We start from the raw sequence: 55,728 nt of genomic DNA on the forward strand, positions 1-55,728 counted from the left end.
AGATCATTGTAATTGCTGTGATAAGTCCGACCTACATCATACACTTCTCTTCATATTCTTAACATTATCAGAGTTATTTTTTGGCCAGGAACATAGACATTAATGTTAAATGTACCCATTACCCTTTCTTGACGTATAAGCACAGTACTTGGCAACAGGGGAGAAGTCTGATTCTCAGCAAGTCCAAATATCATCCAGGACGATGAACTAACCTTTTGACTTTGAAAATAAAACTTGATTAAAACTTTCAAAGCAACGCTATGGATAAAACATGCGTTGTAAAACTTCAAAATCAAATACAGTTTTGAGTTGATGGGGGGTATAAACCACTATCACGGCAGCACAAACGCTAAGCTGGCTATTCCCAATGCAACATTGCCACTTGATAAGATTTCTGGAACTATTGCGGTAGCAATAGTGTTGCACTATAACGTCTTAGTTATTAGGAATGAATGAAGTGAGATTTCTAAAATGTTGAAGACAATAAGAGACCAGAATTTATATCGGAGAATCCTGGAATGATGCAGCCCAGAAAGAGGCCATTCGGCTATCCAATTAATCCCGCTCCCCGACTCTTTCCCCATATACCCTGTAAATTGTTTCCCTTCACGTATTTATCCAATTCTTTCTATTGAATCTGCTTTCACCGCCCTTTCAGGCAGTGTACTCTTTTGATTTGGGTACGTTAACAAATTTGACTGTAAATTAAACAAACTTCAAATGAAACTTAAACAAATCAAATTAAAAATTTGGTTGTCCAAATTGATGATGCACTCCAGTCCCCGCGGCGCCTTTCAGGCAGTGTAAAGAAAATGTTTCCTCCTGTGGCCTCTGGTTCTTTTTTTTGCCAGTCACTGATGTTTGAAAATAAAGGGTTAGTATTTGTGAGCGGCGGGGTGTTTGAATACTGCGCGGGCAGAGCGCTGCTCACAGAGAGGGGGAGGGCGAGCGGGCCTTACTTCCGGCTGGCGAGGGGCCGAAGGAGCTGCAGCTTCCTGGGGAAGGTGGAGTGGAGATGGTGTGTGGAACAGGCCGGTGAAAGGTAAACCCTCCGCCGGGAGCAGTCTCTCTCTCTCTCTCTGTGGGACTGACACAACCCGGCTCCGAGTGTCGCTTGGAGCTCCGTGGGTCCCGCAGACCGGCCCAGGCCCAGAGCTGGCGGCGCGACATTGTTGCCAATCCCGTCACTTTGTTACAGTCTCTCAACAGAGAGGGAGTGGGCCGCGGCTGGGGCTCCCAACAGGCTGCTAAATATTGACGGTCATTTTTTTTTTCAATGAGTAATGTAAGGTTACCCAAGCTTTTGACCGAATATAAATGTTAAATTCATCTTTCCGAGGCTATGGCGAAGCTACAGTTAGAGAGAGGACTGTATGTGATTTTGGGACGCCCCCATTATAGAAAGGGCATTAAAGCCCTAGAGAGTGTTGAGGGTAAATTCACGGGAACGATCAGCTATAGTTTGGAGGAGACGTGAGATACTGCGACTATTTATACTGGAGTCGAAAAGTCCACGAGGAGACTTAATAGAGGATTTAAAAACGAATTAAGAAGAGCAGTGATTGAATGAATAAGGAAAGATTATTCTGATTTGGGAAGTGAGTGAAAAAGGTCATCAATTTAAAATTGCCATTAAGAATGAGCGGAGAGAAGTTAGGCGAAATGTCTTTATGCAAGGAGATTTTAAGAGCATGGATTGCTTTGAAAGAAAAATAAAGACTTGCATTTATATAACGCCTTTCACGACCATCGGATGTCCCAAAACGCTTTACAGCCAGTCCTACTCGGGTCCCCTCCCTCGCCTCTTTTTCCGATACATTGATGACTGTATCGGTGCCATTTCCTGCTCTAGCCCTGAACTAGACAATTTCATTCACTTTGCCTCCAAATTCCACCCTTCCCTCACCTTCACATGGTCCATCTCTGACTCTTCCCTTCCCTTCTTCGACTTTTCCATCCCTGGGGATAGGTTATTGACCAACATTCACTACAAGCCCACAGCTACCTGGACTACACTTCCTCCCACCTCGCCTCCTGTAAGGACTCTATTCCATTCTCCCAGTTTCTCCGTCTCTGCCGCATCTGCTCCGACGATGCCACCTTCCACACCAGTGCTTCTGACGTGTCTTCCTTTTTCCTCAACCGAGGATTCCCCTCTACCGTGGTTGACACGGCCCTCGACCATGTCCGTTCTATCTCCCGCCCTTCTGCCCTCACCCCTGCCCCTCCCGGAACCACGATAGGGTTCCCCTAGTCCTCACCGTTCACCCCACCAGCATCGACATTCAACGGATCATTTTCCAGCACCTCCAAAGTGATCCCACCACCAAACGCATCTTCCCCTCCCCTCCCCTTTCAGCATTCCGTAGGGACTGCTCCCTCTGAGACACCCTAGTCCATTCCTCTATCACCCCCAGCACCCCTTCCCCTTCGCCTGGCACCTTCCCGTGCAAGCGCAGGAGATGTAACACCTGCCCTTATACCTCCCCCCTTCCCACTGTCCAGGGCCCCAAACACCCCTTCCAGGTGAAACAGCGATTTACTTGTACTTCTTGCAATCTAGTATACTGTATTCGCTGTTCACGATTGGGGAGACCAAATGCAGATTGGGTGACCGCTTTGCGGAACACCTCCGTTCAGCCCGTTAGGTTGACCCCGAGCTTCCGGTCGCCTGTCATTTTAATTCACCGCTCCATTCCCACTCGGACCTCACTGTACTCAGGCTCTTGCATTGTTCCACGGAAGCTCACCGTAAACTCGAGGAACAGCATCTCGTCTTCCGATTAGGCACTTTACAGCCTTCCGGACTCAATATCGAGTTCAACAATTTCAGATCATAACCTCGGCCCCTATTACATTTTTACTTATATTTTTTATCCACACCTTTGTTTTGGCCTTTCCCCCACCCCCCCCCCCTTTTTTTCCTCTCTCTCTCTCCACATGGCAGCTGTCTCCCATTCTGCCAGCGCATTTCACACCTAATCTAGAGCCGTCTTTTGTCTCCACTAGTCCTATCACCATCTCGTCTCATTTTGAATACCTCTTAATGTCTCTTCTCTTTTGTTCTCTCCCAGCCTGGCCTCTTCATCTATTTCATTTCCTGTGCTTCTTTAGTCTTGATAAAGGGTTTTCACCCGAAACATTGACTCTATTTTCTCTCCACCGATGTTGCCTGGCCTGCTGAGTTTTTCCAGCATTTTCTGTTATTACAGCCAATGAAGTACTTTTTAAAAAGTGTTGTAATGTAGGAAGTGTGACAGCCAATTTGCGCACAGCAAGCTCCCACAAACAGCAATGCGATAATGACCAAATAATCTGTTTTAGTGATGTTGATTGAGGGATAAATATTGGCCAGGACACCGGGGATAACTCCGCTGCTCTTCTTCAAAATAGTGCCATGGGATCTTTTACATCCACCCGAGAGAGCAGACGGGGCCTCAGTTTAACGTCTCATCCAAAAGACGGCACCTCCGACAGTGCAGCACTCCCTCAGCACTGCACTGGAGTGTCAGCCTAGATGTTTGTGCTCAAGTCTCGGAGCTGGGACTTGAACCCACAACCTTCTGACTCAGGCGAGAGTGCTACCCACTGAGCCACAGCTGCCAGCCAGAGGGACTAGCTGAGGCAAGCATCACTGCAGCTTTTAAGGGAAAATTAAATACATATTTGAATCATTGTAAGATGCAGGGCTATGGCGAGAGAGTATAGCAATGGGATTAATTTTGGATTGTCGAAGCAAAGAGCCAGCACAGACATGATGGGGCAAATGGCCGTCTCCTATGCTGTAAACTACTTTTGTTCTTTTAATTGGCACGTATCTCAAATTGCTGATATTAACAGTGATTTAGGACTCATCCACAAATGAAGTATCAGCAAACCTCTACGTCCACCAGACTCAAACAGGGCAAACCAGCAAATAAGAAATATAAGCACGAAAAAGATTATGTTGTCTGGATTTTTGTCACCAGATTAGGGGGCTGCAGATTGGACACTGCTGGAGCAGTGTGTGTCTAGTGGCTTTGATAGCTGAAGGATGGGGATGAAACAGGCAGGCAGCTGTAACACTATGTCGTAACATAAATATGTAACAGTAGATGGAGGGGGGATATTTTTAAGATCATTATGGTTTTACTGTTTTACCCTATTGTTTCAGGATGCACAGTAGAAAAAAGTGTTGTACAGATTGAAAATCCAGGAAGGAGTGCATTTATTCTCCCAATAATTTTAAAGTTATTTTGCTTCTTTCCTAATATAACTGATTTATAGATTGTAACCAGTGCACCCTGTACTAGCATATTGTACCTGTTTCCCACCTATCCTTAAATCATCTTTAAGTGTAACTACAACTTTAGCAAAAGTGCAAAAATATTTTGGTGTAAATTCAGAGTCAGGGGTCTGACCTGACTCCAGGGCAAATTGGAAGAGGCAGTTTCCTACCACTTCACTTTGAAACCACATGAGTGTTCTCTTGGACCACCTGGACACTTATAGGAACAGGAGTAGGCCATTTAGCCCCTCCAAGCGTGTTCCGCCATTTAATGAGATCGTGGCTGATCTGTATCTTAACTTCATCCACCTGCTGTCTCCATATCCCTCAATACCCTTGGCTGCAAAAATCTATCGATCTCCGATTTAAAATTATTAATTGAGCTGGCATCTACTGCTTTTTGTGGGAGAGAGTTCCACACTTCTACCGGCCTTTGTGTGAAGAAGTGTTTCCTAACTTCTCTCCTGAATGGCCTGGCTTCAATTTTTAAGGTTATGTCCCCTTGTCCTAGACTCCCCCACCAGTGGGAAAAGTTTCTCTCTCTCTCTCTCTCTCAATTTCTTTCAAAATCCTCAATCAAATCACCCCTTAACCTTCTATATTCCAGGGAATACAAGTCTAGTTTATGTAATCTCTCCTGTAATCTAACCCTTGGAGCCCTGGTAACATTCTGGTGAATCTGCGCTGCACTCCTTCCAAGACCAATATATCCTTTCTAAGGCGTGGTGCCCAGAACTGTCCACAGTGCTCCAGATGTGGTCTAACCAGGGCTTTGCATAGCTGCAGCAAAACTTCCTCCCCTTTATATTCTAGCCCTCTAGTTATTAAGGCTAACATTCCGTTAACCTTTTTGATTTTTTTTGTACCTGACTACGACATTTTAATGATCTGTATACATGGACCCCTAAAATCTCTTTGAACCTCCACTATTCCTAGCTTTTCACCATTTAAATAATATTTGGATCTATCCTTTTTTGGTCCAAAATGGATGACATCACACTTACTTGTGTTGAAATATATTGGCCACAGTTTTGCCTACTCACTTCATTTATCAAACTCTCATTGTAATTTTATGCTCCCAGCTGCACTACTTACCATGCCACCAATCTTTGTGTCATCGGCAAACTTGGATATATGACTTTGTTGTGTTATACAAGTCATTAATAAATATAGTGAATAGTTGGCCCCTCAGCACAGATCCTTGTGGGACACCACTAGTCACTTCCTTCCAATTTGAGTACATGCCCATTATCCTACTCTCTGTCTACCGCCTAACCAATCTCCTAACCAGGTCAATAATTTGCTTTCAATTCCATGAGGCTTAATTTTATCTAACAGTCCTTTATGTAGAACTTTATCGAATGCCTTCTGGAAGTCCATATAAACTACATCCATAGACGTTCCCCTGTCTACTACTTCAGTTACTTCCTTAAAAAATTCAAATAGGTTTGTTAGACATGACCTACCCTTTACAAATCCATGCTGGCTCTCTCTAATTGGCTCCAATCTCTTTAAGTCCTCAGTCCTTAATTATAGATTCCAATAGCGAACAGATATTTGACTAAAAGGTCTATAATTTCCTGGTTTCTCTCTCTCACCTTCCTTAAATAATGGAGTTACATTTGCTTATTAAAACTACCTGCAATTAATTTTAAAAATACATGTACAGCTACCTGCACTATCTAAAGGTTTAAAAACTAACAGCTGGTAGAAGAGTTTTGCGCATGTTTGGAAGCACGTGTGCATAGTGCTCTCTCCTGGGCCGCCTGCATGAAGCTTGACTGAAAGCTAGTGGTTTTGAACCAGTAGTTGCAGTGTAAATGCAGCCTTTGGTGCAATTATCTAATCAGTAGTACTTTGTTTTCTATACCCATAGAGTATATTGAATGGCAACTGAGTTGCCTCCGTAACTGATTTCAATCACAGCCTATGGAAGTATGTGAAGTCTTTCTACAGTGTACTTGGGCTCCCAGTGCAATGAGTCCACCATTAACGACGTGGGATGGGCTTGTTGTTGTTGCACTGATGGCAGCAGAGAAACAACTGTACACGTGCAGATGTGCAGCTTTTGTTCTACTGGTTGCGGGCCTGCCCTGATGTTGGGCATGGTCCATACAGGCCAGCAATGCAGAAACCAGATTGTTGGACAGAATGGGCGGCCTAAGCACTCGGCTTGTCCGCAGACATGAAAATGTTGCCCCGTGGTAGCATCTGTTTGTTTGCCAGTGGTGACGCTGCTGCCTGTGGTTGAGCCTTCGGGCACATGTACCCTACCGTTTCTTCTTAGACAGTCCCTCGGAACCGAGGATGACTTGCTTCCACATTAAAAATGAGTTCTCAGGTGACTGTTGAGTCCAATGCGGGACCTACAGTCTCTGTCACAGGTGGGGCAGATGGTGGTTGAAGGGGCGGGTGGGTGGGTGCTTGGGTTGACGTGCGCTCCTTGCACTGCCTGCGCTTGGCTTCCGCTTGCTCCCGGCGAAGAGACTCGAGGTGTTCGGCGCATTCCCGGATGCTTCTCCTTCACTTTGTGCGGTCTTGGGCCAGGGATTCCCAGGTGTCGGTGGGGATGTTACACTTTTTCAAGGAGGCTTTGAGGGTGTCCTTGAAGCGTTTCCTCTGCCCACCTGGGGCTCTCTTGCCGTGCTGGAGCTCCAAGTAGAGCGCTTGTTTTAGGAGTCTCGTATCGGGCATGCAGACAATGTGACCCATCCATCGGAGCTGATCGAGCGTGGTCAGAGCTTCAATGCTGGGGATGTTGGCCTGAGCGAGAACACTGACGTTGGTGCGCCTATCCTGCCAATGGATTTGCAGGATCTTGCGGAGGCAGCATTGGTGGTATCTCTCCAGTGCTTTGAGGTGCCTGCTGTACATGGTCCATGTCTCTGAGGCATACATCAGGGCGGGTATCACTGCTGCTCTGTAGACAATGAGCTTCGTGCCAGGTTTGAGGTCCTGGTCTTCAAACACTCTTCCTCAGGCGACCGAAGGCTGCACTGACACACTGAAGGCGGTGTTGGACTTCGTCAGCGACATCTGCCCTTGTTGACAGTAGGCTCCCGAGGTATGGAAAGTGGTCCACGTTGTCCAAGGCCTTGTCGTGGATTTTGATAATCGGGGGGGCAGTACTGTGTGGCGGGCGCAGGTTGGTAGAGGACCTTTGTCTTACTGATGTTTAGTGTAAGGCCCATGCTCTCGTACGCTTCAATGAAGGTGTTGACGATGGTTTGGATTTCGACCTCCGAGTGGGCGCAGACACAAGCGTTGTCTGCATACTGTAATTCGACGACAGAGGATGGGACGACCTTGGATCGGGACTGGAGCCGACGGAGGTGGAACAGTTTCCCGTTTGTTCTGTAAATTAGCTCCACTCCAGCGGGGAGCTTACTGAGGGTGAGACGGAGCATTGCAGCAAGGAAGATCGAGAAGAGCGTTGGTGCGATGACACAGCCTTGCTTGACGCCGGTTCGTACGTGAATTGGGTCCGTGGTGTAACCGTTGTTCAGGATCACAGCTTGCATGTCGTCGTGAAGTGGGCGGAGGATGGTGACAAACTTTTGAGGGCAGCCAAATTTAAGGAGGACACTCCATAATCCCTCATGGTTGACAGTGTCAAAGGCCTTTGTGAGATCAAAGAAGGCCATGTACAGCGGCTGGTGCTGTTCACTGCATTTCTCTTATAATTGATGTGCGGTGAAGATCATGTCCATTGTGCCCCTTAGTGGGCGGAATCCGCATTGCAACTCTGTGGAGGAGCTCTTCGGCCGCTGGGAGAAGGCGATGGAGGAGGATTCTTGCGATGACTTTCCCTGTGGCAGACAGCAGGGAAACTCCTCCGTAATTACCGCAATCGGACTTGTCACCTTTCTTGAAGATGGTCACAATTATGGCGTCTCTGAGATCCCTTGGCATGCTCTCCCCCTTCCAGATAAGAGAAATGAGTTCATGAATTTGCGCCAGTACTGCTTCTCCGCCATACTTTAGTGCCTCGGCGGCGATTCCACCTGCTCCTGAGGCCTTGTTGTTCTTCAGTTGTTGGATGGCTTTTTCAACCTCATGCCGGGCTGGGGTTGTGCTGAGGTGGTGGCGGGTAGCATGCTGCGGGATGGAGTTGAGGACACTCATGTCGAAGACAGTGTCGCGGTTAAGGAGATCTTCGAAGTGCTCATTCCAGCGGGCACTGACTGCCTCTCTGTCCTTGGTGAGTACCTCTCCGTTCTTGGCCCACAGTGGAGTAGGACCTTGAGTGCTTGGGCCGTAGGTGGTCTTGACTGCGCTAAAGAATCCACGCACGTCGTGGTTGTCAGCTAGCTGCTGGATCTCCTGCGCTTTCTCCACCCACCATCTGTTCTTTCGGTCGCGAGTTTTTTGTTGGACCTCGGCCTTCAGGCGTCTGTAGAGCTGCTTTCTTGCTCTCGAGTTGTGTTGCTGTTTCCAGATCAGGAATGCCTTGCGTGCGGCTTATTAGCTCCTGGTCATTCTCGTCGAACCAGTCTTGGTGTTTCCTGGTCGAGTGACCGAGTGTCTCTTCACAGGTGCTGATTATGGAGGCCTTGAGTGCAGACCAGGCGCTGTGGACACTCTGTGTCTCTGCATCACTGGGAGTTGTCAAGTTGTTTGTGAGGTGCAGGCTGAATAGGGCTTTCTTAGCGGGGTCTGAGTGCGCCAGCGTTAATTTTCCTGCGGCATTGTTTCTGTTGCCGCCGTTGTTTTGGGGCTACACTGATGGAGATGACAGAGCGGATTAGGCGGTGGTCTGTCCAGCAGTCGTCGGCTCCTGTCATGGCGCGGGTGATGCGGACGTCCTTGCGGTCCCTCGCTCGGACGATGACGTAGTCCAGCAGGTGCCAGTGCTTGGAGCGAGGGTGCTGCCATGAAGCCTTGTACTTGTCTCTGACAGAACAAGGTGTTGGTTATGACAAGGCCATGTTCTAAGCATTTCGACAGGTGGAGGGTACCGTTGGAGTTGGCTTTCCCTACCCTCTCTCTGCCAATCACACCTCCCCAGAGTTCTGTGACCTTTCCAACTCTGGCGTTAAAGTCTCCAAGGAGGATCAGCTTGTCGCCTGTTGGGACCTGGGACAGGAATTGTTCGAGGCTGGAGTAGAATTCCTCTTTGGTCTCGTCTGTGGCTTCCAGTGTTGGGGCGTACGCACTGATGACCGTAGCGCACTGGTTCCGGGTTAGGGTGAGCCGAAGATTCATGAGGCGCTCATTTATACTGCTAGGAGAGTCTCTGAGACGCCCAACTAGTTCATTTTTTATGGCGAAGCCTACCCCATGGTTGCGGGCCTGCCCTGATGTTTGGCATGGTCCGTACAGGCCAGCAATGCAGAAACCAGATTGTTGGACTGAATGGGCGGCCTGAGCACTCGGCTTATCCGCAGACATGAAAATGTTGCCCCGTGGTTGCGTCTGTTTGTTTGCCAATGGTGACGTTGCTGCCTGTGGTTGAGCCTTCAGGCACATGTACCCTAACATTTAGCCATTCTGCTTCACACCAACCCTAAAGTTGCAGTGTAAATCTTGAGTTACGGGCTGATCTGACTCTGGAGCAAAGCGGAGTGAGACTCCCTCCTGCAGGCAGTAGTCTGGCCCCACTTTAGTTTGACGCCAAACTGTACGGGGGGGAAAAAGTACCCAGGACGTCCCTTGAAATTCATGTATACCTGTACTTTTTAAAACCTACCTGCTTCCATTTACTGTGTGTGGAGCTCAGTGCTTGAATGTAAGCGCAAGTATAGAGCCTTCTGTTGGACAGCAGATTTCAAGTTTCACCCAAGCAGCATAAAGAAGGGTTTTTCCAGTTCTGCCAAAGGATCACAGACCTGAAGCGTTAACTCTGTTTCTCTCTCCACGGATGCTGCCTGGCCTGCTGGGTGTTCCCAGTGTGTTCTGTTATTTTAGACAAGGGTACTGCCTGGCTTAAGCCTGGATTGTAACTACTGGACCCAGCCCCTTTGCTGCAGTCTGAATCTATCTTCCTGATGTGGTTCTTAAGCACCTCCAGAGACACTGATGGTTCATTATTTAACAACAACTTGCATTTATATAGCACCTTTAATGTAATAAAACATCCCCAAGGCGCTATAAAACAACATGGCTGCACTGGGTGGCAAAAGGTGACACAATAAGTGCAACCATCTTGAATTTGGGTATAAAAAGCTCTGAGGCAGACATTGCCCGGCACGGTTGCAGTTAATTAAATCTTGCCTTGTTTTCTTAGTTGTTTGTTTTCTTGGTGTCTGTCACTTAGTTTACATTTCACTTTGATGCTGCTTGGTTGCTATTCCAGCAGTTACCTTTCCTGCCATTCCGGCTTTCCCTGATTCTTGTTTTATTTTCTTTCTCTCTCGACAATGTTTAAATACAAGAACTAATAAAAGTATAAAACCAGCAAATGGAGAAACCGACAATCATTTAAAGGAAGCGGTTCAAATACGTTGGGCTTCAACTTCCATGCAAAGCAATGCACACATTCACATCCTTCTTCTTTGTTTGCAAAGTCTTCGCATTTTCTCCAGTGCTAAAATCCAAGACATTCAGATTGCACCCTTACTTTATAGAATGTCTCTAGTTCTAACCCAATTGAGCTAGCCATTCTTTCCTTTGTTTAATTAACACTTGGTTCCACTTTTTATACAAAATGTTCTCGTTTCCGTGTCACTCCAGATTATTTGTATCTTCAGAGACATGACGTGACACTTGGATGGGAACTGTTCATTCTGGTCTCTCGTTATCATGTTCTCTGGTCTGTCGGCTTGCAAGTGATCACAAATAATTCACCTTTGCCATTTTGAATTTTCTATTGCATAACAGCTTGGCAGGCAAATCTGCTCATCTGCTGCTGCTTGGCTTTCGTGCAGCAATAGCCACAGTTCCCTAAAGGACAATTTAATCAAAAGTGCGGCATCAATCACTTTTAAGACTGTTTCATATTAATTTTACAGAAACATTGTGAATCTGCAAGATTTCTCAAAGGAGACATTAATGAGGAAGTCCGACTATGGTGACTTATTTGGCTTGTCGATTGGCATCAAAAATGAAAGGGCTGTAACTGGTGTTATTTGTACAACCGTATCTAGATTTGGTTACAGAATAAATGACTCGAGACAAGATACACGGTGACCAGTTTGTAATATTTGTACATTCAATCTCCCGAAATCATAAAAGTAAATTGGGAATTCAGTGGATTAAACTGCCCACTTTTATTGTTTAAACCAATCCCAGCTGGGTGGACGGACTGGCTGTCTCCTTCCTATGTTGCCTAGTAAGACTAACATGAGTTTTGACCCGACAGAGACATGCAACTTTACAAGTGCTGCTGGACAATTCTTTTAATAAACTGTTGGTGCATAAATTATCTTCCTCCAAGTGCTTATTTCAGTTATCTCTGAACAATTTCTCTGCTGCTGTACTGTTTTCATGACTTCAACTCTCCTCTCCCACCTTAATAATAACGTGCTGCCCGGTGGTTCTGGGTAGCCCTAGACGCCAGATTATTTATAGGTTATTATAGTTGATTATTCTTGATCAGTTGGTTCTCAGCACTTACTGATCAGCAGGTGTCTTGGCTTTGTAGCAAACTCTTAATAGTATCTCACCACAGGAGCTAACGTTCATGATGTTGTGATTTTCACCAATATTATAATCATCATCTTAGACAGTCCCTTGGGACCGAGGATGACTTGCTTCCACATTAAAAATGAGTTCTCAGGTGACTGATGAGCCCAATGCGGGACCTACAGTCTCTGTCACAGGTGGGGCAGATGGTGGTTGAAGGGGCGGGTGGGTGGGGTGCTTGGGTTGACTTGCGCTTGGCTTCCACTTGCTCCCGGCAAAGAGACTCGAGGTGTTCGGCGCCTTCCTGGATGCTTCTCCTCCACTTTGTGCGGTCTTGGGCCAGGGATTCCCGGGTGTCAGTGGGGATGTTGCACTTTTTCAAGGCGGCTTTTGAGGGTGTCCTTGAAGCGTTTCCTCTGCCCACCTGGGGCTCTCTTGACATGCTGGAGCTCCGAGTAGAGTGCTTGTTTTGGGAGTCTCGTATCGGGCATGCGGACGATGTGGCCCGTCCGTCGGAGTTGATCGAGCGTGGTCAAAGCTTCGATGCTGGGGATGTTGGCCTGAGCGAGAACACTGACATTGGTGCGCTTATTCTGCCAATTGATTTGCAGGATCTTGCGGAGGCAGCATTGGTGGTACCTCTCCAGTGCTTTGAGGTGCCTGCTGTACATGGTCCATGTCTCTAAAGCATACAGGAGGGCGGGTATCACTACTGCTCTGTAGACCATAAGCTTCGTGCTGGGTTTGAGGTCCTGGTCTTCAAACACTCTCTCTTCCTCAAGCGACCGAAGGCTGCACTGGCGCACTGAATTATAATAGGATAAACGTCAGTCACAGAGTGGCACTGCCTGGTGCTGTACTAAGCAGTACAGGCCAGAAAGCCCCAGTTCAATCCTTGGCCTGTGTTGAGTTGGCTGATCTCAGCAAGGACGAAGTTGGAGCACTCCAATTCTAGTGGTAAAGGAGAGGCCAGCCAGTGTTCCCCTTCCTGATTAGACTCTGGTGCAATGCTAGAAAGTGTGTGGGTATTGGATGGTAACAGCTTGACTGTGATGCTGAACATGCTCAGCTTAGCCTGCTGATACTGTTTAGGTTCATGGCTACTTGGCGAGGTATTGGAGGGCCCAGATTGCTGCAGAATCGTATTTGAGCAGCCTGCACTTTCAGGAGGGGAAGGGGAAAAACTCCTTTAAACATCAGTCATAGAATAAGAAATACAATGCCAAAGCTGAGGTAACCTGACTTTTGACAACTCCAAAACAGGATACAGGAAATGTTCTGGTATCCGGCACCAACGGGACCGAGTTGGTGCTGTCCCATCAAAACTGCCGTATAAACCAGCGCTAATGTTAAAACATACGGAGCTTCTCGGCTCCGTATGAAACAACAAACCCTGTTGCTTAGCAACAGCTTTAAAACAGTTGGCCGCAGCTTAAAAGCGTCTCTGTAGCTAAGCAACAGCTTCAGCTAGACGCTTGGGAGCCACAACTGGGGGGAAAAAAAAGCAACGAGAAGTAAAAAAAACTTATAGGAAACGGCTCCTGAATTTTGCCGGTAGATAGAGCTTTCCGGACATTTAACCTCTGGTTAAACGAAAGTTTCCTGTAGTACGCTTTAATAAATACATTTTGGAACATGTTTTAACGTGTCAAAATTGACTTGTGGAGCACTTTCCAGCAAGGTGGGAGAGGAGAGGGGAATCACTAAGTAGCAATCAGACCAGAAAACTGGCTGATTTCCTTCTCTCTTTTTGCGCTTCCAAAGTCCGAAATGGTGAGTGCATAATGCTGGGCTGACACTCCAGTGCAGTACTGAGGGAGTGCTGCACTGTCTGAGGTGCCGTCTTTCAGATGAGATGTTAAACCGAGGCCCCGTCTGTGCTCTCAGGTGGATGTAAAAGACACTATTCGAAGGAGAGCAGGGGATTTCTCCTGGTGTCCTGGCCAATATTTATCCTTCATCCAACATCACTTTAAAAAAAAAACCCAGATTATCTGGTCATTATCGCATTGTTGTTTGTGGGAGCTTGCTGTGTGCAAATTGACTGCCACTTTTTCCTACATTACAACAGTGACTACACTTCAAAAGTACTTCATTGACTGTAAAGCATTCTGGGACATCCTGAGGTCATGAAAGGTGCTATATAAATGCAAGTTTCTTTAATGCAAATTTCATCAGCCTGTCCAGGAATATGGACGTGGCTCTTTACCAGATCAGTGAAGGGCCCGTATTCTCCGACCCCTACGGGTGTGTACGCGCTGTGTACACACCCGTAGGGACCTCGCAAGTGCCGGTTTCAGGCATGCGAAGCGCATGCACTGAAAGCCGGCACTTCCGATCTGTCAAGAATGCTCTTGACAGTTCGGACGCCTGCCTCTGCGGGCGGGGGGGGGGAAGAGAGAGAGTTCTGCTTTCTGCAGAACCTCCGCCCGCTGAAAACCCTTCGAAATCTTACTCCTGGTAAAAGCAGGCGTACGGTCTGCTTTTACCAGTATAAGTTTAAAAAAGTTTAAAAAAAATCAACTCATTTATGATGTAAAAATACTTTTTAAAAAAGGTAAGTTTATTTTTAGCTCTAAAAAAAAAATTAAATATTTTTCAAAAAATTAAATTTTTGTTTAAAATATTTAATTTAATGTCATTTTAACTCATTTTAAAAACGTGATTTAAAAAAAAAAATTTATTTAATGTTTTAGTGTCTTTTTTCAGTGATCCTCATACTTTTGACAGGTCCACCTGTCAAATGTATGGAGGGGGATTCCCTCCTCCCATTGGTTCCCCATGGCCCACGTGATCCCAGGGACGCCTGCGAACCGCCTGCAGCCGTGGGATACCTGGGTCTCTGCGTGCGCGGACCAGTCCGGACCGGGGAGCCCTCAGGTCAGGGCGTAGATTTTTTCCCGATAGGCGGCAGCCGCATGCAGGAAGCCTCCGATCGGAAAATACGGGCCGTTATCTTTAATTTTGGTGTGTCTAATATCACTGATGTCACCAAAGCTTTGCTTTTTACCCCGGGTGATACACAAATTGATGCACGGGAAGATAGTTTCTTTTGGCACATGTGTGAAACAATTATGATTTTAAAACCTGGAAGTTAATAGGCGTGCAATCTTATTTCAAGTTTAATCATAAAACCCTTCAGTGTACAATGCCGTACATCACGCGGCAAGCTTTTAATCTTATATAACTTACCCAAACTTCAGGATTTAACTTGCCGCATTAATGTGTGGGTGTGTCTTTTTTTTTAAAATAAGAAACTAACTGAAAATAACTTGTACTGTGCAAGATTCTGACTATAGTATATGAAGGGCAGGGAATGGGCATTTGCCAGTTCAGAGTTGCCCTAGAACCTCTATAATGTGTTCCATTAGTTTGTAAAACATCACTTAAAGAATAGTCACGAAAATTCAATTTATTTGTACTGAGAACTGAACAGATAGCAAGAACAGAGAGATCCATCAGTGTAGTTACACAGCTCTTTAAAAGCATGATTGCAGGTGGAAAAAAAACATAAAGGAAAATTGGATTTATATATGTAGGACATTGAATACAGAGTAATGAAATGCTGGTTAGGTACAGTTGGAAAACTGCATGCAGTTTTGGATACTCCATTATAAAGTGTATGTTTGTAGTGGCTATTAATCATTGAATCAATTGTGACATTTTAAGAAGAAATTAGATAAACAGTTGAAGAGGAAAAATGTTAATGGATGTGGGAAAAGAGCAGCAAAATGGGATTGGAGTAATCCCAGGGGCCAAATAGCAGAATGGATAGTTAACTGGCTGCAAGACAGAAAGCAGAGAGTAGGGGTAAAGGGTAGCTATTCAGAGTGGCAGAAATGGGGCGGGTCCCACAAGGATCAGTACTGGGACCACTGTTGTTCACGATTTATATTAATGATTTAGACATTGGAATCAAAAACACAATTTCTAAATTTGCCGATGACGCCAAATTTGGGGGTGCAGTGAGTGGGTGGGGATAGTCAATACTGAGGAGGACTGTATCAAATTACAAGAAGACGTTAAACTTGCCGAATGGGCATATAATTGGCAAATGAATTTCAACACAAGTGTGAGGTATTACATTTTGGTAAGAAAAATAAGGTCACATATTACTTGGAAAATAAGAATCTAAACAGGGTAGAGGAACAAAGGGGCGTGGGAGTACAAATCACTAAAAGTAGTGACGCAGGTTAACAAGGCCATGAAAAAAAGCAAACCAAGCACTAGGGTTTATTTCTAGAGAGTTAGAATTGAAAAGTAGAGAAGTTATGCTAAACTTGCATTGAACCTTGGTTAGGAGAAGGAGGTGGGGTAGCATTGCTGGTTAAAGAGGAGATTAACACAATAGTAAGGAAGGATATTGGCTCTGATGATGTGGAATCTGTATGGGTAGAGCTGAGAAATACCATGGGGCAGAAAATGTTAGTGGGAGTTGTATACAGACCCCCAAACAGTAATGCTGAGATTGGGGATGGCATTAAACAGGAAATTGGAGACGCGTGCAATAAGGGCACAGCAGTTATCATGGGTGCCTTTAATCAACATATAGATTGGGCTAACCAAATTAGTAACAATACTGTGGAGGAGGAATTCCGAGAGTGTATACGGGATGGTTTCCTTGTCCAATATGTCGAGGAACCAACTAGAGATCAGGCCATCGTAGACTGGGTATTATGTAATGAGAAATGATTAATTAGCAATCTTGTTGTGCGAGGCCCCTTGGGGAAGAGCGATTATAATATGATAGAATTCTTTATTAAGATGGAGAGTGAAGTAGTAGACTCGGAGACTAGGGTCCTGAATTTAAATAAAGGAAACTACGATGGTATGAGGCGCGAGTTGGATAGGATGGATTGGGGAACGTTAAAGGGTTGACGGTGGATAGGCAATGGCAAACATTTAAAGATCGCATGGATGAACTACAGAATTTGTTCATCCCTGTCTGGCATAAAAATAAAACAAAAAAGGTGGCGCAACCGTGGCTAACCAGGGAAATTAGGGATAGCATAAGATCCAAGGAGAGGACATATAAATTGGCCAGAAAAAGCAGCAAACTTGAGGATTGGGAGCAGTTTAGGATTGAGCAAAGGAGGACAAAAGGATTAATTAAGAGGGGGAAAATAGAGTATGAGAGTTTGCAGGGAACATAAAAACTGACTGTAAAAGCTTCTATAGATATGTGAAGAGAAAAAGATTGGTGAAGTCAAGCGTAGGTCCCTTGCAGTCAGAATCAGGGGAATTTATAATGGGGAACAAAGAAATGGCTGAGCAATTAAATACATACTTTGGTTCTGTCTTCACAAAGGAGGACACAAATAACCTCCCAGAGATGTCGGGGAACATAGGGTCTAATGAGAGGGAGGAACTGAATGAAATCAGAATTTGTAGGGAAATGGTGTTAGGGAAATTGACGGGCTTGAAGGCCGACAAATCCCCAGGGCCTGATAATCTACATCCTAGGGTACTTCAGGAAGTGGCCCTAGAAATAGTAGATGCATTGCTGGTCATCTTCCAAAATTCTATAGACTCTGGCACAGTTCCCATGGATTGGAGGGTAGCTAATGTAACCCCACTATTTAAAAAAGGTATTAAGAGAGAAAATGGGAAATTATAGACTGGTAAGCCTGACATTGGTAGTGGGGAAATGCTAGAGTCCATTATAAAAGATGTAATAGCAGAGCACTTGGAAAACAGTGACAGGATCGGACAAAGTCAACATGGATTTACAAAAGGTAAATCATGCTTGACTACTGGAATTTTAAAGGATTTAACTGGTAGAATAGATAAGGGAGAACCAGTGGATGTGATGTATTTGGACTTTCAGAAGGCTTTCGATAAGGTCCTGCATAAGAGATTAGCGTGTAAAGTTAAAGCGCATGGGATTGGGGGTAAGGTACTGACTTGGATAGAGAACTGGTTGGCAGACAGGAAGCAAAGAGTTGGAATAAACGGGTATTTTTCCAAGTGGCAGGCAGTGACTAGTGGGGTACCGCAGGGATCGATGTTAGGACCCCAGCTATTCGCAATATATATTAATGATCTAGACGAGGGAACTAGATGTAATATCTCCAAATTTGCAGACAACACAAAGCTGGGTGGGCATGTGTGCTGTGAGGAGGATGCCGAGAAACTCCAGTATGATTTGGACAGGTTGGGTGATTGGGCAGATGCAGTATAATGTGGATAAATCCGAGATTATCCATTTTGGTGGCAAAAACAGGAAGGCAGATTATTATCTGAACGGCAATAGATTGGGAGAAGGGGAAGGGCAACGAGACCTGGGTGTCCTTGTGCACCAGTCGCTGAAGGTAAGCATGCAGGTGCAGCAGGCGGTTAAGAAGGCAAATGGTATGTTGGCCTTCATAGTGAGAGAATTCGAGTACAGGAGCAAGGATGTCTTGCTGCAGTTGTACAGGGCCTTGGTGAGACCACACCTTGAGTATTGTGTGCAGTTTTGGTCGCCTTATCTGAGGAAGGATTTCCTTGTCATGGAGGGAGTGCAGCGAAGATTGACCAGACTGATACCTGGGATGGCAGGAATGACGTATGAGGCGCGATTGGGTCGATTGGGCTTATACTCGCTGGAGTTTAGAAGAATGAGAGGGGATCTCATTGAAACTTATAAAATTATAACAGGACTGGACAGACTAAATGCAGGAAGGATGTTCTTGATGGCGGGGGAGTCCAGAACCAGGGGTAAGCCATTTAGGACAGAGATGAGGAGGAATTTCTTCACCCAGAGAGTGGTGAACCTGTGGAATTCTCTACCTCAAAAGGCAGTTGAGGACAATTCATTAAATATATTCAAGAAGGGGTTAGATATATTTCTTAAGGCTAAAAGGATCAAGGGATATGGGGAGAAAGCAGGGACAGGGTACTGAATATGGATGATCAGCCATGATCTCATTGAATGGCGGAGCAGGCTCGAGGGGCTGAATGGCCTACCCCTGCTCCTATCTTCTATGTTTCTATGACCATACTTGGAGTATTGTGTACAGTTCTGGTCACCATGTTATAAAAAGGATATAGAGGCACTGGAGAGGGTGCAAAATAGATTTACAAGGATGATACCAGAACTGTGAGGTTATACCTATTCGGAAAGGATGAACAGGCTGGGTCTCTTTTCTCTTTGAAAAAAGAAGGCTGAGGGGTGACATAATTGAGGTCTTTAAAATTATGAAAGGTTTTGATAGAGTGGATACAGAGAGTGTTTCCACTTGTGGGAAAGAGCAAAACTAGAGGCCATCAATATAAGATAGTCACCAAGAAATCAAATGGGGAATTCAGAAGAAACTTCTTTACTCAGAGAGTGGTGAGAATGTGGAACTCGCTACCACAGGGAGTAGTTGAGGCGAATAGTACAGATACATTTAAGAGGAAGCTAGACAAGCATATAAGGGAGAAGGGACTAGCGGCTTACGCTGATGGGTTAGATGAAGAAAGATGGGAGGAGGCTCGAGTGGAGCAGAAACACCGGCATGGACTGGTTGGGCCGAATGGCCTGTTTCTGTGCCGTATATTCTGTGTAATTCTATGTAAGTACATGAGGGAGAAAAGAATAGAAGGATAGGTTGAGATGAAGTAAGGTGGGAGGAGGCTCGTGTGGTGCATAAACACTGGCTGAATATTTTATGTAATTCTGTATTGTAATGTTCTGAACACTGTCTGAAGTGAGCCATTTCAGGTCTTTCTGAGTAAACCCAACGTGATTAAATTTAGGCCATTTTGGCTTTGATGTTCACACTGATGCAGTTTGTTAAAGAATGTAATGCCTGAATAAGAACCTATTTATTAACTTAGGTTTTTTTTTCCAATTCTACTTGTACGTCAACTGGCCATTAAAGTTGCAACTAAATCTAATGCAAAACAACTTCTGCAAACTTGTTCTTGTACAGGTTGCTGGTATACAAAAAGATGACTGACAGCCGTGCTCATTACTTAACTGCACTATGAGTTTTGAAACCTTTCCAGACGGAGGAAAGATTTTCTGTGTTCGGGGGGAAAAAGTTTGTTGTGTTGGAGTTTTCTGTTTGAATCAAACGGTGATATGTTTTCTCGGATATCAAAGTACAAGATGGGTGATTTTCTGAATTCATGCTGCCGGATTGGAGGGTCGCCCATCAGGGGTGCATATCTAGAATATGGATAGTGTGTTACCAATGCTTTTTCTGTCCATTTGGACAGATCTATGGGCAAGTGACAAGAAAGAAACCTTGAATTTAATACTGGTTTTCAAACTTTTTTTGTAAACATTAACACACTCTTGGGGATCCCCTGCAAATATTCCTGCACTCCCATGTACCCCTTGTCCTAACATTTAAAAGCCAATGACGATTTAAGAAGATTAGTGTTTTTGCAGAAAATGTGTTTTATTCACATAGAGCAACAGAAATAATGTGCTAGTAAGTCAATAGATAAAAATTGAAATCTGGTGACGGGCAGACAGAAGTCGACTGAACTGGGGACCCCATTGAGGTCCAGGGGTCCCAATTTGAAAAAGTATACACTGACCGAGAGCAGTATATTTGAATCAGCGAATTTTAAATGAATATTGATTAGTTTCAGGTTCTGTAAATATTGTGGATTACATTCGTTAACCATTTAGCCATCTATTTTCTGACTTTTCCCCCGTAGATACGTATCGTGAAAGAATAAGACCAAAATATTGGAAAACTCTGAAGGGTCTCCAGAAAGACCGGCTGTAATCCAGCAACTACAGCAGAAGAATGGCTACAGAGTTTGATCTGTCTCCGCCAGAAATACCAGAACCGACCTTTTTTGACGACGTCCTGCGTTATGGTTTGTTCCTCGGGGCAATTTTCCAGATTGTCTGCATATTGTCTATCTTATTGCCTTCCTCAAAATCATCAGAGCCAGTAAGAACAAACTCACTCACTTTCTTTCTCATCTGAAAAAGATGATGCTCCTGATTTGGAGCGGAGGGAGGGAGCCATTGTTGGCTGTAGTTGGTGATGAAATGCTCGGATAGAGCACTGCACAATGGCTTTACCATGAAGATTTCTTCTTAAAAAAATTATAATCTTGTGTGTTTCATTCTAAAATCTCTATTACTTTAAATGTTCAACATACCCATTCCTGATTTACCACATGGGGATCCAGTAGATTTTCATCAATATTGTTGTGCGAAGGTGGCGGAGGCTATGGGAGGGTGGAATATTTTTCCCTCAGGATGGATGCTGCCAGAAGTAAGTCAGAGTGGGATATCTGCCTGCTGATCCGCCCCTGCCATGACCGTGATCCATTTTCCTGGGTATGCGGGGCAGAGTGCCAGTGGTATTTCCATTCTTCAGTGGGAGCCCACCACTGCTGTGGTGAGGTGCTGCAGTGGGGCACTCACTGTAGTATCTGAAGTGGGCAGGGCCAGTTTTAAAGGGGACAGAAGCCCCCAGACGATTTGGCATGAGATTTTAAATTGGCCCTGAATGAGCCTAGTAGCCAAGCGACAGGCAATTGGAGGGGTTGGGAGAAGGAGCGTTGCCCAGCTCTCCTACCTCCCAGTCATAATAATCCTTCTTCCTTCTGTTGCTGCAGTCCTACTGTGCCCTCCTTTCTTGTCCTCTATTCCATGGGCCATGCAGATGTGAGAATGGAGGAAAATCGTCTGGAGTCCTGAGCTCCACCCTTTCATGCAGTGGGGCAGGCAGTAATGGGGACAGAGGAAGATTTTGGCTGTCGACTTGTAGGGGCAGGGATTCGTCAGAAGGTCTTCCTTCCCCATTCTGTTTGATTCTTGACCTTAAGACAACTTGTTTTTAGGTGGTAATCCAGTGGGAACTCCACTCTGCTTCCTCAATATGGAGGACGTGTCTCTGTGGCTTGTTTTCAGGATTAGTGGTCAGTCATACATTAGCATGGTCAAAGGCCTGGGAGGAGGGTTGTGCCTGAACTGTTCACTGGGGAAAGCAGAATGGTGGGAGGAAACTTATTCCATTCTCTGCTTCAGTGGGACCGAAGGCAGAGAAACAAACCAAAGCAATCAGGACAGCTTTTGGAGTAGTGTTTCTGGTAACAAAAGGTTAAATGAACCTAACAATTCTTCAAGAATCATCAAGGAAGGGATTTCCTCCTGTGGTATATTCAAAAACATTTAAACTATTTTCTTACAAATTCGCACATATTTACCAAAAGTGTTATTTTCAGTATGTATTTGAATAAGATTGAGTTCTTCTCAACCAATATTCGTCTTGGCACGATGAAAACTGTTTGAGTAACAGCTGGAGATGAAAGTAATGAATTCACTGCTGCCTGCCAGTCAAGAAGCATTCCACTTTCAGTTCTTATAATATTAAATGCGAACATAAAGGTACTTGGGCCCATGTGATCGCAGGCCCCTTTTCAAGCATTCGTTTAGTAACTTGTAATTAAACCTACCATCCACGCACATGACAAGAAAAATCAATTCTATGCTAAGCCACTTGGTGGAGTGCATTTCTGCATTGAGAAAAAATTTTCAGTGAGAAAAAATGGGCACTTGTCCTGTGTCAAGTACATCTGTTTGCAACTGAGCAAGGGGTATTACACGTGGAAACATTCAAACCCCTATTTATCAACCGTCCCACAAAAAGTGTCTGTAGAAGCGGTGATGCAGGAGAAACTTTTTTTTTAAAATGGCTTCCTGCTTTGTGAGTAGAATTAAAAAATAGTTGGCCTAAAAGTTATTGATGAACCTGAGGAAATTAAACATAGAAAGGAATAAAGTGAACTGCTCAAACAAGGGAGGAGTTCATGAATGGAGCAGCGAAGAGCAACAAGCTTCAAAGGAGGAAATAAATCTTGAAAGAGCCAGATAGAGGTAAATAAAAATAAGCCTGTGTTACATGCATTTAGGTAAATTGCTTTAGTTTATACCTTGTCAGTCAATTTGAGTGAGCCCTGATATATCCTGGCTAGTCTCTGAGCAGAATTTTCTAGAACTAGTAAATGGTTAGAAAGTTCCTAATGTTATCAACTGACCGAGTCAGCAAGTAGCTAAACCAGACAGATTTGTTGAATAAGCTGATTTCCATTTTGGTTGATCTCAGCGCCACAGTTAAGGAGGTGAAAATTGGCCATCTGCTCGATTGCTATTCAGTGACCACATTATCGGAGGACGCTGAATTGGTACGCAGCAGTCAAATTGTCTGCAGGGCTCATTATCTGGACTTGTACTTGGAAGAATGGCACTTGCGTGAGATGCCCACTGTTGGCTGGCATTGTGAAACTGTATCCCAGCGAGGAATCTGTGCCTTCATTGCCTGGAGAGCAAAAAAAAGAAAATGGGAGAAATGAAACACAAGGCAAAGGAATTTACATGTGTACAATGCGAGGAAACCTTGTGCTGCCACATTAAAATGACCACAGCACATTATTATTTCCATATCCAGTCCTGTAATTAAGTAGTCCGCACTGCTTATAGCGGGCACATTAGTGTGAGCTCGATTTGTCCACTAAGCAGTGGATGTTAAAAGTGCAAAGTGTCAAAACAAACTCTGTCTACACTTTTAAGAGAGATTTACTTTCTGAACCTAAATCTGGTCTAGGTTCCTTACTTTGTCAGCCCAATAGATTAAAGGACACCGCTGGCAAGCTGCTGTATGTTAGACTGAAACAGGCTGACCACAGCGCGCGTCCTAACATCCAACCTAGCTCCTATAGAAGACCTCTGTTCACTACACTGGCCACCAAAGAGAACGACTGCTGATCATTGGTTCTCAAAAAGTCTCAGACTGGCAATTAAACCCAGATATAAACAGTGACACTGCAGTGCTGAGGCACTCCGCTTCTCGGGTGAATAGATAACAATACTTAATAGCACTTTGAATTGCCCAAAATAGCCAACGTATTTAATATACGAGGCGCATTTGTAATTGACTTCAGCGGAGATGGCAATGCCCGATATAGGCAGCTGCCCATCCTAAGCGTAGATGGTGTAAATGGTGGGGACTGTACCCACTTATGAAAGAAGGTAATGTAACAAAATTCAAGGTAATCGTGAAATGTGCAGATTATAAAAGCCCATATGAAGTTATAAAATACACACTGCATTTTACTGCTAATATATTCCAAAATCCTTCCTTCATTTTAAATGTTATTCTTAGTTTCACTCTTGCCTCTCCTCACTTGACGGCAGTGAGTTATGTTGGGTTCAGTTCCACAGGTGGCTACAGCCCACTGATGCATTACTCAAGTGGCTATTTTTCACACTCAGTACTCACTGGTAACTTTCAGTCGATACTCAACCATGTAGGCTGTCACCATTGGGTCTGCTCGTGTCCTCGCCTGATTCTCTACATGCGCACCTCCAGCATTGGTCACTGGATACTGATCAGGAGCAGTTTCTTTGCCATTTTATCTCTTCACTTTTTTGCCCTGGAACACTGACGTTAATTGTAGCGCCCATGTTGTTGTCCTGACTATAATTAACTAACTCGCCCCAAACTAGATGAGCCATGAGCCACTGTGGATGCATTGCACGCCTCTGATTTGAACGGTTTTAAATTGGTGCAGTCATATAGGCGTCTCTCTTGTGCCTGAGATTGTAAGGAAAGATAAATGTTTCAAATTGAATATTGACAAAAAAAATTGCACTTTGTTTTATGAATATGATACCTGAATTCAATATTTGTTTGTGTTTGGGACAGAACTGAGTTTCAAAATATATTTGCCTAACATATTTGCAGTGTCATAAAGTTTTTATGTCAATGTTTATACTGGAGTATTTGAAGATTGAGGATATTTCAGTTCTGTTAAATACAATATTGGGTAATTTAGTACATCGGATAGTGATGACTTGTAATATCCCTTGACTGCTTTATCCCTTGTTACTTGTTACTCATTATCTTTTTACATAAGAGTAAACCAGAAGGTTCTGCGTTACATTGGCAAACAGAGGGCTTATTTCACTTTTTTTAAATAAGATATTTCTTTTTCATTTCCCCTTTTTTTTTTTTTTTTTCTTTTTAATTGTATTTTCTTTTATTTAAGGCATGCCCCCACCCCCGCTCCATGCCACCAGCAACCCTAGGTTAGCCTTGTGTGTATCCCCTGGTTCTATTAGTGACACTGTACAATCTGCTGTCTAGACGAATGACTGATATCCAGGAGTTAAGCCAACCTATATGTATACTAAGAATCACTGTGGGCGTACCTTCACGTCACGGACTGCAGCGATTCAAGAAGGCGGCTCACCACCACCTTCTCGAGGGCAATTGGAGATGGGCAATAAATGCTGGCCTTGCCAGCGACGCCCACATCCCATGAACGAATAAAAAAAATACTTTTGCTGTATCAATTCCTGTCTAACCGGCTACTTATAATGCTGTAGCAAAATACTGCGGATGCTGGAAATCCAAAATAACAACAGAAAACGCTGGAAAAACTCAGCAGGCCAGGGCAGCATCCGTGGAGAGAGAAACAGAGCTAACGTTTCAGGTTGAAGACCCTTCGTCAGAACTGAGAAAAAATCAGGAAATGAAACCAATTAAAAAGCAAGTTTGGGGGCTGGGAAACGGGGGAGGGGATGAAAGAACAAAAGGGAAGTTTGGGGAGACCAAGCGCAGATTGGGTGACCGCTTTGCGGAGCACCTCCGTTCAGTCTGTAAGGGTGACCCCGAGCTTCCGGCCGCCTGTCATTTCAATTCACCACCCCATTCCCACTCAGACCTCACCGTCCTCGGCCTCTTGCACTGTTCCACGGAAGCTCAGCGTAAGCTCGAGGAACAGCACCTCATCTTCCGATTAGGCACTTTACAGCCTTCTGGACTCAATATCGAGTTCAACAATTTCAGATCATAACCTCAGCCCCTATCATATTTATATATTTTTTATCCACACTTTTAGTTTGTGCCTTTTCCTTTTTTTTTCTCTCCCACATGGCAGCTGTCTTTCATCCTGCCAGCGCAATTCACACTTCATCTAGAGCCATCTTTTGTTTCTTAATCTGTCCTATTACCATCTCGTCTCGCCTTGAATATCTCTTAATGTCTCTTCACCTCTCACAGAACTTCCCTTTTGTTCTTTCATCCCCTCCCCCATTTCCCAGCCCCCAAACTTGCTTTTTAATCTGTTTCATTTCCTGCTTTTTTCTCAGTTCTGACGAAGGGTCTTCGACCTGAAACGTTAACTCTGTTTCTCTCTCCACGGATGTTGCCTGGCCTGCTGAGTTTTTCCAGCGTTTTCTGTTGTTATTACTTATAACGCTGATTGTTTGGCCATTGATGTTGGAGCTTGGGCTGAGGGCTCAGGCAGGGCCAAAGGTTGTGGGCAGGGACAGACCAATTGTACACAAGTGGGGGAAAGTACCCTCTCTTAACCCATTCCATTTTAAGCACTAGTGGTACCAGTTAGCTATCCCTCTTCATTTTGCCTCATTGCTTTAAGAGAAGGATATTTTCTGTTCTGTGGGGAAGCTTATCTAAACACTTTTCTGATTGGGGTATCTCATCAAGTTCTGCATGAAAGGCTACCAGATAAGCTCAAAGTGCCATCATTCTGTTGTACGGTGTATCTCCGAAGAGTACCTGCCTTAAGTGCTTTCAACAGCTCGAAGTCCCTCAGAGAATTTGGTGATTTTTTTTTTTTTAACTCTCTTGCCAGCAGTAGAAGATGTCAGATAAACCATTTTTGATCATTTAACTAAAAAATTAAATTGTTAAATCCAAATACTTTAAATCTGGTCTGCTGGTATAACAGAGGACCAAGAGGGAAGATTTGTGAGGCACTGACGGTCATTATGAGGGAGTCAATGAATGCTGGTGAGCTACCAGTAGATTCAGTACTGGTAAAATAATGGAATCAACTATCAGGAGTAAACGTGAGGATTATCTGTCTGATAACTTATTAAATAGAAGCTAGCATGGATTCAGATGGGAAGAATCCCGTCAGACAAAACTCCTTAACTTTTTCCCAAGTGGACTGTGCTGGGTCTTCAGTATGGTGTATGTATGAAAGGATGCGTCCTTCAAATTTGGGAAGAAATTGATTTTCCGCCATCTCGTAACTTGAAAATTGATTGTGAAAATTGGTTAAAAATAGATTCTTGCTCTCAAGTGACATTAGGTAGCTTGGGAAAGGAGAGGGGCAGTTCGATCTGGACTGATTGACAGTACTGCCCATTTATATTGAGCAGTGCAGCAGCAAATTCACAAATTTCTCGCTTAGTTGACCAACAGCACGCAGTAATAAGCATTTTTTAACAAAACCATAATGGATTATGATAGCTTGCCATTTACAAAGGATATAATTGGTTTCCAAGTAGTCTACAGCAGATGAATCTTGAATTTATTGGTATAAGTTTCAGTCTGTTTTAACTTGTATTTCTGTCTGTTGAAACTTATGCTTGCAGCTGTGATTCAAGTTCTGTTTTTTTCATTCAAGTATATGCCTTTCAGCTATTTTTTTTAACATGTTATACATGCCCTGGTGCCTCACCTGCTGGAATTACTGAACTGGAAACTATTTTCCCAATGAATTAAATCACAAGATTCAATTGCAGCTACTGTTAGGACACATACACTGTTAGTGTCAGCTTTGGCTCAGTTGGTAGCACACTCACCTCTGAGTCAGAAGGTTGTGGGTTCGAGTCCCACTCCAGGGAGTTGAGCACACAAAGGCTGGTACTCCAGTGCCGTGCTAAGGGAGTGCTGCACTGTCGGAGGTGCAGTGCTCTCGGATGAGATGTTAAACCGAGGCCCCGTCTGCTCTCTCGGGTGGATGTAAAAGACCCCATGGCACTATTTCGAAGTTGGGGAGTTATTCCTGGTGTCCTGGCCACTATGTATCCCTCAACCAACATAACAAAAACAGATGATCTGGTCATTATCACATTGCTGTTTGTGGGAGCTTGCTGTGCGCTAATTGACTGCATTTCCCACATTACTCCACTTCAAAAAGTACTTTATTGGCTGTAAAGCGCTTTGAGACGTTCGGTAGTCATGATAGGCGCTACAGTATATAAATGCAAGTCTGTCTTTCTTTCATTCTCTACCATTCCATAAAACATTTAAAAGAACAGCTCTAATTTCCCTTTGCTCCATTTTGTCTGCCTGTGATTTTCTTTTTTCTAGGTTTAAATCCAGCATACGGGATCCTAGAGCAGAGTTAATGCTAAACTTCTGCAAATAACGGTGTAGATCACAGTTAGAAGATTGAGTGCGTTGTGAGCATCCTACCTTCGGATGGATGGTTGTCAGTGACGCTGAGAGTGTACAGAAGAGATTTACTCAGGTGTTACCAGGAATGAGAGGCTTTAAATTATGAGGATGGATTACTGAAACTGGAACTCTTTTCACTGGAGAACTGACAAAGGTGTTTAAAATGGTGGAGTTCTGATGAAGTAAACCTGGCTGGTGAGTCAATAACTGGAGGACATAAATTTATCATCACCAAAGGAAAGAGTGAGGTGGAAATAATTTTTTTTAATGCAGAGAGTTATCAGGACATAGAATGTCCTCCTAGAAACAGTGGTGGTAGCAGTATCCATAATTGCTTTTAAAAGCGAAGTAGGTAATTTCTTTTAAAAAAAGGAAAACAATTAAAGGGAATGGGGAAAGAGCAAGTCAGTAGGACTAAATAGATAGCTGGTTGACAGCCAGTACAGGTGTGATGGGCTGAGGAGCCTCCTGTGCATTGAACTAATTCTGTGATCTGATGTTCCTTTGTTTTAAGTGTATTTTTTTTTCTTTACCACGTTAATTGCTATCCATAATGCTTTGTGCAGTCTAGTGTTTGTAATCTTGTGGTGTAGACAATATAGGAGGTTACATTTGATTTAATTGACTGGATAAGATAAATAGAGCGTTGAACAATAGTTATTTATCCTCCCACCTCCACTGTGGCCGACTGCATTCCCCTCTCTAAGGCAGGAAGATTTGGTAAATCCTGTACAGGTTAGCCAAAGAGAACAGAGACGCACCCTGAAGGAAGATGGCATGGGGGGTGTTGAGGGGAAAGAAAAATTGCTTCACTTTGTTCAAAACCCTTCATATGCCCTCAAGTACTGTTTGGATGACGCCACTGCTTTAAAGCCATTGGTGGTGACGAGTTAGGTTTGGATGAAGAAGATCTTTCAGCCCATTTAATCTCACCCTTCCAGAATACCAACCGTACTATTTTCACATTACAGCATCAAGTTGTTGCTTAAAGTGTCCCGGCACCCCTGTTGCAATTGTTGTTCACCCTCTGTATAAAAAAAAATATTTCTGACATTTGTCCCAAATTTCCCTTTCACAACCGTGAACTTGCCCTGCTGTCTTGGCATATCTGAAAGTATTGTCCTGGGTTTCCTTTCTCGATCTCATTATTTTATATGGTCCCCTGTGTGATATTTCCGGTTGAAGCTGAAGAACCCTAGCTTATCCAGTTGTTCCACTGCGCCCTTCTGTCCAACACTGCAGTGTGCTTTAAAGGAGCAATATACCATAATAAATTCAATTGGAACTTGCATCCGCCCTCAAGGGAATTGTTTCTGACTCCCAATAATTTTGTGAAAGACGTGATTATCTTCTATATTCAGTGGCACATATCAAAGCCGCATAACCCATCCGGGATCCTTTTCCCCTCTATAACAAGTCGTATCACAGTTGCTGTCCTACAGAAAATGTACTTTAAGCCCCTTTTCGCATCCCCTGAATGGATTATTTTGCAAATACTCACAAATTTGCTACCTTCCCATCAGACATAACTTCAGAGAATATGATGGTAATCTTAAAGTTTTCAGGGGTGTGATTGTGGGAGGGGAATCAAATTATTGTAAAATTAACCTGGGGGCTGTTGATACAAGCTCCATGAACCAAGAGAACCTTTACAATCCTGATCCAATCAAATATGAAACCGTTTATATGGCCTTCCAGAAAGCATTTGATCTACTGTCACATAATAAATTGGTTGAGAGGATTACATAGAAATTACTACACAGAAACCGGCCATTCAGCCTAACCAGTCTGTTGACATTTACCCTCCAGGCGAGCAAATAGTTCTTATCCCATTTACCAACCCCATTCCCATATTCCTTCAACCTATTTTCCTTTTGATGTTGACAGTTTCTGCCCCAACCACTAGCTCTGGAAGTGAATTCGACAGCCTCATAACTCCGTGTGAAGAAGTTTCTCCTGCCCTCTGATCTAAATCTCTTACGTTTAACCTTGTATTTAAGGCCCCTCGTTCTTGACCCAACAACTACTGGAAGCCGCCTCAACTATCCTGTCGTAATGTTTAAAAAAAAACTTCTATTATATTGTCCCGAAATCTGCATCAGTCTAATGAAAAAAGGACCCAACTTTTCAAGTCTTTATATTTGTATTTTCTCATATATCAGGAAGCATCCGAGGGAATCTCTTCTTATGGTCGTCATAGGTTCTCTTGGTTTCTCACTTATTTATTTATCCATGACATCCTAAAACTACTAGTGGTTTCCTTTTTCAATGGAATATACTTATACCTGTACCCTTTGATTAGGGCCCGTGACATAAAAGGAAAAATGGCGATGTAGATGAAAGATGGCAACGGGTTATGGTAAATGGATGTTTTCAGATTGGCTGACGACAGCACCTGGGGTGCTCCAGGGGATGGTCTTTGAGCTACTTTTGTGTGTTTTTTCTTCTTTCTTTTGTAATCTCTGTCTAATTTGCTTTGGATCCAGACATAAAGGGGTGGAAAGTTTGCTGATGATGTCAAGCAAACTACCAGGACCAATGCAGGAGACTACAGAATCCAAGTTACGAGAATGGAGAGAGAGAGAAGTGTCAGATGTGGCTTAATGTAGAAAAATGTGAGAACAAGAATGCAGAATAGAAATATACCTTTAAATAGGAAATTTATGAACATAGTGGAGAAGAAAAAGTATCTATTTGTGCAAATCCTTAAGAGGTATGTGGACAGGTTTTTTAAAAAAGCCATTAAAAGACGCGTGCAACTTTTCTATCCAGGGGATTGACTACAAAACCACGACTAGAAAACGATGGTTAGGTCATATTTGGAAAACTTTGCAGTTTTAGGCTCCTCACTTTAGGAGGGATGTAAGAGCCCTGGGCTGATGGGGTATGAATTATGGGCAAAAGCTAGAGCAACTAATGCTTTATTCTCACAATGGAGATCAAGGGTGGATTTCATAGAGGTGTTCAAAATGATCAAAGGACTAGGCCAGGTAAAAGTAGATTATTTCCATTGGCAGTCAGTTCAAGTCAAGAGGCCACGATCTCTACATAAACACTAGATACATAAAGGGGAAAATGACATTCTTGCACACAAAGAACACTTTGTCATAAGTGATGATTAATGAATTGCAATATTCAAAATGTACTGGATAGATATTTAAGAATATAGGCCTAGAAATTCAGTTGCGTTTGCGCCCACTTAGGGGCGAAAGAGTGGGTTGCGCCGGAAGTTTTTTAGTGCCCGAAATTAAGTTGGGCCCTAACATCGGCGTTAGCCGGTAGCGCTGCGCCGGCACCGATGACGTCATCGGTGTGCGCAGCGCCCCGGTTCCAACGCGATTCCGTTCCGAAGGCCAAATTCCGTTGCGGCCGCCTCGCCCGCAGCGGCCGCAAACAACGTTTGGAAACGGGGCCTTGCAGCTCCGAGAGGCCGGCGCATAAAGGTGGAGGGGCGGCCGGCCGCTTTCCCGGCGGCCGCATGGCCGCACCTCCCTCCCCGGACTCCTGCACCACCCCCCCGCAGCATTGCTGTCTGACTCCCGCGAGCCCGGCACTTCTCCGTGGTGCCGGGCTCATTTGCCGGGGGAATCCAGCGGCGATCTCACGGCTGCAGGCAGCTCCTCCTTAAGAGAAGGAGGAGGCCTGCAGTACCCCAGCCTGCCGCACCGCATCGGGTGGCGCAGCGGCAGCTGGACGCCTGAAATAGACTTTCATCGCCCCAAGCGAGGCGGCCAAACCCTGCAGTAGCGCCCGCCTCCGTCTTGGCCCGTCGCAACTGAATTTCAGGCGGGCGCTGCGGGAATCCGGGCGAGCGCTAAATTTCGGGCGCTGAAGACCTGGCGGGGCCTTACTGAATTTCTAGGCCATAGAGTTTGGTGAGAAAGCAGGATAATGGGATTAATGTAGGGGAAAAAAGCAGGCCAACGTGACTGTAAACTCTGCCCCAAGAGGGCCTTAAGTTCAGTGCAGATCGCCACCAAAGTCTTCCACTTCTTTCGAATGAGACGTTAAACCGAGGCCCTGCCTGCCCCCTTGGGTGGATGTAAAAGATCCCACAGCACTATTTGTAGATAAGTAGGGGAGTTCTCCCCAGTGTCCTGGCCAACATTTATCCCTCAGACAACACCTGAAACAGATGCTGCGCAATGTTTCCTTCAAGCTCCGCAGCCGCCCAACGCCCCGGAGCTCTCGTACAGCCGGCTCACCAGCTTTTAAATGGAACAAAACTGCGCATGCCACTAAGGACTGGAAGAAACTGCAGGCCTTTATGGTAGCTTTGTTTTACAGCTACTGCTGCATCCCAACACTCAGTAATGCTGGCAATAACATTGCGGAGACATTAACTGGAAAATCCAGTCCACCACATTAACTGTAATTTTTTGCTTTTGATAAATCGCTTTATATTGGGAAGAAAAAGCATTTGTGTGCACTCGGTGCTGTTACTGTTGAGAGCTTCCTTGCAATGCAAAGCATATGAAGAGCTGCATTGCAATGTGATGAATCATGCCTTTCTTCACAGCTATTCATCATTGGCATTCATTTGTGAACTGTTGTAACTGGAAGAGACGTGCTTTCATGGATTAATAATCATTGGCACGTCGTATCTCTGAATAGAGGAGGCTGTCCTTTTTATTGAAGTTCTGCAGTTTGCATCCAGACAATGAATGCAGATGCAGTTCCATTGATTCATGTGTCTGAATTCTGTAGCATTAATTTGAATGCCTTACAGCTGCATTTTCATCCTGTGACACCAGGGTGCAGTAGAGTCTTCCATATTAAATTGTGACACAGTGACCACAGGCTGCATAACAGTGGAACCCATGTCGAGGGAAAAGCTGGAAATCAATAGGATGCTTTTATGCATAAACCAGTTTATAAAATGGAATGACCCTTTATTACAATTTCCAATCAAGCGCATAGAAATTTCCCAATGTGTTTTGACAGTTTTGTATCATCATATGTACATCACCACCACAGTGGAGAACTATTTAACACATCCATGCAAAACCATGTCAGCACTGTTTTTGCAATAATGGTTTAACTGGGTGAGTACTAATCATCTTGTACATCTTTAGAAATGCCCATATAATATGCAAAGATACTAAGAAATGTAAGTAAGGGGGAAAAATTCAGTCGCGCCCCATTTGGGGCACTAACTTCGTCGCCCCAAACAAATTGGCGCCCCCGAGCCCGTAATTCACCAGTAGTGCCCCAAGAAGGAAGCGGGGTGCTACTGGAAGTGCCCCGCCTCCCTCTTGGGGCGCTGCGAGTGAATATCGCGGCGCTACGTGCCATAGCACCACGCTCTGCGGCACGTCGCGCCGCGGTACTGCAGGCCTTCCCTTATTAAAGGGGAGGGGCCTTGCGCAGCGCAACCCAGGGCCCAGCTGGGCCACCAGGGATCAGAGTGCTGGCAAAAGAGCCCGGCACTCAAGAGAAGTGCCGGCCTCACTGAGCGCAGCCGGCACTCCGCGGGGGGTGGGGGGCTGCTCAGAAGGCCGGGGACGGCAAAGCGAGCAGGTGCTGGCAGGTGGCCAGCAACAAAAATGGCCGCCTGGCACCTTCCCTTTAATTAGCGCTGCCCCGGTCGCAGGTAGGCCCCCCTGACCCTGTCGGGCATAACGCCCGGCGGTAAGTCAGGGGGCACTACCGAAGATCACAGCTGGGGCGCTGCACATGGCGATGACATCATTGCCAACTGCGGGACACTAATGGTTACCGCCGTCACTAACTTCCCACTGAATTTCGCGAGAGGCGCTAGTTGCTTTGCGCCCCATTGCCGCTAACAGCAGGCGCAAATCAATTGAATTTTTCCCCCTTGGAGTCGAATCATTCTTACTTCATAGAATTGGACTAAGTTTAAAAAGTAAGCCTTTATTAATATCATGCAGAAATGTCATTATAGTCCTGAAAGAGTAAAGTTAATGAAAGAGCACAAAGTAGTCAGGAAATGGGCTTCGTTATTATATGGGTGCGTACAAATTTAGTCAGAGATGTTGTGGATAAAAAATCTGATTGTCACAATTTGTGATTTCTGGACTGCACCATGCAATCTGAACCTTTCACTTGACCTAATGAATTATTTGCATTAGTGTGCTACAGGACGTGTTCAAACTCAAATCTAGACCTTACTTGTGTGTAGAATATCAGTTGTGTGTTAGATCCTACTTGTAGTTTTCTCCAGGGAGGGATAATGCTGGATGTGATGCTATAAATATTTAGTTTCTGCCCAACTGAGTTTTAGTGTGGCAGCAATCTTGTGTTTCTCAATCAATGTAAGTGTGTAGCTCGCTTCACTTGGCCCCAATTTTATTCACTCTTAATTTTGATCCATCCACTTTCTCTCTTTTCCCCCCCCCCCCCCCCGCCACCCCACTTCCTTCCTGACTTGTAGTGGAGCACTGCTCTTTGGATATGGGTTGTCTTCCGATGCTCATTTTTCACATGACTAAGACAGCAAGTTCAGGAGACTATTCAACTGTAAGGAGCATCACAGCTGGATCTGATCTTGTCTCTGCACAGGAATCTTCCAACAGGGATCAGTGAGGATGGGGAATGTTGCTTGATTTCCCCCCCCCCCCCCAAACCACATTTCATAGCCCAGTTGAGGGACAGTTTAATGCCTTTTCTACTGCAGCCCTAGCTGACACTTAGCTTATCACAGATCAAATCTGCAACCTAGCTCAGTTTCACACTGGTCAATGTATTTAACAATTGACCCAATTTTATTTGATTTGTGCACCAATAACCATCAAAGCACAGAAACTGTCCTATGAGGAGAGATTGTGTAGAATGGGCCTAGACACTCTGGAGTTTAGAAGAATGAGAGGTGATCTCATTGAAACATGTAAGATTCTGAAGGGGATTGACAGGGTAGATGCTGAGAGGTTGTTTCCCCTGGCTGGAGAGTCTAGAACTAGGGGGCATAGTCTCAGGATAAGGGGTAGGCCATTTAAGACTGAGATGAGGAAGAATTTCTTCACTCGGAAGGTTGTGAATCTTTGGAATTCTCTGCCCCACAGGGCTGTGAATGCTGAGTCTTTGAGTATATTCAAGGCTGAGATAGATAGATTTTTGGATTCTAGGGGAATCGAGGGATATGGAGATCGGGCGGGAAAGTGGAGTTGAGGTTGATGATCAGCCATGATCTTATTGAACGGCGGAGTCGGCTCGAGGGGCCGTATGGCCTACTCCTGCTCTTGTGTTCACGGGGCTTTTTTGCTCTTGCCATAACCCAGAGGTGTCCAGGAAAGATCCTTGAGTTAATGTGCTGAGAGTCAGACCAGTACTCGCTGGCATTCTCTCCCCACCTCACTCCCAATTCTAGTACAGGCATGAATCAATCATTTCAGTGTTCTTCATCGCTTTGTAGACTGGCTGTCAACTTTCCTAAAGCATAATTCTAGGGAGCTACTGCCAAACTTCATTCAAAAAAGGGGAAGGTTGAATACCTGCTGTTGTGTTTTTTTTTACTATTCTTGGTGTAAACTTTGGCTGTCAGCAGAAGCAGCACCAATCCTCACGAGAGGCCTGGAGAATTCCACTTCTTTCTAGATTTAATAAACTGGAAAACAAAGCCACTCCCCTACTTGTAAGTAGAAAGAATGTGCTTGTTCCTTCAGCTCCAGATTTTCAATGTCTTTTTGTGTTTCTTCTGTATCCTTAGCAATGAGAAGAATATGTCATTAACTTTGCTGAGAATGGGTTGCAATGTCGTCAACCCACCTCCACTCCCTAAATCATAGAATCATTAGAATAGTACAGCACAGAAGGAGGCCATTCGGCCCATCGAGTCTGTGCCAGCTCTTTCAAAAAGCAATCCAGTTCAGAGTAAATGTAAGCTCTCTAAGTTACAAACATGCAGCTTCTTGTGTCAGACCTATGCTGGGCAAAGCCACCTGCAGAAGCTGCTAGAAGGGTGCGCACCTTTATTAAAGCGAGGATTTACTTATCGCTGTCAGCAAATTCAGTGTTTTACAAAGATTTTTTTTTTTCCCATCCAGTATTGTTTGGCAAGAGGAAGGGAAAATTCACTTGTTGCTCCTGGACTTAGTTCAGTCCAAAGGCAGACCAAGGGACATAACGAGCTGAATCTAACCTGTGCCAAAGTCCACCCTCTCCAGCACTGAAGAGATAGTGTTGGACTGATCGTTTTGTATCAAAATGTAACTGCATCTGATCCACAAGCTTTTCAGCCAAATCTACATGACTTTTTCCATGGCAAAGGCTGCATCTAAACAATCCAAAAAGTCTGCAAAATGTCAAAGCTTCACACAACACTAGCAGCTTGTCGAACTCCCAGTTACTGGCATTACCAGGGACTCTCTCCCTCTTGTCTGCAAGAATATAAAACCAGAGTTAATCATCCCTGCCTGAATTAAAGTTGCAGGAACATGCATTAGGCTGTGTGGAATCTATTGCTTTTTTGTGGCCAACTGTCATTTATACAAGTTTCCCTGTGCTTTCTGTAACCACGGTGTGGAGATGCCGGAGTTGGACTGGGGTGGACAAATGTAAGAAGTCACACAACACCAGGTTATAGTCCAACAGCTTTATTTGAAATCACAAGCTTTCGGAGCGCTGCTCCTTCTTCAGGTGAAGACCCCACCTCATTGTTCTTTGATGTAATGTTTCCCTGACTGACCTGTTTGGACACCATTCACACCTTTGACTGCTGTGATTATCTCTCTGCCGAGGTGTGATAAATGGCAGTTGGAAAGGTTACCTGTAAACATCTGACATGATTCTCTGACTATATAAGCTGTGTCTTTATGCATTTCTCCACTTCACCTGAAGAAGGAGCAGCGCTCCGAAAGCTTGTGATTTCAAATAAAGCTGTTGGACTATAACCTGGTGTTGTGTGACTTCTTACATTCTGTAACCACGGCAGCCAATTTCCTGAAACATTTGTCCTGGTTACAGATATCTGCAGTTGCGATCAGTTGTTATGCCACCTAGCAGACCAAAATGAAAATCTGATTCTTGGCCTTTTGCTAGTCGGGCTGTGAGAGAGAAGTTCTCAGAAATCACAGAAACGCCACAGTGCAGATAGAGGCCATTTCGGCCCATCGAGCCTGCATCGACACATATCCCACCCAATCCCCGTAACCCCTACACCAACACATATCCCACCCTATCCCTGTAACCCCACGTAGTTAATCCCCCTAACACTAAGGGTCAATTTATCATAGCCAATCAACCTAACCCGCACATCTTTGGACTGTGGGAGGAAACCGGAGCACCCGGAGAAAACCCACGCAAACACGGGGAGAATGTGCAAACTCCACACAGACAGTCGCCCGAGGCCGGATTCGAACCCGGGTCTCTGGCGCTGTGAGACAACAGTGCTAACCACTATGCCACCGTACCAAAGTTTCCTATTTAGGATTAATTTGCTCGCGTTCCACCTTAAGTACCAGTTGCAGCTGATGACCACTTACCAAGCTGTGATTAGTTTATCAAAGCCGGAACTGCAATAATATTAAGGTTTATTTTTGTTAAATATTTCTCTCTTTCTGCATGTGTTGTGACCACAGGGATGAAAGTACAGTGCGTCCAGCTGAGAAACCATTTACAGTTACAGCTGACTTGCGAATAAAGATTAATCAGTTTGTTGGCAGACTATGTCGCTATGACTAAGGTGGAGGAGTGAAAACCAACTTGAAGCTTTCCGGCTGCTTTTCATTCCAACCCAGTTAAGATTTTGATGTGTTTGAGCAGAAAAAGCTTAATTTTTTTTATTCTTGACAATATTAATAAAATATGTTGTGACAGAAAGCTTCTGAATGCAGTTGCAGAGTATCAGTCTTCCCATATTCAGTCTTTTTCCTGATGTGTGAAATGTACTGGAGAAGTATGACTCTAGTGAGTTTGCTGATCTCTGATGCCATAGCAGTTGGGGTGCGTCAATTGGTCTTTGCACCCCTGGGCTAAGGGGAAATGTGAGGGCCTCCAACTCCCAAATGCTATCGTGTGATCCCTGCTACAAAGTGTGCAACTCAAATAAGAGCAGGACAGGAAATAAAAACAGAAAATGCTGGAAATACTCAGCAGGTCAGACAGATCTGTGGAGAGAGAGAGAGAGTGTTCTTGGCCCAGAATTTGCAGTGGGTATTGATGGCAAACCAGCAGCGTTCGCTGTCATTACCCCTCTGAAACTGACCGCAACTTCAGGATGTAGCGCACGCGCATCTAAACACGGTAATCCTGAAGTTGCGGTCAGTTATTCACTGTTCCAACACTGGCTGCGCTGTGGACCCCACCTCCACCCCATAACCAGCAATCTGTGAAATCGAAGAAAACTTGGGCTTTTTCACAGTAATATCGCTGTTAAATACCCCATTAATGGTAAGCCTTGTTGAAATAGGTATAATTAGGGTTATAACAGCGTATTGACTGGTATACAAATGTTCTGGCCCCGAAAAACTAATTTTTATATTTGTGGAGTATCAAATTTCTCTTATGATCAAAATTTTAAAAAATTTAAAACATTAAGAAATTTTTTAAAGTTTGTTCATGATATTTCCGCTTCTACTTTATTCCCATGTGAAAGTCACAATCTTCATTTCACTCTCTAACATTTTTAAAAAGTCCAGATAAAAACTGCTTCTCGTTTCCTGTCTCTGAGAATTCTTCAATGTGATTGGCTGCTTAGACAGCTTGTTGCTGTCACCACAACATCGCACTAGGGAATTCCCACTACATTGTGTTGCAATCAGTTGAACGTTTGAAAAAAGCAAACTTCTCGCCACAGACATCACAAGATCTCTGTGGGCAGCTTTCTTTGGGGCCAGCGGCGAGTGCAGCTTTCTTTGGGGCCAGCGGCGAGTGCCTTTGCTTCGCCGCTGACTGCAAATTATGAACCCATGTTTCAAGTCAATGACCTTTCATCAGAACTGGAAAATGTTAGAGATGTAACAGGTTTTAAGCAAGTGCAGGGAAAGGGGGAGGGGAGGGGAGGAGAGGAAAGAACAAAAGGGAAGGTCTGTGATAGGGTGGAGGGCGAGCGTGATAAAATGACAAAAGGGATGCTGGTGCAGGGTAAAAGAGGGTGGTAATGGGACAAGTAAAGAAACAAAAGGTGGGTCTAGAGAGTTCTAAATGGCAACCGCAGAATCATTAACAGCACCTGCTGTCTGGGGAAAAAAATGGGAGCGGTGGTTATGATCTGAAACTGTTGAACTCTATGTTGAGTCCGGAAGGTTGTAAAGTGCCTAGTCAAAAGACGAGGACGAGGTTCAGCTGTGATGCTTTCCACAGTTGAATAGGCTACACATGCTTATTACCTAGGCTAAGTATGGCCACTTGGCTGAGGTGCAGGAAGCCAGCCAGCACTAGAACAACTCTACCCTGTAGGAGTTAAGAGTCTTGGGTGGAGGGGAGTCAAAGGAATAAAAAATTGAGAAAGTGAGTAATAGTGAGGTGTTAACTGTTGAAGAAATAGTGATGAGTCTGAGGTAATTTATTAACCCATAATACTATTTCCACAATGGGCTTCCCTTATTTAAAAATTGTCATGATTTTTTCCCCTGAATATTAAAGTTGGTAATGGATGTATTTGTTTTCCCCCCAAAGAATGCATTGCAACGGATGTATATCAGTGAGCATCTAGCTACTGTTATCCTCTACTTTTAGGCTGCAGAATTGAGAGATTAGGCTAATTTGTCCAGCTTTCCATATAAGAGTGCCACTGTTTCATTGCATAAATAATGATGCAAATCTCCCAAACACATTTTGAAATGTGACCATTTGGATGTACTGTTTGTCTTCCTTGCCAATTTTCTCATGTAATGTTTCTCCCCTCTCCTCCGGAAGGTGTTGACTCCTTGTTGATCGACTGCTCCACATTAGCTCCTCTCTAGTATCTCATCAACTGGTCATCATATAACCAAATAAAAAGCCTATTGTTTTCTGGTGCTTTTCAGTAAAATGACAAATAATGGCCAGGAGAAAAGTCACTTATGTCTGCTACAGCTTTCATTTATGTAACAGTCAAATATATCTTTTCAATGATGCTTCTAGTCATCTGTGCTAACTGCAGCAACCCCTGTGTCTGTCTCCTATGTTAAGCACCTTGCGATGTTCACTAAAATGGCTAGATAAATGCAAGTTGTTGAAAGATCACCCTCTGATGGTGGAGAGCAGGAATAAGTGATAATGTACAACTGGAGGTGCGGAATGTGCAGGCAGCGACATAAACCTGTGACACCGTGGAGGGATTTGAACGTAAAGGTGAGGATATTGAAATCTATACACTGGGGGCCAGCAAGGACATGCAAAGTATAAACAGGAGAAAGCCAAAGGAATGAGCAAACTAATTCCTTTCACTCTCTTGGGATCACTGCACCCTGCTGAGAAAAGAAGCTGTTAACACGCCTGATTATCACTTTGTCAAAAAAATTGTTCTTCAAGAGATCAGTTTTCTGAACTTCCTCACAACACCCGTATTAAAGGGGAATAACAACAGAAAACGCTGGAAAAACTCGGCAGGCCAGGCAACATCCGTGGAGAGAAAATAGAGTCGACGTTTCAGGTTGAAGACCCTTCGTCAGGACTGAGAAAAAAAAAAGCAGGAAATGAAACAGATTAAGAAGCGAGTTAGGGGGCCGCTGGTGTGGCAGTTAGCACAAGGAATGCCTTGTACTTGAGTTCTTTAATGCCTGCCTTTTTGTTTTGGCAAATACGGTGGGACAGGAAAATAATGTTGAACATCACAATTGCATTAATTTCAGTGCTGCACAACAAAAGCACTGTGGTACAAATTTTGTGTCTCAAGTAGATAATTCTCTTGGGTTCAGTGTCACTCGTCACTCCTGTAAGCAGATCTCGTCTACCCTCAGACATGTACTTTGTGTACATTCGATACTACGACTCACACGTGCCACCACGTGTGTTCTCTATTTTCAGAAGGTGGCGTGAAAAGCACTCGAGTGAGGTGAGACTAATTGAAAACCAACTAACTGTTTATTTTACATTAATATATGAATGAACAAAGTAAATTTTCAGAGTGAGATTTAATCCATTCCCTACCACTCCTCACATCATTAAATAACAAACCATGTGATTGTTATTTTACTTCTATGATGGGCTTACATGCATTGATGCCCCAGCCTGGAATTTCGCACTCCGTGACAAAGAGTGACGGAGTGTGTCTCTGCCTGTCTCAGACTTTCAATCAGTGGGGGAAGAGAAAGAGTAAGAGAGCGAAGTAAAACCATTGCTCTGACCCTCCCTAAGCCCTGTGTGCCAATGACTGTTTTGCCAAACTTCCAATCAAAGTTACCAACCTGGAATGTAATGTCCCACTCGATAATGGTAAGAAATTAATGAACTCCATTGTCTCAAAACAATATGACCTATGAAAGTAAACATTTTGACATCTATACTGCCTGGTATCTCGTCCTGGGAACCAACCCAAAAATACACAAGCCATTTAGAGTTGATGCTTTGTAAGCTGAATCTAACTTTGTAGCAACATTGCAACAACTTAAAGCACATTTCCTCCCAGGCATATTGGTAAAAGTCTCAAAATGTTACACTGTTCAAGGCCCAAATCATAAGTCAATAAAAGGGATGTGTACAAGGTCTCGTGAAAAAGTATCAGTAAAAAGGTTTTGGTTTTACCACTTGGATAGATAGTGCCTACATCAGCTCCTGTCCATTAATTACAATGACACTTCTGCTTTTTATACTAAACATATAAAATGTATTTTATTATGGTGCTTTCTTGTCTTTTCATTAATAGTTTTACTAACTTTATGAAGTTAGGTAGTGGAACGATTTCAGATGGTTTCTTGGTTTCAAATCTTAACCTGCTGATCAGAAACCTAGATTTATTTCCATCCTAATATCATTCAACAAAGTCTAATGTGTTCTGAGGAAAGGTCATCAACCTGATGTTAACCCTTCGTTTCTCTCTCTACCGATGCTGCCTGACCTGATTATTTCAAGTATTTTTTGTTTTATTACAGTCTAATGTGTGTTGTCTTGTCTAATGGCACAGATTTCTTTCCTTAAATTGATTTTAAATCAATTTTTAAACATTTAGATGAAAATGTAAATACTAGCAATTGCTACTATTAATGGATGAATGCACAATGCACTCGTATGACATTCCTCTATTACTTTAACACAGATAATTTAATTAAGTTAACGTTTCCATTACAGCAACAAACAGAGGAATGTCATACAAACATGTTAAGTGTTTTCCCTACTAATATCTCAAACAGTAATTTCTGGGCTTAAATGTATTAAAAGATCTAAATCTTTTGAATTTTATAAAATTCCTCCAGTTGTTGAGAATATAATCGATTGGGATCGTTCTATTCCTGCTCGGCTCATGATGACTTCAATTGCTGCATGTACAACCTACCACAGGAAAAGCATAAAGTCATTGTTTATTTAGGATGCCTCATCAAAATCTAGTTCTGTTTTAGTTCCCTTTTTAATGGTAGAGCTTCTGTTCTTGTATACAGGGGAACTCTTGCATGATATTATTAAAGCATTTTCAATTTGAAAACATTATAAGCAATAGGTCTGTTTAAAAATGTCATCTGAGCTTATTTGGACCAGTGAGGTTAGTAGTTTGGAGCAAAATATGACAACCAGTTAAAGCAGGTGTCCCAAGTAATTTTGGTCATTTTAATTGAAAGAAAGAAAGACTTGCATTTATATCGCGTCTTTCACGACCACCGGACGTCTCCAAGCGCTTTACAGACAATTAAGTACTTTTTGAAGTGTAGTCACAGTTGTCATGTAGGAAACGTGGCAGCCAATTTGCACACAGCAAGCTCCCACAAACAGCAATGAGCAGATAATCTGTTTTTGTTATGTTGATTGAGGGATAAATATAGGCCAGGACACCGGGGAGAACTCCGCTGCTCTTCTTCGAAATAGTGCCATAGGATCTTTTACGTCCACGAGAGAGCAGACAGGACCTATGGTTTAACATCTCATCTAAAAGACGGCACCTCCGACAGTGCAGTGCTCCCTCAGCACTGCACTGGAGTGTCAGCCTAGGTTTTTTTGTGCTCCAGTCCCACTCCAGGAACCCACAACCTGACTCGGAGGCGAAGGTTCTACCAACTAAGCCACGGCTGATGAATCAAAATTGCAATCAAAAAATACAAGCTTTACCTCCTAGCTGTTCGATTTAATGCAAGAATCCTATTACTGGCCAAGAAAACAGAATTGAAAGCAGCATGATGAAAAAGGCCAAATATTTCATCTTGTCAGTTATGTTGAAACAATAACTCTGTCTGCAACCTTACTGTGTTCCATTCAGGCGATAATAGTGTTTCATGTAATGTAATCTTGCACCTTTTTAATTTTTCCTCTACTACCTCACGGAGGTGACCCCCAGGTCAAGGTGAAAGCCTTGATCTGAAACTGTGGAATTAAATAAGTAAGGGCCACTAGTAAGTATAGTACAGACCAACTATAAGTCAGGGAAGAGATTTCTAGTTCATGGAAGATTGTTTTATGACCAAAGAGCCAGCAAGGGGATAAAACATCTTGGATTTGGTTAGTAATAGGGACAATCAAATCTCCAACACAAAGGTGGGTGAGTCTTTAAGTATAAGTGATCATAATGTGATCACATTTGACATTGCAAGGATTGGATAGGTTATAAAAACACAAACAAAATTATCAAATTTTAAGAGGACCAACTTTATGCACTTGAGAAGTCTTGGTCAGAACAGGCTTGGCAGGTTTAAATGTGGCGAGGGGAGGAACTATGGAGTTCCTTCAAGGGGGTGATTCTGAATGCACTGGGACAATGTGTATCTTTGCAGTGCCAAGTTTAAAGGCACTTCTGCTTGGTTGAACAGGACTATTAAGCAAATCGTAAAGAAGGGGAAAAAAAGGCATTTAAAGCCTTGAAGGAAAATGGCACAGAATTACAGATTCAGTCCCGAAAGGCATGCCAGGGGTGTACAAAAGACATTGGAATGACAAAGAAATTTTTTGAATTGAATATGCCAAGAGAAGTGAATAATAAAAGGTTTTTAGTTATATTAAGAGAAACATGAGGGATGGAGTGGGACCACTGAAAGTGGGATTGGTGAGGGGATGACCACTGATGCTATACAGGCTGCAAAATAAGCTTTTTGCCTCAGTTTTTACCAAGGAGGAAACAGGTAACTTATTTGATCTGGAAAGGGAACTAGAGGGTGTTACACAGCTGAGTTGCGACACTATTCATATTACAACCAACATGGTTTCCGAAGAGCTGTGCAAACTTAAGGTAAATATATCTTGGGGGCCGGATCAGATGCATCTGAGGCTCTTTCGTGAACTAAGGAAGAAAATTGCAGGAACTTGAGCAGAAATCACTGAATACTGGAGAGGTGCCTGCCAACTGGAAAATTGCAGTTGGCACTCCTATTTTTTTCTAACGGTAGCAAAAGTGACCCAGGAAATTACAGACCCATGAGTTTGGCATCAATTGTGGGTAAAGTTATGGAAGCTTTTATTAAAGATATGATCATGGAGCATCTGGATAGAAATAAAATCATAAAAGGTAGCCAATATAGGTTCACGAAGGGGCGGTCTTGCCAATCTACAGGAAACTTTTGATTTACTGGCACCTAAATAACCAGAAATCTCGGTTAACTGGCAAAATTCAGGAGTAGGTTCAGGTAACTTTTATTACTTGCCTTCCTCCATCTGTTGCTGTGTAAGGGTGTGGCTGCAGCTGTTGCTGAGCTACAGAGACGCTTGGAACTTGTGGCCATTGTTCTGAACTTGTTGCTAAGCAACAGGGTTTGTTGCTTTAGTATCTTTCACTATAGCTTTCGGTTATCCGGAATTTTTGATGAACCGGCACCACGTCGGTCCCGTCCGTGCCGGATAAAAAAAAGTTTCCTGTAATTTACTGGTTTCCTTTGAAGGTGTAACTAAAGGAGCTTGGGAGTGGATGTGGTGCACTGAGATTTCAGTAAGGCCATTAATACAGTTCCTCTGGAAAGACTGGTACTGATAATAAAGAATGCGTAATCAGTGGAGATGTTTTACAATGGATACGTAATTGGTTGCCTGATAAAGTGTGGCTGTACTATGAATGTTATCAGTGGGGTCCCACAGGAGTCTGTTTTGGAACCACTTTTGTTTAATGTCTTCATAAATGATCTGGAGCGAGGAGCCACCAGCACAGTGGCTACATTTGCAGGTGATACAAGGCTAATGAAGGTGTAGACTGCAAAGCTAATCAGGATAAGCTACAGGAGGATTTAAATATATTTGGGAATTGAGCAGACAGGTGGCTGATGAAATTCAATGTAGAGAAATGCCAAGTGCTTCATAAGGGGGCCAAAAAATCCAGGAGGGACTATTACTTAAATGGAAAGATAATAATGTGCATGGAAAATGAAATGGAAATGTGTTATGATTGACAATAAATTGAAGCAATGGCAAAGATGCTCAGCGGCAGTGAGTAAAGCAAATCAGATGTTGGATGTGTGGAAAAGTCAATATTAAGACAAAATATTATGGTAATCATCATGCCACTTTATAGATCATTGGTGCCACTGCGCTTCGAATACTGTGTACAGTTCTGGTCGCCACAGTGCAAAAAGGTTAGTGCAGCTATTGAAAGGATATAGAAGAGGGAAACTCGATTGATTGAGGGGATGGAGTGTTTGGATTATGACGAGTGATTATGTAAATGTGGCATTTTTCTCAGAGGTTGAGAGGTGATATGATTTCTGTTTTTAAGATTCTAAAGGGATTAGATAATGTAGGCCATCTATTTCACCTTGTTCAGAACAGTAGAACCACAGGACATGGCCTGCGCTTGAAGGAGGGCGGGGGTAAGTTCCAAACTAATCTGCAGTAACATTATTTCAGTGAGTGAGGGGTAAATCTATGGAACAGGCTCCTTTGGGGCACAGTGGAAGCAGTTCATTCAAATGTAAATTAGATGGATTTCTTTCAGAAAATAATATTTTGGCATGTATGTGTGTAATTTGTGTCGTATGGTAATTGTAGTGTGCTTGGGAGGAACAGGTGACTGGACCTATGGTTCCCAAAGCTCTCACCACTGGGGATTTTCCTCACCTCATGTCTGGGTCTGTTGTCGACTAATTGACAGAGTGATTGCCACAATTGGTCAACAACTCCATTATTGTTGTATCATGCAACTACTAGGATGCTAGAAAGCGAACGAGATGATCTTGGTCTTTTTTCGCCTAGCAATTCCTATGTTCTGTAATCATATTTCCTGCCCTGAATAAGATGCCTCGTGGGAATGGGGTGTGCCATTCTCTGGGTGCCAGCAGTCCTCTGGTACACCATCTAAGTAACCATTTCATGTGTGAGCATAGTTGCTGGGTTTTATTTTGCACCGTATTCAACTATGAGTGAAGGGGTGGAAAAATCATAACAGAGCTGATCCTGTTCCTGCAACTGGCAATTTTGAACATAGTTGTAGCGACCCATCACTGCCTCAGCTTAGATCAGCCCAAAGACCAAACCTGGTTTTGCATGCCTTGGTACCACACCTGGTACAGGTAGTTTTGTATTTACTTACTGAGCCATTACAGTTCAGAGCTCCCTGATAATTTTAACAAATGTTTTTCCCTTGACTCCAAATTCATCTGATTTAGAAGCAAGCATTAACATCCTCTATGGGGCTTTCAGAAGTGCTCCCCCCCCCCTCCCCCCTGCCGTTAATATTGCCGAACCTCGCACTGGCTGCTTGTATTTGCCTACAGAATGGTGACTATGCTTCCAAACGTAGCTCATTGGAAGTAAAGTATTTTGAGACATGAAACTAAAACCACCCTGGAAAGTAGAGGGCAATTTCAACTACATAAAGAAATCTAGTTGAGTGCCACTTTTACTTAATTCTTATAGCAGGTTTGAAGTATAAACATGAAGAGGGTACATAAATACTGCACCTTCTCATTGCTATGGTAGAGTTTTGCTATACAGCGTGTGTGAGGGGAGGAAGGGAAACAAAGTACAAGGTGCTACCATTTTCACTGCCTCCTGTTTTGAGATCCAGTGGTAGGTCTGATTTCTGAAAATGCCCCAGTGAGGAGAGAAACTTTGCACGGCCACCAGCAAAATGGATCTTAAAGTTGTAAGAAAACAGTACAGAATGCACTTGTAGTAAAGCACTTCTTAGAAACTGCAAGCGTGGCGTATTGCTTTAAAACTTGGAGGGTGGTATCTCTTCTCTACATGCTTGCATTATTTTTAATAGCTGCTGATTTGCATGAAAGGTCTTTGCATTGGGCCCCTCTTAAATGTTTATGCTGCTACTTTTCTCAGCATTAGAATGTGCCAAATATTAGAAAGTTGAAACTAAGAAAGGTAATTTTTATGTTACTTTTTAACACTTTTTTTCCTGAACTTTAACCCCATCAGGAATGGGACCAATCTGAGTTGAAGCCTTCAGACATCACTAAAAAGCAGAAGCCTACAACTCCTTCATCAGGCAAGAAAGCAAAGAAAGAGAGCAAGAAAAAGAGATAAGTGACTGGAAGAGAACAGGGAGAAGAATAACATGGATGTTTCTGTGGTGGCTCTGGTTTTGTATTCATTGTTCCTGAAAATGTATTAACTTTTTTTTTATTCACTGCTGTTTATATGTATGATTTGTACAGTGGTCTTTCACTAAAGTATTGCAACTACAGCCTTAATTTTGCTACTCCATCTCTCGTGCGTCCTCTAGAAAATTGAAAGGTTACCAATTTGTAACCAGCTTCGTAGTGTTAGTCACTTCACACCTACACTTCATTGACAATAGCTACACATGAATCTTTGAGTACAACTAAAAGTTCTTTTACAATAGCAAAAAATACTGCAGATGCTGGAAATCTGAAATAACAACAGAAAATGCTGGAAACGCTCAGCAGGTCAGGCAGCATCCGCGGAGAGAGGAACAGTTTTAACATTTCAGGTCTGTGACCCTTCGTTAAAAGTTCTTTTATATTGCGGTCGGTGGACTCTGGTCTCGGGAGAGCAACTTACATGCAGCGCTTACAGACTACAGTGGAGCTGCTCTTTGTTTTAAATGCTCCCTGAATAGTACATAGGCATAAGTGGCTGTAACGCTTTGGCCACTGAGCATGTGTGTCCATCAATGTTATGTCTTCCATTATGTTCAGGGATCAGATAGCACGTCATGTCACCGTGCGCCTTAATGCACTAGATATGACTCAGTATTTTTATTATGCAGGAATGCGAGCTCCAAAAACCCACAGAAGAAACTGGGACCCTAAAATTCCATGGGGGCTCTCATGATCTCCTGTGTAACTTCAGGAGAGGCAGGGAACCCCCCCCAGGGAAGCAACATAAATGGCCATTTTTTTTTTTTTTTTTAACCATCCCTTCTCTGGGGATTTCAGGGCCTGGGTCTCTGCTGCTAGCAGAATTGAGAATGTTACCTTGTGCCGCTGACTGAGAGATCCCGACATGTCTGGCGTTAACAGCGTTACCGTAACACAAAACGCCTTGAAATTAGTTTGCAAACATGCATTAAGCAGCCCAGCAACATTTGAGACCTCTGTTCAGGAAGAGAAGAAAAATATATTGGCTGAACTTTGTCTACCAGAATCCTCCATCCTGTTAATATATCCTGTGTTTTCTGTTTGGATCTATAAAACAAAATCGGTTGAAATATCTCTTTCCCTCCCTACCCCTTAAAAAAAAAAGCCTCCTGACTAAGCCTTTAAAGGCAGAAAACCTATTGGATACTTTGTTTCTTATTGTATTTACATTTTCATATTGTGTTTGAGATTTTCCATTTATTTAGTGGCAGAAGTTCATTGCACAATTGTTCATATTAAGATCATAAATTATAACTGCTTCATACAAATTCTGTATGGAAATTTTCAGATGTCATCACAATGCAACTGGCGAGCTTTCCTTTGCATTTTCTGGAAACTAATAACCTGAAGAATTTCTCTGTCGCTAATGTTTACTCCATTTGAAGTGGTATTAATTTTCTGATCTCTTGAAATGCTCCATTGTGTGAAGACACATGTTTGATTTTAGAATTAAAAATATTGTTCCCAGCAATTAAATGTATTGGAGCTAGTATTTGTCGTTGTCACCAGCACCTTTTACATATTTCTGCAATGTAAGTATGAATTTTATTGCAGTTGTTTTCATTCTACATTATAGGATATTTTCTTTATATTAATAATGGAAATGCTTGGCTTGTATTACCAGAATTTGGCAATTTGAAGTACAAAATGTGCTTTATTGCAGACAGCAGTTGCCAAATGTAACTATATATGAAAATTAATACAAATTGTTTGAGAATGTTTCACATCCCATCTGGAACATTTGGACCAGGAGCTCTTAAGGTTGCAGTTATATCGCAGCTGCCAGTCTCAAATTGGTATCTGTGGACTGTGGTGCGTAATCTGTAGATCTGAGTAATATTGCAGACTGCGGGCCACGCTGGAGTGGACAAGCTCTGTGTACGTGTGCTTGTACAGATGCGTAGGGCCTCACTCTGTGGCAAGAAAACAGGCAAAATGATTGCTTTCTCCTAACATTTAAAAAAAAAGTAAATTTATAAAATGCAGCTGGAATTGTATTGCACCTGGCACAAATTTAAACCTGTGTTGATTGGCTCCCTGGAGAAAGTCTCAACCATATGGCTTTAGTGCACTTGGTAGTTGGGTCCTGATCTGACCCCCGAGTTATACTTCCACTTCTGCATTGATGCACACTCAAATTGTTTCATATCTGTGCAACAGTGGTAGTAAATCTGCAGCATAAAATAGATATCTGCTATATTTTGTGAAATACACGCTTCAGGCTAGCTCTTTAATTACATTTTCATCATGCTTTATTCTATTATTCTTCGCTGTCTCCTTTCACGTTGTCAATAGAGAAGCTGAAGGAAATTGATAGATGCATTTGCAAATAAGTTAATTTGTGAATCTGTATAAACTAATGTGATGTTGCATGTTATGAATGGTAGCGGGCTGACTAGAGATGAGTAAGAATTGAATCTGTGGCTTTGTAGAAGACTCCGTTTTACTAAAACTAATCAAGACAACCATTTGTAACAAAATACTAAATCTTCGGAAATATAAAATATCGTATGGAAACTTGTGTTTCTTTCCCCCCTCTTGACGAAATAAAGTTGAAGGAAGGTTGTGCTCCATAAATGTTACCAAGCAATGAATTAACATTGTGAGGAATGATTTCAACATTTTAATTTTGCTAGTTTGTTTCCCATCTGCTTTCAATTATGTAAAATAAACTACTGGAATGAATGACATTAAATTACAAAGTTGTCTTTTATTCACCTTCCATGTGCAGATACTGTAGATTGTGTAACTTACTGAGAGATTAAAAAATATCACCTGGGGATATGAAGCTAGATTTTCTGTCCATTGTCTACCATTCTTCCCTCAAGAAAGTTGTGCCACAGTACTGTAGCCTTCTCCAACACTGCAGATATAAGACCCTGTTTTGTTTGGTTATTTCATTAGTAGCAGCAGTCCTATAAATTCCAGGGGGAAAAATGCTTTATTCCATTATTTAAATGTGTATTGGTGTACAGAGGGTCCAAGAGCCCCTCCACAGATCAGACTAGGAACTGAGTCAGTCAAGAAGAATTCTCAGGACTGTTCCAATAAAAATGCTTCTGTGGAGTAGCATTCTGCATTTGACCGTGCAAAGAGTCTGGAAGAGGAGTGAAGTCCACCAGAACTCTTGCAGCCACCATTGGCAGTCACAAGTCTGCTCCGCCTGCTGGTTCTGGATTTGCCCAACAGCTGCCAGACACCAGTTCTGCACAGCTGACTAGACCACTGATATTTCTGACTGATGCTCAGATGGTTTTTGAGGCAGGTTCCTTGGGCTTGGCAGAAGTGACAATTCCTGTCAATACTGAGCCGAATGCACAACAAGACAAAACAATCCTTGCCACTAAAGAGGGAGCAAGGCACTGGTCAAGCAAGTTCCTTTTACAGAATGCCTTCAGTGTCATGTCTTTGGTTACACAGACCCTCTTGCAACATATGATTAGCTTTGTTAAATAGCTGCCACAGTGTCTCCAGCTGCTGCTGCAATTCCCAGCTGTGGCCTCAGCAAAGGGCAGAACTGTTTCAGTATCAGGTGAAGTCATTACCATCACTATTTGTGCAAATCTCCCATTCCTCCTAAAAAGGAATCTGAACATTTGGGATACTTGGGGGAGTGGGAATTGTGCAAGACATTCTATTGTTGCTGCATCTATTTTGGGGTGCACTGGGTGAGGTTTCTATACAAGCAAACTATCCAGATTGGTACTGCTATTGCTCACACCCTTCCCTCTGTCAGGGATAAGATATATAGGAACATATATGTACCACTGCTCATGATCAAATTGCTGCTGCAGTCCACTGTAGATGCCCTCGCTCCTGAAAACGTGACAGAGGCTTGAATGATCAATCTCCGCAGATGCAGTCGAAGATATCCAGTTTTCCCAAAAGCAACTCTTGAAATTAAGCTTTAAAAATAACAATCAGAAAGCACGGTGAGGATCCATCAGAATATTTTAAGAGCTCCCCCAATTTCTTTGTTGGATAGATGCACTGAACTGTGAGTTACTGAGACATACATACCAGGACATTCCATGTTGGGTGCTAATTTAGTTGGTAATAGCCAGGGCAGAAGCATAGGTTCTACAGTTGGCCTTCGTGTGATTAAGGTGGTCTGAACTAATCCTCAGTTGATAAATTGAGAAGGCCTAAAAGCTCAAGAAAATTCAGCCCAAATTGGTTCTTACGGAGCTCGAAGAGTTTTCAATTTGCCATTGACATTTGGCCACTGTTTCCATTACTTTACTTCTCAGTCAAGTACTTTTTCCTCCATCTCCAGAAAAACTGTTCTCTTCCCACCTGGGAAATGGCCTTATAATTTGTCTCTGAGGCAATTGCAAGCTTATCTTTCATTTGATTCCACTCCTGTAGCTATCTACGATCAATGGCCAGGTTCCTTGCTGTGGCTAAATAGCAGTATTTTCTATTTTTCTTTAGACCATTTGTGAGAACTGTAAAGGTATATTGGTTATACATCATGATGATTCCAAAAATCTCTCCTGTATTCCATTCTGCCGTGACTGATCATCAATCCTGCACACTAACTGGTCATTTTAAGTTTAAGACATCTCCTATTTTGTTACTAAAAACTTGTTTTTATTTGACAGTTTATTAAACCAGTGCGCCTGCAGCCATATTTATGAATGAAGCAAGCGTTCCTGATACCTGCACACCATGTTTTTCCTTATGATTAAATATATAATCATTGTTATGATAGCCTGCAACATAAATATACTGGCTCCCTCCACCCCCTCAACTAAGCTTATATATTATTCTTAATTATTTTCATGGCAGTGATTTTTAAAGACTCGTACCTTTTGCTGGGCCTTGTACCCAATTGTTAGTGCTTGCTTCTAAATATGTGACCTTTTCCTACCACTATAGAGTCACACGCTGTTTCTTTCTCTACACTCCAGTCCACCTGCATCCGTTCAGCTATTAAGTTACCAAATTTCCTTTGACAGAGAACTGCGGAGAAAAATGATTCACAGCTGTATTAACTCCTGGTAGCTCAGTTATGTTTGGTTGAAGTAACTTCCATTGTTTCTTAGGGTTCTGAGGATTTGTGATAACAATAAGTCTGTCGAATCATTCCCTTTTTTTTAGCAAACCGTTTTACATCAAAATAGTACTGCAACAATAAACATCAGACTGATGTTGTGGTAGGTTAATCCAAGCATCAAAATCCCATGAAATTGATAATGTCCTATAGATGTTACGAGTTCCTGGTAATTGTAGCCTCCTGGTAATTGTAGCCTCCATCTTTTTTGACACCAGCCACTTCCCAAATATTCCGACTGTCAGATCCAGGTACCTAAAGCACTAATTCAGCTCACAGCTTGTAATACGCTGGCGTTCAATTTGTAAAAGGCACTTTGCCTTCAGAACCTGCTGGGACCTCAATCTTTTGAGCAGAGGGTCTTTACTTCCTTTCCCGTCAACTTCCATATATGGATACACAGTGTTGCTGATGGGATTGCTGCTCACCATTTGTACCAGCTATTTTACTCCTAAATTACGACTCTTGTCTCGAATTTATAATCTGTTAATAGCTGCATTAAACTGCACTGCGCTCTGGAATAATAGTTTCATCTTATACAGTGACCACTAGGAAAAGAATGATTCAGATCAGCTCTGCTGATGAATGCATCACTTGGTGTGGCACAGGGCTCTAGAAACCAGAGCGAGTGTTTAACCCCCGGGGGGAATGGTGCAGGCGGGGGTTTATATTGCACTGGGGGGATTGGGGCCGCATTCTTATAAACCACCCCCCCCCCCCCGACCCACCACTTTAATTAGCCTGAAATCAGGCACGAGAAGGCTGCCCACCTCAAGAGGGCAGGGGGCCTAATTGCAATGGTGAAATCGCGTCCTGATTAAGTCATCGGAACGTGCACACCATTTTAAAAAATTCATTGATGGGATGTGGGCGTCGCTGGCTAGGCCTGCATTTAGTGCCCATCCCTAATTGCCCTTGAGAAGATGGTGGTGAGCCGCCTTCTTGAACCGCTGCAGTCCATATGGTGTAGGTACACCCACAATGCTGTTAGGAAGGGAGTTCCAGGATTTTGGCCCAGCGACAGTGAAGGAACAGCGATACAGGTCCAAGTCAGGATGGTGTGTGGCTTGGAGGGGAACTTGTAGGTGGTGATGTTCCCATGCGTCTGCTGCCCTTGTCCTTCTAAGTGGTAGAGGTCGCGGGTTTGGAAGGTGCATTTTAACTGCGGGCCCGATTAAAGCCTGCACGGTCTCAAACCCGCCAGCAAAAACCAGGATTCTGACCACAGGAGGCGAAGGTACGTGTGAGTTTAAAAAAAAACTTTTTTAAAGGTTCCTTGTGGACCAGGAGGAGCAAGAGTCCTCAGTGGCGGCCTGACCCTTCACGGACTTTGACTCTCATGTACCAGCGGTGACTTCACTCTCAGGTGGGAGTCGGTGTCAGGGCCTGCTCGGGTTGCCAACTCTGGTTGGACGTATTTCTACCGACCCCCCCCCCCCCTCCCGCCATTGGTCGGCCAACACATCCACCCTCACGGCGCACAACCTTCCCACATCAATTGTTGGCCGGCGCGGACATGATGGGCCGAAATGGCCTCCTTCTGTGCTGTAACTTTCTATGATTCTATCAATTGGAAAGTGAACAGATACTTCAGTACCTGATTGGATGATTCTTGACTGTCAGTCAAACTGCTTTCCCCCCCCCCCCATCTCCAATATTTTTATAACAAGTAAACAAGTGTTCAAAAGAAAATGAAAAAATACACTTTTTTAATGCCCCTGTGATTATTCTCCAGGGTTGCTCGCAGCAGTGACCTGGGGATTAATCTTCAATTTCTGGACACTCCAGGGTAACCCGATTCGCACCCCTGATTCCTGCCCACCAATATAAGCGGGGATCAGGAATCCGCGAGTTGTGCAGTGCACTTGTTCAGACGTGATGTAATTTTGACAAAAAAAATAACAAGTTCTGAACTTTTTTTTAGCTTTGTAGAGACTTTTTAAAAATGCAGTCATTGGTTAGAAGGAGTTTGTTTATGTATGTATGAAATTGGCTAAAAGAATCATGTGCCAACTTTAACTTGTTGCGAACATTCTAAGTTTCGTCAGTTGCAATGTTTGAGGGAGGAGCCTCAATATGTTTGTGCAGACACTGATTCGGTGATTTGTTCCGTTGTATTTGAATACGGTTGGCAGTTATTGGAACCTAGGAAATCTCGTGAACTTGTTTTGGGGAATAGTCAAGGGTTAGTTAGTTTGGAGCTTCCAAGAGATGTAGTTCATATTAGCGCAGGTTTCGCATTAGTAAGAAAACCAAGACAAAAAGAAAACACTGCATATAGAAAAGGTATTTACAAAAGACTAACTTACCATTAGCTTGTGACATTTTTTGACATCCTATGTGGCTGTGGTAATCTATCCCCCCTCATCCTTCTCGACCTGTCTGCAGCCTTTGACATGGTTGACCACACCATCCTGTTCCAACGCCTCTCCTCCATCGTCCTCGCTGGGTGGGATTGCCTGCGCCTCATTCCATTCCTATCTATCCAGTCGTAGCCAGAGAATCACCTGCAATGGCTTCTCTTCCCGCTCATGCACCATTTACCGCTGGAGTCCCCCAAGGTTCTAGCCTTGGCCCCCCTCCTATTTCTCATGTACATGCTGCCCCTCGGTGGTATCATCCGAAAACACATCAGGTTCCACATGTACGCAGACGACACCCAGCTCTACCTCATTATCACCACTTTCATCCCCTCCATTATCTCTGATTTGTCACGCTGCATGTCTGACATCCAGTATTGGATGAGCAGAAATTTCCTCCAACTAAATATTGGGAAGACCGAAGCAATTGCCTTCAGTCCCCGCCACAAACTCCGTTTCCTAGCCACCGACTCCATCCCTCTCCCTGGCCAATGGTTGAGGTTGAACCAGACCGTTTGCAACCTTGCTGCCGTATTTGATCCCGAGATGAGCTTCTGACCACATATCCACTCCGTCATCAAGACCGCCTACTCGACTAGTCTAATGCTCTCCTGGCCAGCCTTGCACCCTCTGCAAATTTGAGCTTGTCCAAAACTCTGCTGCCCGTATCCTAACTCGTACTAAGTGCCATTCACCCATCACCCCTGTGCTCGCTAACTTACATCAGTTCCCAGTTCGGCAACACCTCAATTTTAAAATTCTCTTCCTTGAT

General features: G+C 43.6%; 1 protein-coding gene across 1 annotated transcript; it reads left to right on the forward strand.

Annotated features, from left to right (window-relative positions):
• The first annotated feature begins 929 nt into the window (after nucleotides 1–929).
• manbal (mannosidase beta like) lies at nucleotides 930–50,242 on the forward strand. Its single transcript, XM_086005602.1, has 3 exons — nucleotides 930–1,042; nucleotides 20,468–20,709; nucleotides 47,356–50,242. The coding sequence occupies exons 2-3, from the start codon at nucleotides 20,560–20,562 to the stop codon at nucleotides 47,461–47,463; spliced, it is 258 nt and encodes an 85-aa protein (XP_085861728.1). The 5' UTR covers nucleotides 930–1,042; nucleotides 20,468–20,559; the 3' UTR covers nucleotides 47,464–50,242.
• The last annotated feature ends 5,486 nt before the right edge of the window (nucleotides 50,243–55,728 follow it).

The sequence above is a fragment of the Somniosus microcephalus genome, chromosome 13 (genome assembly GCF_052327205.1).
Source record: "Somniosus microcephalus isolate GS21.2 chromosome 13, FLI_Smic_1.0, whole genome shotgun sequence".
In the NCBI taxonomy this organism is placed as follows: Eukaryota; Metazoa; Chordata; class Chondrichthyes; order Squaliformes; family Somniosidae; genus Somniosus; species Somniosus microcephalus.

What these genes read in the sequence shown, in the direction of transcription:
- manbal (XM_086005602.1), top strand. Translation starts at nt 20,560, where the DNA reads ATGGCTACAGAGTTTGATCTGTCTCCGCCAGAAATACCAGAACCGACC. An exon ending in CCTCAAAATCATCAGAGCCA is followed by an intron (nt 20,710 to 47,355) that starts GTAAGAACAAAC and finishes TAACCCCATCAG; the next exon opens with GAATGGGACCAATCTGAGTT.